Source organism: Cannabis sativa, chromosome 5 (assembly GCF_029168945.1).
Source record: "Cannabis sativa cultivar Pink pepper isolate KNU-18-1 chromosome 5, ASM2916894v1, whole genome shotgun sequence".
Taxonomy (NCBI): Eukaryota; Viridiplantae; Streptophyta; class Magnoliopsida; order Rosales; family Cannabaceae; genus Cannabis; species Cannabis sativa.
In genome coordinates, this window is record NC_083605.1 from 4,460,327 (window position 1) to 4,531,036 (window position 70,710).

Sequence of the window (70,710 nt, forward strand, 5' to 3'; positions counted from 1 at the left end):
CTTAGCCTCCATTTCATCGCTTCTAAAACAACCTTGAGCTGGTTTAGAAAACGCAACAATTACTTCTCCTTTGTAGTTGCACACAACTGCACCAATTCCTAATTTTTTGTCCTGAACATTAGTTGCAGCATCGATATTCATTTTAAGGACATTACCTTCGGGTGGCATCCAAACTATCTCATCCGTTAGTCTCCAATTGTTACCAGCAACAGTTGTAGAAGAATTGCCATATTGGTTATTTATTGATGTGGAGGGATGCGGATGCTGGTTTGCAGCTTGCCATGAAGAGTGATTCTCATTCTGGTTTACATGATGTGCAGCCCTTGTTTGAGTATCCAGACTTTGCGCATGTCGGTGGCCATCCATCCGACAGGGGTTATGAGAATTAACATTACCAAAATGTTGTCTCTGCTGGTGTGATATTCCTGGATGGGGTGCACTGTGATTCTGGGACAATTCAGGTGCGATTGAACTCTGCTGCTGGTGTGTATTATTATTGCAGCTGTTGACCTTGGCAGAACGGTATTTTTCCAAGTAGCTAATAGCATATGCCACGAGGGAAGATGGGTCACGTTGTGAACCACCATGTAGGACTTTATTCCTATCACTCCAGATGCACCATAACACACATATTAAGAGTTCTACTTCAGTTTTTTGCAGTGTTTTTGCCAAGTGTATTAGATAGTCCCCATTTAACATGCCATGAGCACGTTGATAATCAATTGTAAAATGGGTCTTTTTCCAAACTGATTTGGCAAAATTACATGAGAACAATGCATGTCCAATCGATTCCCAAGCATTCTTACACCTCGAACATGATGCTGAGTCAATGATTTTCCTTTTATGCAAAGCTGAGGCTACAGGCAAAGCATGTTAAATGACTTTCCAATCAAAAAATTTCACTTTCGGAGGTAACTGTAAAGCCCAAAAAAATTTCTACCAGCTTTTGAAATCATCAGAAGATGATTCCCGATTCTTCTCGGAGATAGAGTTTGCAAGATGGAAACCCGTCTTTACTGTATATACCCCAGTCGTGTTGTGGTGCCAAATTAGCCGATCTTGTGATTGGTAAAAGCTTAAGGGAATTGTGACTATACGATCGATGTCAATTTGAGCAAAATTATCTTGAAGAAGAGGCAAATTCCATTCCATGGTGTCAAGAATATAAATATGATAAATTTTATTAAAATGAAAACAAATATATGTGAGGATATAAATTTAAAATATATATATTTTATAAAAATAAATATAAAAAATATGTGAGAATAAAAATAAAAATTATTAATTTATAAGAACAAAAATACAAAAAATTAATTTTATAGGGGTAAAATTAAAATTATTAAAAAAAAATGAGAAATGTAAGTAAATGGTCATATTTCTAACTCTATAGATAGTTAATGTCCATTTTTTAAAATAATAAAGCAAATGTCCTTTTTTACTTTTTAATACCTGAAATACCCTTCATTATATCAAAGGTATTGTATGTTTTATTCCTATGGAAAACAATAAATCAAAACCTCTCTACTGAATTTTTGTCAACTATTTTTTCATTATATAAAAGGTATTATATATTTTATTCTTTTAGATTTTGCTGCTGTTTTGTCTAATATGTTATTTAACTATATAATTAATTTTTTATTAATATATCGTATGATATACAAACAATATACCTTAAACCAATATGCATATATCACAAACTTAAACTAATATACTATTAAATGAATTGTTTTCCACAATCTACAGTAGCATAGAAAAATTATATATCACAATCATAAGCAGATATACCATAGTCAAAAATTAATATACTACCAGCATAGTGAAAAAAAAAATACAAAAAACTTAATTTAATATTCCACAAGTTTTTTTTTTTCTTGTTCTTTCCTTCATGAAATACCAATGAACATAAAATCAATATACCTCAGTCAAATATAACTATACCTCATACTTAAATTAATATTTAATAGTTTTTTTTTCTTTATATCCTTCACGATATACATATTATATACAAACGATATACTTTAGACCAATATAAATATACCATAAACTTAAACTAATATACTATTAAATGATTTTTTTCCACGATATATAATAGCATATAAAAACTATACTCTGCAATCATAAGCAGAAATACTATAGTGAAAAATTAATATATCACCAATATAGTGGAAAATATATATATACACTAAAAACTTAATTTAATATTCCACATGTTTTTTTTTTCTTTTTCTTTCCTTCACGATAAACTAATGAACATAAAGACAATATTTCCTAGTGAAATATAACTATACCTCAAACTTAAACTAATATTCCATATTTTTTAATTTCTGTCTTTCGTTCATTATATACCATAGCACATTAAAATAATATACTACAATCTTAAACTAATATACTACCTTTCAGTTATTTCAAAATATATATATACTACCTTTCAGTTTTTTTTAATATAATATTGCACATAAAAACGATATACTATTGTGCAAAATAACTATACCAAACACTTAATTATTCAAGGTTATAATTGTAATTTTATCATCAAATTTTTAACTAAAAGGACATTTTGTTAATTTTTTTAAAAAAGGGACATTTATTAACTTAATTATTAGATTTAGAGCCATTTTGCATCTTGGCCCAAAAAAAAATTGTATAAAATTGTAATTTATAAAAATTTGAGTGGGGTCATGTGCCCCACATGACCCCATGTGGCTTCGCCACTGCATATAAACAGGGAAGATATTACAAAATTAAATCAAATTATGAAATATTACACATTCATAATTTTTTCTGACCGAATTGAGTTATATTTTTCTTTCTTGTAAAACTAAGAAACTTAATTTATTTATTTATTTATTACCATATTGAGTTAATAGACCAGAAAAGAAGACAGAACTGGTGTTCACTAAATATCTGATCCAATCTAATCTGTACGATCCAATCCAATTTACAAAATGCGAATATCCGCACTTGCGCGGATTGGATTGGATTGAAAGATCTAAAATCCGCACTTGTGCAGATTGGATGTTGTTTGACCTCAAAAAGTAACTGCTCCAATCCAATTCGCACTTAATTATATATATTTTTAAAAAATTATAATGTATAATATATATATATATTAATTTTTTAGTAATATTAAAAAAAGATACAAACTTCTAATTTTTTAATCTTTTTTAGTAATATATTGAGTTGGTGTATTTTATTTGTTTTATAATAAAAACACTAGAAAAATTATTCTTATTCACATTAACACATGCACATAATTTTAAATATATGCACTAACTTATTTATTTTACTAATGAATACATATATTTTAGTGTAAATCTAAAGATGAGTACATACATATATATTGACATATATGTATAATATTGGTTTGATTTATATATAAATGGAGATAGAAATAAATTATTATTGGAGATTAAAAAACAATAGTCTTTTTTTAATTTTTTTTCTATGAAATATTAAATAATTTATTATTAAAAAAACAACCGATCTAATCCGCACTATTGCGGATTGGATTGAATTTAAACTATTATGCGGATTGGATTTGATCCAAAATGTTTGACCAAAAAAGTGCGGATTGGATCAGATGAACACCCCTAGAACTATTGTAATATTCTTTACAAACTTAAAATATTTAAAATTTCGAAACGATAATTGATTTTTTTCCAATTATCAAAAGTTATTTGAGCTTAGTAATTTTCTAAATTATAACAAGAGCTTTTTAGTCTAATTTTTTTTTATGAGCATACGTTGTACATCTTATGGTAGATTTTTGAAAAAAATTTTAAAAATTTATAATTAATTTTAAATAACTATATCATATACAATCAAAAAGTAAGATTATTAATGTGATGAATAAATTTAATTTAATTTTATTCTTATTTTTATTTTCATTCTTATCCCTATTCTAACTTTGTTTGTTATGTGAGTTTAAATTTAAGGGAGTAAACTTATATGAAATATGAAATATGAAATTCAAGTGTTGGAAAATTAATATTACTGCCATTTTAATTTAAAAAATAGAACTAAATTAAAAATACAAACCCCAATCATTAAAATTTAATTTTATTTGACATTCTCATTCATCCAATTTAAACCCCATATCAAAAGCCTTATTATTATTTTTTATGGAAAGAATCTCTTTACTTCAATTTTAGTGTTTTTTCTCTAACCTATATCACTTAACTAAAAATAATAGTTAGGTAAATGTTACACTTGTTTTGTTGGGAAAAGAAGGGGATCACGTGGTGCAGATTCTTTTCCCACTCTTTTAGTCATTTTTGGCAATTTTGGGGACCATGTGTTAGCAATAAGGTCTTATATCTCAGCCTTCTTTAATTGGGTCATCGGTAGTCACTTTAAGGGTTCCCATAACACAGATAGTACTACTTCCAGCAAGGACCAAGCCTTTCTTAAATCCCTTTCCAAAGGGGGCTGGGGTAGATTTCGAACCCTTGACCCAAGCAAGGGAGGATGCCAATAAAAGTAATCCCTACCACAACACCACACAATACGTGGTAGGTAAATGTTACACTTGGTGTGTTTAAATTTAGACTAATTAAGATTTTTGTCCCCTAAATTTTGATATGTACCAAATCATGTCCCCTGAACTATTGAGATTGTTGGATTTAAAGATTTTTGTCCAATTTTAGTAAAAAAATCGATGAAAGTTCAGGGGACATGATTTAATACATGTCAAAGTTCGAGGAGCATGGTTTGGTAGATATTAAAGTTGAGGAGCATAATTTAGTATATAAACAATCACTGAAATAGTAAAATTGAATGAAATTAGACAAAAGTCCTTAAATTCAATAATTTCAATAGTTCAGAGAGCATTTTTAACGACTATAATTTAGTACTTGTCAAAGTTCATGAGCAAAAATACTAATTAACTTTATATTTATATATAAAAATCCTTGAAAAAAAATTATATATTAAAATAATAATAAAAAAAAAGTAAAAGGAGAAAAAGAAAAAGATGTATCTAAATGATGATTGAGGAAGAAGTAAAAAGGCATGAATGACTAATTTTTGTTTTATTGAGAGGTGACTGACTTATGTTGTTTTCGTTATTTAATTAAATAAATTTGAACTGACAACAAAGTCAGAGCTCACATTCATTCTCTCAATTCGTCGTCGGAGCCTACTCTAACAACCTCTGCTCCTATTGCTAACTCTTCTTCCTTCTAAGCCTTTTCTTTTTTGCTTCTAAAAAATAATCATTTTCAATGTTTAATTTCCGAGCATTGTTATAGGGCACCAATTATACCTAATACTCTTAAATATATCGCTTTATAATTGGCTAACGATACTTTTTAAAAGTTATTATATTAAACTATATAAAACCCGATACTTAATTGGACAAATAGCCATAATAACACATAGGAGGGTGCTAAACACTACTAAAGCCCTTTAGTATTTTTCTTAATTTTCGTTTTTGGGGTTTGAATTTTGAGTTATTTGGTTTTTTTAGGATTATTTCACAAAAACATAAAAACAACAAAAAAAATTACAAAAATACGGTTTCACGGAATTTTAATCATTTTTACGATTTTTTTTAATTTTATTTACAGAAAATACGGTCTTTTTATGTTGTAATCTTATTAATTTATTGTTGATTTTTTGTTATATATATGTAATTTTTTGTTGTTATTTTGATGTTATTTTAATGTTACTTTTATGTAATTTTTTTGTTGATTTTATGTTCTTTTCGTGTTATTTTTTAGAAAACCGTAAAAATGTAAAAAAATATTCTTTGAACGTAAAAATGTAAATATTTTACAAAAAAATAGTGTCTAATGTAATTATTCTTTTTTTTATTATTATTTTAATTAATTTTGGTTGGGAAATGAAAAAAAAAAGTAATTTTAAAATTTGTTTTATTTTAATAATTTTATAAGAATAATTACATAAAGTAAATTATTTCATATACCATTTTTTTATTTTTTGTTTTCAAATTTATAGTTTGGGTTGCTTTAGTAGTTTTTCCAATAGTTTCTATATGAATTGTTATGTGTATTTTAGTTCTGATTTAAGTTCTCTGTTAATTGCTATGAGATTTCTATGTAAAATTCTGTAAAAATACAAAAAAAAAAATATATATATATATATTTTGATGTGTAAAAATGAAAAAGCCCCAAATACTATTTTTTTTATATAAATTTTTATAATTTTACGTTTAATTTTTTTTATATATTTTTATGGTATTCTATAAAGATAACACTAAGAGTCTAGGATAATAAAAAAATACATAAAGTAATAGAAAAACAAAAAAAATAATAATAATAAATTAAAATAGTACAATATAAAAATACATAAAAAAACAGCCCTTTTTCATTTTTATACTTAAAAATAATTTTTTTTTGCATTTTTACGAAATTCTACATAGAAAACCTTATTGCAACTAGCGCTGCAACTTAAATTGCAACAAAAAATCGTACAGAAATCCCTATTGCAACTAGCGCTGCAACCCCTCTAGAAACCCAAACCGTAAATTTGAAAAAAAAAAAAAAAAAGTTAAAAAAAATAGTATATGTGGTAATTTCCCTAAAAAAAAATTATATTTTTGTAAATAAAATAATAAATTATAAAAATATTTTAGTATTTTTTAATTATTTTTGTGTATTTATAAATAATCTATTTTTGTTATATGTATACATTTACCAATTTTATTATTTTTTTTTAAGAATTGGTCATTTTCAAGAATAATAAAATAGTCACAAATCGTTTTAAAAAAACATTTATAGGTATACTTCGTTATTTTACAAGAACATGATGAAGATTCTCTGATTCTCTGATTCTCTCTCTATATATATATATTATATGTATATATATATACGCTTGGTGACAGGTGGGAGTGAAATTTCATCGCAGAGGAGGGGGGAGGCACACTCTGAGTCAACTCAGCCATGTTTCAACCTAACAACCAGGTGATGATTCTCTTTCATAATTCCCCTCTTCATTTCTGTTTGGTTGCGTAGAAAACAACAGAGATCATAGAAAGCTTAGCTTCGGCCTTTAAATGTTTTGTTTGGGTACCAAATTTAGTCCAATGCATGTTCTTTACTATTCTTTAGTTTCGATTTTTCGTGAAAATGCAGTTCAGTGGTGTTAAGTTTGTAATTCTCTGTGTTTATATTATGCATTTTTTTGTGGGTAGCTTTGAATTTGTTAGTTTTACCCAAATTCTCATTTTCTTGACTAAGGAATTTCAAATTTTTGTCGATATGCTAAAGTCTTGAAGTTAGGTTTTTCAGTAATTATTGTTATTAGAGTGTCCCACCTCGAAGAGGTGATGTTAGGATATTAACCCTAAGATTATTGGTTACTCCTCTCATCACTAATTGTTTTTATGGAACTCATCATTCTTACTCTTAATATGGTATTATGGGCTTTTAATAAGCTGCTTGAGATCTGATTATATCGAAAAAAGAATATGCTCATTGGAGCTAAGAAAGAGCCTCTTACGTACCCTTCATAAAAAGAAAATAAGGCATGTATTTATCCACTAATCACTAATTGGTTTTTAGATGGAACCTAATAGTCTCAACGAGCACCGGTTAAGATCCGGTTAACTCAAAAAGACACTACAGATTCGAGCTAAGAAAGAGCCACTAGCCATTTCTAAAAAGGAAAAAAAAAAGCATGTGAAACCACTAATCACCAATTAGTTCTTAGATGGAACCTAATAGTTTCAATGAGGGCCACTAAGGATTTGGTTCAAATTTGGTCCTTGAAAAAGTTCACCATCTTCAGGTGAAAGAGTAAATTAGATTCTTGTCCATTTTTGTTTATAGAAGCTCTTTTGAGGAGGTTTGTTTGTTGTAAACAATGTAGAATCTATTTCATGTTTTTTTTTTTCTTCCAGAATATATATTCTTAATTATGTCAGTAGAGTTTTATGCTATCTAAGAATATTTGGAGAAAACTCATATTAAAAAAATATTTGAGAAAACTTTAACATCCTTTGTTATTGCAGCCTTATGCATTGGCTACTCAACCCCCACCAGCATCTGTGCAAGGAAATCCAAATGGAATGGATATAGTTGTTGTTAAGGATGACGGGAATGGAAGTTTTTCTCATGCTGAATCCATCATCCAATACTCTAAGGTTGCTGCATAAAATCTCTGATTATCCATCTTTACGATTTTTATGATTTGTATTTGTTATTATCTTTTCCCCACAAGGTGTGCATCCTATCAACCAAGTTTTGTTACACAATTATCACTCATCTCTGCAGAAACTTCAAGATGATCTTCATATCATTGGAATGAAAATCAAGCAGCATGAGGACAGCATAAAGTTTCTGAAATCCCAGAAAAGCAAATTTGATGACTCAATTCTTGATCTGCAAGGTATGAAATTGGCTGTAATCTGCTACCCATTTTATATTCTGTTTGTAGGGTCTGTTTCTGCATCATGTGCGTAAACTGTATATAGTTTCTCAACTATGAAGGAAGGGTTAGCCTGGTAGATAACTTTTAATGAAGTTCTTGAATTTTGGAAGCTTAAAGAAATAATTTCATAACTGGTGTATACATCAACTGATGTTTTCTTTTTCTTGAAAAGTTACATATACCCTTTTAAGAATACGCTTAGCAACCTTTTTTTTTTCTTCACTTGGTGGTCCATTGGAAAACACGTCTATTCTTTATTTTGTTTGCTTTTGTCGTCGTCTTAAATCTCCGTTCCTCAGTTACTTTAGGCAAGTACCATTCCTCTGCAACAAAGATTGAAAACGAGGACCATTCCCACCTTCAAAATGAGGAGGAGATATGTGGGCAGATTCTACAGCATGAAAGATCTGCTGCAGGCATTTTATGCCTGCTGAAAGCTCGTCATGGCACTCAGGTCTCTAATCTTACAATGACCAAGGATGTAGTGGGTATTGTTGCTACACTGGGCAAAGTGGATGATGATAACCTTAGTAGGTAAAGTGACTTTGCAAATTTCTATCTGCATCTTCCTTCCCAGTTGAGAGTCATACATTAATGGTTTACTTCAAACTATTGTTATGGTTATGTAAATTTACTAACTAGATTGAAATGAAATTTGGATGGGATATCTAAAAAAAAAACTTTGTAAGTGGAAAAATGATAGAGGAACAGCATTGAAGTGTCACCATGTTTGACAATTTTTTGTTCTACTTTTAAATGTAGGCTTTTCTCAGAGTACCTGGGAATGGAGACTATGTTGGCAATTGTCTGTAAGACAACTGAAGGTGTCAAAGCTCTAGAAGTATATAATAATGAAGGCTGCATCGATAAAAATTCTGGTCTTCATGGGCTCGGTGCTTCTATTGGGAGGGCTTTGGAAGGACGATTTGTTGTTATTTGTCTTGAAAATTTAAGGCACGAGTCTTAAGCATTGCCTTTGATGAGGAAATCTTCTTGACTAGTATTAATTATTTCTTTATCGTTTTTGCTTCTTATTCAAACATTTCTTTGTTTTCTATTTCCACAGACCATATGCTGGTGAGTTTATACTTGATGACCCTCAAAGGAGGCTTGACCTTCTAAAGCCAAGATTGCCTAATGGAGAGTGTCCACCTGGCTTCCTTGGATTTGCTGTAAATATGATAAATGTGGATACCACAAACTTATATTATATTACAGCCAGTGGTCATGGCCTTCGGGAGACTCTATTTTATAGTCTTTTCTCTCGTTTGCAAGTATATAAAACCAGGGTGGACATGCTAAATGCACTCCCCTGTATAAGTGATGGAGCCCTTTCTTTAGATGGAGGAATAATCAAAGCCACTGGTGTCTTCTCTCTTGGAAACCGGTAAGAACTTCTGTCAATGGCACTGAAATGAAATAATCATGCACATGTTTTGTTGAATCTCAGTTTGACTGGATCTCTTCAAACCTGTACTTGATAAAATTTCAAGTTTCACTTCCTGAGTGAATGTTAGTCTTTGTTTTATAAATAAAGACGGCCTTTGCTGCCTCCTCATTTTCCATAACCAATTTGCATGTTGCTATCATTATCATGATTTTATAGCCATGGTTTGCTTCATAACCCATTTTGATGCAGGCAAGATGTAAATGTGAGATTCCCTAAGTCATCGGTGGCCTTGAGCCTACCCGATAGCTATCTTGGAGCCGAGAGGCAAATCAAGGAGTTGAAATGGCAGAAGGAAAAGATGGCAGAAGATATTAAGAGAGAACAGACTTTACTAGACAATTCAAAGCTCAAATTCGATAGAAAGAAGCAAGAGTTTCTTAAGTTCCTCGCTGAAAGTTCATCATACGCGTCTCAGGTAACTCATATTCTTCTTCCTCTCGCTATTAACTCTTATTTTCCAAGACAATTTGATGCCATTCAAAACCAAAAGACATAAAGCCGTGCACTTTATTACTTGATGAAATTCAACCATAGTGTTTAATGGTGAGCTTTTTTCTTTTGATAAATGGCAGCACCAGATAAATTCAACACAAAGTAGAATGACCCCCAGATGAATCAGTGTACCTGGAAGAATAAATATAGAAGAAATGAAAGTTTTTCTAGTAACAAACTGAGTAAGTTTCAGGATAAGATCCTCTCTCTCTCCCTTTTGGAAAGTTTGTGAAAGTAGACCAGTTATGATGATGGTGATAGATTTAGGGGAGAGTGGATTTTGTCCAATGAAGTTAGACTGTGTTTTTTTTTTCTTCCTCAGTTTAGATTCTAATGTAGTGGTAGGCTTTTGCTTCTGCTTCACTCCAATGCAAGGTAGTGATTGGTGTGGATAAATTCTTTTGTATTATAACATTTTCTTTATCCACCAAAACCACAATTTCTATTGAATACAAACACAACCAGCAAGCATCACATCTTCCCTCCTCCCTTGTTATTACTTTATTTTTTGCTTTAGGAACCCATAAAAATTAAATGGGGAAATGAAATTTCATTTAGTTAAGTGACAAGTCACATTTGGCTCGATGTAGAAGTTGTGTTGTTGCAAATGGGAACAATATTTCTCCAACAATATTCCATGAACAATTCAAACATCTCATAGACCTTAATTGGCGTTTGGTTGCAGGTAATGAAATGGAATAGAATGGAAAAAAAATAATTTTCATTCCATTACTTTGTTTGGTTACATTTAAAACCATTGGAATACCATTCCGATGGAATGACTTTTTCATCATTTTGGTGGAATGACTATTCCATTTTAAAATGGAAAGAAAGACCATTCCAATGCAAGATTTGAAAAAATTTAATAATTTTTTTAATCAATTTTGTATGCATTCTAAATTTTATTCCATTCCCATTCCTATTCTTATATTTTTATTCCTCCCTACTCATTTCTCAAATCTATATGCAGCTTTTCCATTCAATCTAAAATAAGTTAAATGAAGAACAACAATAACATTAATGATGACAAAAAATAATAATAATAACATTAATAGATGAAAGGGATTGAAGATTGTGTCCTTGTTATTCATCCCAAATCAGCTAAATATTTATCTCACAAACAAGTAACTTTTTTTTTTTGGCTTTTTACAAAACCAAATAACTTGTTAGTGAATAATATGATATGCAAAATTTGTTTATCAAATGTTCTCTACTTGGGATTTTTCACTATGATCTCTTGAACATATAGAAGTAAAGCAAAATAGATTTTTTAATTATATTTGTCAGTTTTACTTATATATAAATTATAATTAGTAAAAATATTATTTTTTTCTAATAATTGTTTTTTCAAGGGGATTGACGCCCACCCGGCCTCTATGTGGGTCCGCTCCTATTTTTATTGGCCTTAACAACTTTGTGTATAACGTGCCTACCAAACTTTAAAGAAAAACAAGATTTTACTTTTTCATATGAAAGAAAATAAATTTATTTTATTTTTTGTAAGATGTAAGAGAAATTACAAATCATAATAGGTGTTGAAGATAATTATTAAGAAAGCTATTTCACTCGTAAAAATTTTCATAAAGACTATTTTCACAAAACACTCATAATGGGAAATTAACAACAACAACAACCCAGGTGAATGCAATGATAGCTTATTCTTTTCAAATATGTTTGGAAGTATAGCTTCAGATTTATAAGCATACCAGTAGTGAAGTATGTGTTATATATCTTTGTTCTTTGATGTTTTTGGCAACATATAAGTGAAACATGTTTTGCCATTCATAAAGAGGGAACTGTTTTTGTCTCTGACTCTCTTTGGACAATGTTATGCAATGATATGAAATTTTGTACTTGTGTTTATCTATTTTGACTCACTGACAAAAATTCCCTCCTTCCATTAATGATAAGACTGTAATTAAGTATTGTTTAAATTCTACCACATATTTCTTTGTCTCCTCCCTTGAACCTTATTGAACTAAGATTCCCACTATCTGTCTAACTTGTCTTGTTATATAGATTTTATTTCTAAAGCTGTCAACTTTTTCCACTCTGTGACACTAGGAAACAATCTTCTTCATGCTCTTTTTACTCTATTATTTTTTCACAAGATTCTTCAAGATGGTACATTTATATAATGTCAAGACAAATTCATAAAGCATTATCAGTTTTTATTGCTCTGTTAATCTACATATAGCTACAACATACTGAAATTCTTCTGTAATGCTTGCTTTTACAGAAGGGTTTTTCTAAAAATTATGAAGCAAATGGCCAAACCCCATAACTCTCCCACTTTTTTTAAAAAAATTTAACAGTACATAACCACATGTTCGATAGTCCTTTGTACTTGGCTGCAACATCTCTATTTACAACCCAAATCTATTGCTACTCCTAGTCCTAGTATTGCATTGAGGTTTCAGAAGTAGCTGAAATGCCAAGCTAACAAAGTACCTTTTTTGTTGGAGTTTTTTGGGACTTTGTAGCCAGTAATAATAAGAATTTGTATGGGATTATCTTATCAAGCTCTGATATGTGAATATGGATTATCCAGTTGTTTTGATTTGAGTTCTCAAATACTTGGGACTTGGACTTGGTCTTTGGCTCTGAAATCTAGTGAAGCCAGAGGAATTCTTAACAAGTGGAATTAGTGACTGTACAACATCAGTCATTAGAGGTCTATAATCTGCTTCTGGCTGTACACACATGGCTGCAATAGCAGCTATCTATAAAATCAATGAAATGAGAAGAAAATAAAGTTAGTTGTCTGAATAATAATGGGACCATTTTCAAAGGAAAAAGAAAAGTCTGGTGTTAGTGGGAGAAGCAGACTTTACCTGAATTAGATCCTTCTTTGAGTAGTGGCCTTTTAAAGCTGGGTCAACCATCTCCACTAGTTTTTCTCTGTTGGTTAATCCTGGAAGAGCCTGAAAACACAAACCAAACAAAAACCTTACACAAACCAGTAAGTGGGAAAAAGAGAAAAACAAGAACCACATGAGTCCATGACCAAGGCTATTAATGCTTCTACCTGAATTAGTACAAGTCACAACCAATAACTAAATAAACATGGCAATGTATTGCATTGATTATTAGTTTTTTTTATTATTGTTGTTGTTGAACATGTACTTATTATCTTTAGTAAAATCTATGCCATTAAAACTGATACTTTATTCAGAAGAAAAATGACCAGTTGTGTAAACTAACCCAAGAAACAAGGACATGTTCTCCAGGGGGTCTTTTGGTATCAACTGGAACACGACCCGTTAGCAGCTCTAGAAGAACAACTCCATAGCTGTACACATCAGATTTTGTTGTAAGCTTCCCTGTTGAAGCATACCTACATTTACCAAAATCAGCTTAATCAGTTCACAACTTAACCATATAGCTTTCTTTGTTTGTTTCAATAGAAAAAAGGTGGCAGTTTAGTCAAAAGGGTAGCTAGCTGTGATTTCTTAGTAGACATTAAACTATTTTGTTTCTATCTTTTTTTTTCTATAATTATGTTTCATGTCATGTCATGTACATGGTTTTAGTTTTAGAACATTGCATTCATGATGCTATAATGATAATGAGAAAAGACATAGGCTCTCACTCTGGTGCCAAATATCCTGTGGTCCCCAACACACGCGTTGAAATCTGACCGTTGATCTTATCCGACCCCATTTTGGCCAGTCCGAAATCTGATACTTTTGCCCTGAAATTAGTATCCAAGAGAACATTGCTGCACTTGAAATCACGATGGATGATTGGTGGGATAGCATGCTCATGGAGTGTCTCAAGAGCCATGGCACAATCAAGGGCTATCCTCAATCGAGTTCCCCAATCCAACGGCTGATGTTCTTCGTGAAGATAATGGTGGAGAGTTCCACTGGGCATATATTCAAATATAAGGAGCCTATGATGTTGGTCAGCACAATAGCCAAGCAACTCCACTAAGTATGGAGAGTGCAACATGCTTAGCAAGTCTACCTGCAATGACAAGCATCTTTAGGCTTCATTAAAGTACACTTTTCATTCACATCCATGTGCATTTGCATATTTATATTACTATTTGAAAATGTGGCTTAAGAGAAAGAAAAGCATTAAAAGTCAAACATCAAGGCTTGTTTTTCAATTTCAAGTGAATATAATACACTATATTATATACTAGGGAAGGTAGGAGGTTTGTGAGTTTTGTTTTCTTGTATAAAGATCTATTCTGCATGGGGTATCAATCTCTTCTAATCTATCTTAAATTATTTGTTTGACCTTCTGATGAAGGTATTAAACTACATATCTAATAATGACAAAACAACAAAAGATAACAAAAGCTAATAAATGAAGTGACTTACCTCAACCCTGAAAGCACGCTCTCCTTGCTTACCAGCCCTATGAAGCATCTTAATAGCTGCCTCTGTACCATCACTAAGGACCCCCCTATACACCACCCCAAAACCTCCTCTGCCAATAACATTTGCTTCACTAAAACCTGTTGTGGCCACTTCAAGCTCTTTGTATGTGAAAATTTGAACTGCCTTGTATCTTTGTGGTTGAGTCTTGCCTAAATGACCTCCATAGAGGCAACCACCTCTCAGTTCTGCAACATTTTCAAATACCCAGATCAGAAATCCGTAGTTAAAATGAATGGAAAATATCAAAAATGGAAATAAGTTTAGACCTTTTTCTAATTTAGAAATAAGGGTTTCTTTAAGAAGGGTAAAATAAAGGTGTTTCCTTTATCACTCATTTGTGGTCCATATTATGTTTGTGTTCTGTATTGGGAAATAAGGAATGATAATAATAATAATAATCTTACTTGAAAACAATGGAGTAAATTTAATTCATCTACCAAATTGGAATATAAAAGTTGTGAAAGGAAAGGTACACTTACCTGGGCTAGAGTTGAAGTTTATGGAAGTTTGAGTAATAAAACTGCCACTTCCATTGTTGATGCTATTACTTTCATTGTAAAGGGCACTGTTTTTTTTGGGTGCTGATTTGAGTCGTTTAAGCATTAATATGATGAGAAAAATGGCAAGAAGGACCAGAACTGAGAAGACTGATATGATGATTATGACAAGGGATTTTGAAGGAAAAGTTCCATGGTGGTGGTGATGATGATGGTGGCCTTGGTTATTATGAAAATGTGAAGAGTGTTGTTTAAGGGTATTGTTGGCCAGACCAGGTGGCTCTGCAGCTTCACCAGTTGTGTTAACTTCCATGAATGTAAGAGAGAAAAAGAGAGAGAGAGAGAGAGAGAGAGAGAGAGAGAGAGAGAGAGAGAGAGAGAGAGAGAGAGAGAGAGATTTGCTTGGAAAATTGTGAGTATACAACTTCACAAGTTGGTATATTTAGTAGAGGGGTTGGGTTGGTTTCCCTTAAGGGAAGGAAGTCATTCTTTTTCTCTCTCTCTCTCTTGTTACCCTTTAAAAATGGTCATATTTCTTCTTCACATGAATCTCTCTCTTTCATTTCGTCCCTTCTATTGTAGTTTCTTAAGGAATTGTCTTTCTCTAAATCAGAAGACTTTGAAGCTTTTGTCAGTTTGCATATTCCAAGCACATAATTATCTACTCATTAATAAACAAAATCCACAGCTCTTGAATAAAGCATCATCTTTACTTACTTGACTATGTAGATATTAGATAATGACTTATTAAGAAAGAAAGAGTTGGCAACTGTGCCAGCTAGCTTTGTCACCACCAATAATATAATATCATGGGCCACATAAATTAGAGAGAGAGAGAGAGATCTATTGAAAAGATTTGTGAAATGAGCTCCCCTATATTCTGAATTTTCAGTCACATGATTTCAAAACACCATAGCAGGTAATGCAATCACTTTCTAAAATCATTAGAATGAAAAGTGAAAAAGTCTATAAATAGCTAATTGATTGGTGAAAGCATTAATGATGACCTGAAAGTCAAAAATCATCATTTCGGCAGAATTGATTACCAATTTTATTGAGTGTTGTTATGAGAATGGTTAAAAGGTATTATTGGTGCTTAGGGCGCGTTTGGAAAGCAACAGTGTAATTGGATTTGCCTCTAATTACACAATTTGACATGTTTGTCTGACCATGTAATTAGAAGTAATTGAGGGATTTTAATTACACTCTCCAATTTTCATGGCCCCCATGAGAATTGAATATAATTACACGGTGTAATTACTAAAACTTTCTATACTAAACATTAGCTATTAAAAAATATTATTTTCTCATGTAATTACTAACTATTTTGCCAAACAAGATATTAGGAATTCATATGTAATTACCACCTCATATTCAAACACACCTTGTATTTTAAAATATAGTGTAATTACTAAACTGTGTAATTACTACCCTAGTAATTACCCTACCTAGTAATAACACAGTTTCTTCCAAACACACCCTTAGTATTTTCTTCAGTGTCATACTCTTATTGATGTAATTAAGTATCAGGTCTTATATAATTTACGAAAATAATTTTTAGAGAATATCACTAACTATCGTGGGGCGCCACTTATAAAAGGTAATAGACACCAATAATATTCTATTGTTATAGTGTCAAACACTATCACGATGGCTTGTGAATGGTGAATTTCTTAACACAATACTTTCAAAATTAAAATACAAAAAAGAGTTATACTTAATTGCATTAATTTCTCTAATTTATTAGCTGAAAATAGAAAAAGTTAGAATGTTGTAATTGACAAAATAAATACTTGTACTTAGGCATTTCATTTAAATATTTAATTTTTAATTTTAATGATGTAAATACAAAGTACCAGATGAATATTATTTAAAATACAGGCTACAGAAGTTATTTTTAGACAAAACACAAGCTCTACTAATCATGGACACTAGTTAATGTGTTAACAAACTAATTATCTGTCTTCGATAAAGAATTTAAAGTAATCTATCTTAGAGCAGGAAAATTATAAAGAGACTTTAACTATTGCTCCATGAGCTTCTCCCTCGACCTGCCCAAACTTGGCTTAGTCAAGTAGAAATAGGTTGTGTTGCTTGATGCTCCAAACGAAAACAAATTTGGATAACCTCTAGTTTGATCAAGAAATTCGATGAGGTAACAACTATTCAACCAAAACCCGAAGGTGTGAACTAATTGAGTATATTCCCTTTTAATTTTTGTTAAAATATTTAATTTTTAACTTAATTTATGCTTCAAAAATTGAAATTAAATATTTAAGTATAACAATTACATAAACTTAGATATTTAATTAAGTCACCAATATTCCTAGAGAAAAAAAGTTAAATATTAAATGTTTGTGACGTCAAAATAAAAAATAAAAAATGAAATATTTGAATGGAACAAATAAATTATCTCAAGTTTTTTTATACAGCCAAATAAAGAGTTTTCCAGCTCTTTTCTTTTCTTTGGTTTATTTAATAGAGTCACCTTGTCCACTTGGCAATTCATAAGAGTCATGTAACAAATTAGGTATTCTAGAAAAAAAAAAATGTAACAAATTATATTAGTCATCATAAATTTAAGGGTAAATACTATTTTGAACCCTCTGTTTTACAAAAGTTACCAATTGGACTCTGTGTTTTGTTAAATGACAAAATGGACCCTGTATTTTCTAAAATAGTACAAATAGGATCCTGAATTGATTTTTTGTCAAAATAAAGTTTAATTATAATCCGATCTAAAAGTGTTATATGACAAAACTGTTTACATTTTTTGTATCTGTTCGTATTAAGTATTGTCTTCAAGTTGGTTGTATTAAAAAAAAAATTATCAAAAATTAAGCTCAGGGTACTATTTTTACTATTTTAGAAAATACAGGGTCCATTTTGTCATTTAACAAAACACAGGGTCCAATCTGTAACTTTTGCAAAACACAGGGTCCAAAATGGTATTTACCCTAAATTTAATCTAGTGAAATCTGTGAAATACAAAATTACCTTTTGTTACTGAAATGAAGATCCTGATCAGGTAGATTTATGAAAGTGATAAATCAGTCTTCTCTACTAATTTCTATATTTTTCATTTATTTATTTTTGGTAATAAAAGAATGATATATATGAATTAGTAAAACAATATGTGGTTATAATAAGATACCTCATATTATTAATTTATTTTTATTTTGTTAAAAATATATTTTCATTTTATACAATCTTTTTTTAATTTTTTTTTCCTTTTATATTAAAAAACATATACATAAAATAAAAATTAAATATATTTTAAATATTACACAAAAAAAATAAAATAAAATCTTATTAGAAAAAAAGTTATAAAACAATTATTGAAAATTAACAAAAAATAATGTTAAAAAAACAAAAATTACAAAATATACATATAAAAAGTAAAATTTTAAAATTAATTTTGTTTTTATTAATATTAAAATATATTTATAATTTCGTGTAATGCAAATAAAATTATTTTACTAAATCGAAATTTGTAAAAAAAAAAAAAACTAATATTATGACCTGCAAAATCTTCTGTGTTTGAGTACAATGCATGTTCATATATAAATATTCTGCTTCAAACATAACTTCTTTATCTTCTTTTATGCTTTTTCTTCCCTTATTTCTTGGAGGAGAAAAATAAAAATGAAAGAGTGCATTTAATAACACTTTTCCACCTTTTAATTTTTCAGTTGAAAATTAAAATTTTAAAAATAAAAAAAAATTACTTTCACAATTTTTTTAAGGGGAATTATCCCATATACTATTTTTTTAACTTTTTTTTTTTAAAAAAAAAAAATTACGTTTTGAGTTTCCAAAGTGGTTGCAGCACTAGTTGCAATAGGAGTTTCTATACGATTTTTTGTTACAATTTAAGTTGCAACGATAGTTGCAATAGGTGATTTTATGTAGAATTTCGTAAAAATACAAAAAAAAAATAATTTTAAAGTGTAAAAATTAAAAAAAAAAAAACCCCTTTTTTTAAACAATTTTTTATTTTTCTTAATCAATATTTTAGACTCCGACTCCAACCTATACTTTGAAACCTGAACTCTAGCCCCAACCCTAGTCTCGGACTCGAATCACAGTCCCGACCCTAGACCCGACTTAAATAAAATTAAAAAATAAAAATAAAAATTATAAAACACACTTTTATTTTCTGTTTTTAAAAGTAAAAAATAACATATTTTTGTTTTTTAAAAACACAAATTTTATTTTTATTTTTGTAATTAAAACATTAAAAATATAAAAATATTACTAAACACCTCCAAAATGAATTGTTTTTTTAAGAAGAAGATGAATTATTATTTGAATGTGACCAAAAGCATAAACAGTGAGAGTCACCATCTGCATGTCCTGTAAATTGTCTTCCTCAGAGAACCAGTCTCTCTCAGGCTCAGGGGAATAGAAAATGCTAATCTGTCTGTCACAGAAATCATGTGCTTGGTTTCATTATCCATCCTACAAATTTAGCTGTGACTTGGGTAAAAATTAAAATCAAGTGGGGTCAAACCCACCCAATGTAACAATCATCTCATTATCTGTTGTTCACCCATGAATGTCCACTGCTCTCTTTTTTTTTTCTGTTTTGATAGGTCCATTGTTCTCTTTCAAATACATAGAGATATATTGGCCTAGTACGAGGAGAAGCATTATATTCTAAACCAAATACAAAAAATAATACCAAACAAGTAAGTTACTTGATTTAGAAAGAAAATGAAATATGTACACCCCAAAAGAGCATAACAAATGCTTGTTAGTTAGTTCTCAAGGATGATGTAGTTATGAGTGGATTGAAGTAATGAAACTTTATTAGTTCTTGTCAACAATCATCAGGAAATCCTAGAAACCTGTTGACTAGCTTTGCTACAGGAGTGGCATCACCCGAATGGTAAGGGACAAGTGAATCCAAGTTCATGTCTTTGATTATCTGATTAAGTGTTTGAGGGTGAGCATAGTATAAATGCTTCCTATTTGCTAGTTCTTCGGCTAATTCGGTTTGATGATTGTCCATTAAATCCTCATTCACCACAACAATTAAGGGTTTGCCGAGACGCAATGTCTCGAATATGCTTCCTGACCCTAGAACATTGCAAGTAGAATCACACGTATTATTAATAATAATACTTTTAAGCAAATGACAACAAATCGTTGAATAAACAAAACAGAGCATGTGGAACACTTTTAGAATTTAAACTTAAAATAACATTGTTAAATTATCTACTGTAACGGAAGGAAAAGGATACAAACCGAAAATGAAAGATCACGCAGCAGAACTGATCCGTCAAATCATAAGAACAGTAGTACACATAATAAACAACTACACACCATAAGTACTAATTACTAGTAATGTTGTAAGAATAGAATTATGTCTTAACCTCAAAACAAAATGCTTTTATCTTTGTTTTGCTTGGATTATTCTTGTTACTAACAGCCAAAAACTGACCCATAAAATGACAAGACTGATTAGTTAAATGGTATATTATGCTAGTATGGAAGAAAGGGAATAAACCCCCTGAAACCATATCCATTAAGTGTTACATTGTTAAGGAAAAGGGAGATGTAATTAGGAACATACCTGCATGACTTATCACAAGTGATGCAGACCTCAAATGGTCTGCAATGCTCGATGAAAAAGTAAAGTAGTCTACCGCTAATGACCCATTTCCTCCACTCTGCATTATAAAATCAGAAACCTTTACACAAAAATATATAGATTGAAGGTTTTTCTTAATGTATGACAATCAGTTGAGTGTTTTAGCAACAGTTTAAGAATATAAAAGATGCAGTTTGCAGGTAAGTTGTGAGTATACTAGCAGTGAAACGATAACTGATTTTCCTTACATACTTTATCTCCATAAACATAATCTTGTCATTATGAGTGGAACTCTCATTCAATAAGTTATGATTTATAAGGATTATGGTATTATTTTTTTTTTGAACAAGGATTATGGTATTATTATGTTTACACACTTCCTAGTTAATTTTCCTTTGTGATTTTACGAAGGATTTCCTCCATTAGCTTTAATTAAGTTAGAATAATGAAGCTAGCAGAACGCTGCCAGTTCCTATAAATTTCTTCAAACTTAGAAGTTTTCATTGAAGAAATTAGAGAAAATCAGTTTTTCCTTCCTCTTCCTCTAACTCTTGTGTATGAATAACTGGTAAACCTTGGCAAAAGATAAGAACTAACAAAAAAAGTTTTTGACACTTTAATGAATATCTCCCTTTTTGTTCAACAATTCACTTTTAGAAATTGTTAAATCAACCAAATAACAAAAGTGGGATAATAGTTTCATTCAGGTATTAAAGCATAAACAATTGCAACGGGAAAAAGCAGTGATACCTTAGTGGGGACGTAAGAGCCACGGCCCATTTGAATAAGAAGGTGAGTATACCCTCTTCTAAATAGTTCTTCTTTAACTACTTCAGTGTCCATTGTTTTAACGAGAGCATCAAAACAAGTTGTTCCCACAGTCACAAATACCATCTTCTTCTTAGAATCTATGCAATCCATGGCATCTCCCATTTTAGAGCTGATAAATTTTCAAAATGAAAATTATTAATGAATACACTACTCTATAGCAATTAAAGATAATAACATTAATTGACAGAGATAAGTTAATAAAAAATTGAATATGTGATACAAAAAATTGAATTAGCCAACTTTAATCTAAGGCAACATTAGCAAACCAATGGAGCAAAAGCAATAGATAAACCCAAAACTCATTTGATAAGGAACCAAAGACTATAAATGATTGAAAAGAAACTGTCTTTATTGAAACTAGCAATTCAAAAGCATACCCAATTCAGAAAATGGAATCAAACAAAATCCCAGAAATATAAAGTGTTAAAGTAAATTAAAGGATTCTTAAATTGAGAAATAGAGAAAACCTTAGATTCAGCCAAAAACCATCAATGTATTATGTTTGCTTACACAGTAGATTATAGAGTGTTGAACTTGGAGAAAAGAAAGGAAGGTGAGAAAGTTTTGAGGTTTGGACGAGATTTTGACTTGAAAAGAAAGAAGGAAAGTAAAGGAAGCAAAGGTAGTTGTGAACATTTTTGGTGACAGGAAAAATGTTTATGAAGTATAAGAACAATTTAATACTCAAATGTTAAAACAGTAAAATGTCTAGCTAAAAACTCATAAACATCATTTAATGGCTGGAAATTCATAGAAAACAATAATAAACTAGAGGAAATACATATTAACAACCACAGTACAAAATTTAAGCAATCGAGAGTCATACTGAAATTGAATGACTGGAAATTTTAAAGACTAAAAATTTTACTAAGTTGATTAAAACCCAAATTGAATATCATCTTAACATCAAAATGAAGAGAAAAACTTGGCGAAATACGTAATGGATTGAGATTGATATGTTTCCCTGAGTTTTAAGGTCAGCCAAACAATAAAATAATTGTAATTAAATTAGTGTTTGGGAGTAGAGAAAAACAAGAAAATACCTTCTCCTGCTTTATCTTTCTGGTGCTTAATTGATCCCTTGGAAGTGAGAAAGGTGAAGAAGAAAAGGGGTAAGGAATTTCTGAAATTGAAAATTTCACATTCTCTCACCAACGAAACGAAAAATATAAATATTTGTATCTTCAAGCTTAATACGAAACACAAACCCATATAAATAAAAGACTGACAGAAATTAAAGCTCTTTTTTTTCAAATCCAATCTGAAAACGAGAACAGATGGGAGCTTCGTTGTGGAGGTTCGCCCAGATCAAAGTTCCTTGGATCTGTTAACCCAGATTTGCAAAGAAGAAGAAAAGAAATGAGGTTGAAGAAGAACAAGAAGACGACGACGACGGCGAGAAGATTCGCAGAGAAGAAGAAACTTTAGTGGGCTGTTTGTTTTTTAGCTAGGGATTCATTTTACTATGGGCTCAACATTGAGGTAATTGATAACACAAGAGTTTCATTTCATTTCTCAGGAAAGCTTACCCACCCAAGATAGACAGGAAGAACAATCGTGAAGCCTAGCCGCCTCTGCTCTTCATCTCCTTCCTTCTTCCATCAACCAATTCTTGCTAAATCAGGTATCTCTCTCTCTCTCTCTCATTTTCTGGTTGTGTGAGTTAATTGGGAAGTGAAAGATTCTAGATGAGATGCTTTTGTTGATTGTTTCATTAAATTGTGATGGTATGTTTGTTTATTGAATTGAATCTGAGATTTGTTTTTGTTGAATATATTTGTGTTTGTATGAATTTCATGAAAAGTTTGTTGCTCATGGTCAATTGGGCTAGGAAGTGTGGTGCTTCCTGTGCTGGTTTGCTTGGGGACGTAGGTAGACCCTCTTAAATTGTAGTTTTTTAAAAAAAAATTGTCGAAGCTCTGTTAGTTTTTAAAAACTGTTTTCAAATTTTTAAGTTACGAAGCCAAACAACTCCTAAAAAAAATGTTTTTTTAATAATTTTATTTTATTTTTAAATGTTTATTTACATTTGCGAATAATATTGTAGCACATGTGTGTATTATTATTTTGACAGTTTTATCTTTTGGGGATTTTTTTTTGCAAAGTAGATCTTTTTTTCACACAAGAAACACCGATTTAAGGATTTTTGAGGATTTTTCTTTTTCCGAAGGAATTTTCAAGGAGTCCTATTCTTTGAAAATTTATACTTGAAGCTTTTTCTCTTCTCGGCATTTTGTTTTGAGCATGAGCATGTGTCTTTGGTTGAACATTTGATTGTAAGACCTTTTTGGTTGCATATTCTTGTAAAAAAAAAAATTATTTTGAAAACACATATTTTCTAAGGCTCTCATCACCATTTGGAATATTCTCCAAAACTTGTGTTCTGCGGCGTCCTGTTGTTTGCTGAAAGGAATCTGAATGTTTCTTCTCCTAACAATTCTGGGATGGACACCAAGAATGCTTGTTTGAAGTTTGGATCGTCGACACTACCGATTAGATAAAACTGCTTAGTCATTCTTTGAAAGTGTAATTTCAAATCTTCTTTTTTCATTGAACAACACTTCATCTTGAAAAATTTGGCCTTGAAACATTCGACTACTTAAGAGTCTTGACCACAAAATTTGACGTACAAGTGATTTAGTGTTGCTTCAATGGATTCTGCTTGAAGCTACCTGTATTCTCCAAGGCTTTGCCACCAATCTTATAGGATTCTAGTGAATCTTGATACTAGTTAAAGTAAGATGTCTCGTATTTCTGTCCTCATTTTTGTGCTTCTAAAAGGGTCCATGCTCTGAATTCTTGGAGGCAAGATCTCCATTGATTTGGGGGAAGATCATCAAGCATGAATGTATTGGGTTCGCCACTAAATTGATGTTTAGTAGATGTAAACCGCTCTTCTGAAGACACTTCTTCTTCTATGATCGGCCAATAACCATCTTCTTTTCAGAGAGCATGATAACATATTTTTCAGTGATATCTCTGCAAATTGGACCAGGAGGATTGTATGTGCCTTGTTAACGGGTGAGAACAATAGTATATCGTCGATGTAGATTAGGGCTCGGTTTAGGATTGGACTATAGATTCTACTCATTGCCTTCTGGAATAGGGATGGGGCAGTTTTGAGTCCAAAGGGCAATACTGTCCATTGAAAATGATGATTTGAGATACAAAATGTTGTCTTGGGTCTGTCTTCTTTCTTGATGCCCAATTGCCAAAAATCCACTTTTAGATCAAACTTTGAAAATATCTTTGCTTGAAAGATGTTAGAGAAAAGAGAGTTTTTGTTTAGTAGAGGAAATTTATCATCATCCAAAAATGGTTTAGTGGTTGATAATTGATTACCAACCTTTGTCTTCCTCTAGTTTGCTCCACCCTATTGTTGACATAAAAGGCGTGACACGCCCATGGCGATTCAGTGTCTTCAATTAGCCAGTTTGATTGAAGTTGTTGACATTCTTCACTCGCCATTAGTTGATGTTCCGAATTCATTTCGGAGTGGCTTGCTTTGGTTGGATTGACATCCTCATTTTGTTTGAATGGTAGAGAGATGTAGACTTCTTCATTTTTCCATAATGGGTGATTGCACTTCGTTGAGAATTTTGAGTGAGAAGTTGCACATGACCTCCGAATTAGCTTTTCTTTGATTGGTGGACGTCTTGCACTAAGTGAAAGTAATTCGGGATTTGCTCCCATTTGGTGAAGAAATTCTTGTAGGCCGACCCTCATGGAAGTATTCTAAGCCCTTTTTGTTTTGTGTAAAGGTCAAATCCCACTATGAGGTCCTTTCCTGAAAGTTTTGATCCAATGACTCTATGGGCAACGAAACATTCAGGGAAAAATTGTAGCTTTATTGGCTTGTTAATTAATTCAGTGCGGAGTACTTGGTTATTTGCAACTTAGAAATATTGTTTCTTTTTCTTCCACGGTTCTGAGAGTAAGATGTCGGGGTTCATAATTGTGTATGATGCTCCCGTATCAAAAAATGCAGCTACTTTTATTAGCTTTGAGTATTTTATTGGGATGACATGTATTTTTACTATCAGGATCAGTTGACCAGTGGTGATTGTATCTATGTTGAAAAGTCCAGCATAGCTTTCATCGTCAAAATCCAAACCTGATTGTAATGCGCACATAATATGTGGGGATATTTTGTCTTCGATTGAAAAGACTGACTGAACATTGTTATTAAAGAGCGATATTGTTCGGTGTAGAACGAATCGTTTAGAGAGGTTGTTTTATCCTGAAAACGTTATGGTTGATAGATTGTCATACACACTTCGGGCAGAATCATAAAATGTCTTAAAGAGAGCAACATAGTCGGCGACTCAGCTAGAATCATCATTTAGTAATTTGTTCCAATTATTTTTAGTTCGGTATAACAAAAGATGTTAAAGTTATCAAATTTCAATATTCTTCTCATCATCAACATCATAAGTAATTGATGTTTTTATCTAAACAACTTAATTAATTATTTTACTAAATTAATTAATTAATTTTTAAGATGTAAACTTGTATTAGATTCCCAACGAAAAAAATTGTTATATTAATTTTTAAGGTGGAATAATAAAACTTGTATTAGATTTTCATAGAAAAAGGTATGTGAACAAAGCGAACTCACTCATGATGTGCTGGAAGTTATATTTTCAAATTTGACAGTTATGGACTATGGTGGATGTAGAATTAAATTAAGATATGCTATTATAGTATTATGGGTTCATTTAAAGGCTACAATATAAATGAACAGCTTTTACGGTGAGTTATGTTCAAAACAAATGTGGGATTTTTATTTGATACCATTTTAACAAATAGATTTTATTTTAAATTAATTTTTAGGTGAATATAAATAAAAAAAAATAGAGTAATCTATTAGTGTTCATTAAATTAACATAACAGAGTATTATTACCGTAATTTTACGGTTAAACTCTCTTAACTATTATTTATTTTGCACTTAACTCTCTAAGCTCAAATTTTAACGATAAAATTCTTCAAACTACTGAACTGCTTGCATATTTAAGGTTTTATCTATTTTTTACAATTAACTGTCGATATAGACTGTTTATGTGTTTGTTCATGTGTCAAATTTATATTGGTACACCTAATATTATTATTTTAAAAATATTAAAATTATTTCAAACTTGATAATATTTTTTATTTTTATTTAATTTTTAAATAAATTTTGAAAATAATTTTTAAATAATAATATTAATTGAACTAATATAAACGTGCTATGTATACAAGAGTGTACACATAAACAATCCATAGTGACAGTTAATCGAATGACACTTTAAATTTACTACTAGTTCAGTAGTTTGGAAAGTTTTACCGTTAAAATTTATGCTTGGAGAGTTTAATGCAAGTGAAACGTTGAAAGAATTTAGTCGCAAAAAAACTCAAAAATTAATACTTATTAACAATAAAATAAATAAATAAGTATTTATACAACAAATATACATTATTATTATTATTATTTTATTATATATTTTAGAATAATTATTACTTTTTTTCCTAAATTTTTTACACTATAATAATATCACTCAAATAATAAGCGCTCCCAAAAAATTAAAGAATCTACATATCATTTTATGATTACTCATTTTACAAAAAAATTTAACATAGTAGGATAGAAAAATCATCTTATTGTAAAAATTATATTTTTAAGAATATTATTAACAAACACTACATTATAAGGGCACAACTCTAGTGTAAAAACTAAAAAGCTAAGAAATGAAATTGCTAATTATTGGGTATTTTATTTAAAATTTTCATATTATCAAATAAAAAAAAATTAAAAAAAAATGTGAAGTTTGAAAATCTTAAACCTATTCCACCACTCTCCTCAATACTCCTACTAACACACTCCTCCATCTTCAGCCGCCAAAAATCTCCGGTCCACCACGCCAGATCGTCGCCGGCCGGGCTTCCCGCGTTGTTATCGGTGACTGGGATCAACTGCAGTCGTCCGTGGCGTTCCCCAGGTACCACAAGTTATTTCTACTCTTTTGGTTTTAGGTCTGATCTGATTTTGGTGTTTGTGATTATTAGAAACTTCCATAAATTGATTAAGCGGTGATCAATCCACTGCCAACTTATTTTTGTTTTATGATTTGCGAAATGAAGATTGGGCAATGGTAGTGGTGGTAGAAGATAGAACTGAAGTAAAAGAAAGGGGAAATGAAGATAAACGATATATAATAGTATTATTGTAGTAGTGGGATAAGGATTAGTGGTGTGGTGATGATAATTCTTGAACGCAACCAAGTTTCTGTTGGGTTAACAGATTGCTCTGTGAAAGTGATACAGAGATGAGACTTCTTTCTTTGTTTATAATGATAATACAGTCTATTTCATTAGTATTACTGTAGAGATTTTAGGTTATCAATTTATTATATAGATGAATATATGTAACACTAGTGTTCTGCAACTTCAAACTTTCGTATGTATAATGTATTTATTTGGCTTTAAGATATCTTGTCTTTGTCCATTTGGAATATTAAGTTTATATTGTCTAAAAAATATGAGCCCCTCTTTAAACATTCTCTTAATCTTAATTTCAAGCTTCAAAATGTAAGTTTGATTATCCTGTTGACTTTATCCATAGTTAAATTTTAATACGAGTTTATATTACTAGTCTTACTTTTAGCTTACAGCTTTCTATTCCATGGTAGTTATTTTCAACTTTGTTGTTCATAATCGTAGTCATTCGATCTTTTTTCGTTAGAAAGAAACAAAACAATAGGAACTTTCATGATATGGGTAGGGTGTTTACAAATTTAAAAAAAAATTGAGTTTTGGGTAGCTGTGTGGACCTTCATTGCAAAGGATTATTTCTTTGTATACCTTCATTTTGCTCTAAGATATTGGATCCTTTGGGTAAAATTTTAGATCTTCTATCATTTTCTGCCTTCAAAGATTTTTCTTCTTATCATCTTCTGCAAACCCTTCTCTCTAATAAATTTTCTCGTTCTTATCCACCAAAAAGATAATGAAGTCGTGCTCTTCAAAAGGAACAATTAATATTGTTAGACTTGATATCCGGTTTTTGAATAGTTGTTGTAAGAGTTGTATACCAGACAATTGTATAGATTTGTCTGAAAACTTTACTAACTAGGTGTAGAAGAATTTAGAATGAATGAGCACAAATTGGCTGAATTACACGAAAACCAATCTGTTTGATATTACCAGAGGCCAAAACGTGTGCATATATTTGTAGTTTTGTGTTGCTAAACTTGCTTTGCTTTTGGCATGTGTGGAATTAACCTTTGTTCTTCCTAAACTCACTCATATTGGCCATCCCTAACATGGAGACTTTATTCTTCTAGAACCCTTATTGAGACTCATTATGCTCCACTGAAAGCTTTCATAGTTTTATATCTACGCGACGCTGCGAAAACTTTCCAGTTTGATAGGTAAGTGTGATAAGAGACTGCATTTTCAGTCACTAATTATTGACTGATATTTTTAAGGTCTTTAATGGGGTAGAAGTAATATTAATTTTATTTAAAGTTACTTATTAGATCTTATTGTTTGATTTCCTTTTTTTTTAAAAAAAAAATTCATCTATATTGGTTTTGTTAACTTTATATATTCTCTTTGTTGTGTGCTTGGTCTGCCGAAAAGACATTTTGAAGGTGAAGAACCGAAATGGCAGGGAATGCTGCAAAATCTGTGGTGAAGACAGTTGCAGAATACCAGTATCCATGGCGTGAGAAGTTGGTAAAGTATAAGAATGAGCTATCTAAAGGAGTTTGGGGTTACTGGGAGTTGGGAGCGTGGAAGCCACTTGGACTTAGCGCACGTCGGCGAGCTCGACTCCGGAAGGAAGTTCTCCTAGCTGAGCAAGATTGGCATTATGATCCAGAGAGGAAAGAAATGAGAACCAAGAGGAAAGGACACAAACACGATAGAATAGCTGCAGAGAAGCGAGAAAACACAGCTAGATTGATGGAGAAAATGCCACAAATGTTGCTTGACTACAAGAAGCGCAGGTGGGAGAAGAAGATGAAGGAAGAAGACAAGACCAAACCTTGATTTTGTGAGTGGCTGTGAAACTTTCTAGTTGAGAGTTGAGACAATTTTGTTGGTAGTTTTCATGAACTTGGTACTTTTTGCCATCACTTCTATGCTCGTAATAACAAGTTGGCTCATTTTAGACTGTATAATGTCAAAACTCCAATTTTATAAAATCAAATATTCTAACTTTATGTTTGTCAAATGTGTATGGATCATTTTTACCTTTACCTAGCCACCATCCACTATTTTTTGTAATTCTAAGAAAGTAAAATAAACTTGACATCTTTTTGTAGATGGTGAAATGTTCATATTGAATTTTCTTGCTAAGAAGTCATGTTCGAGTTCAAGTTAGAATTAAGAGATTTTATTAATTGTAATTAAAAAGAAGAAGAAGGGAGTTTATAATACATTGTTTTTAAAAAAGAATTTATTGTGAAAAAAATAGAATTAAGAAAATTTAATAAGATTCACAATTAAGTTTTGAATACGTCTTTAGGTTTAATTTTTAGTGATATTATTTGTAATTTTGCTCTTTTATTGTTGCTAACTTTATTTATTTTTCTAGGATGGTTTAGTTATTGAGATTGTATTTTAAACATTATTATGTATGAGATCATTTGATTAATATAATTTTGTTCTTAAAAGATGTTTAGGGTTTTCTTTTTAATAAAAAAACTGATTTAATTAGGATAATATGAAACTAAAAGAGATACTGATTTACTTCTAATTCTTTAACGTACATACCTTACTGATTTACTTCTAATTCTTTAACGTACATACCTTTTCCTGGTTGCTACAGTGAAAACTTCAAATTCTATAGTCCTGCCAGTAAGGAATCACCCAACAATACATAAACGCTCACATCAAATGTTAACTAGTGTCCTCTTAAATATTAGCATAATCATCTTCCAAATCTCTTATTGTATGACAACTTGATAACATGATTAAGAATAATGAGAAACAAAACATAAAAGGCCAAACATAATTGGGAGAAACAAAAATGATATTCTTGGTTTTCTGAAGAATAAGGTTCTGAATAGAATTAATAGCTGGACTGGAAAGCTGCTATCTAGTGCGGGGAAGGAGATTCTCTTAAAAACAGTGGCTCAATCTCTTCCCACTTATGCTATGAGCGTCTTCCTTATTCCCCTTGGTACTTGTGATGAGATTGAGAAACTAATGGCTCGTTTTTGGTGGAAAACTACAAGCAGTAAAGGCAATGGTATTATCTGGATGAATTGGGATCGTCTTTCTCGTCCAAAAGAAGTTGGCGGGTTAGGCTTTCGTCTTCTCCATGATTTTAATCTGGCTATGTTAGCTAAGCAGGGCTGGCGGTTCCTGTGTCACCCTGACTCCCTTGCCTCCAAGATCTTCAAAGCTCGCTATTTTCCCTATGATGATTTTCTTTCAGCTGACTTGGGCCGAAATCCTAGTTATGTTTGGCGCAGCATTTGGAGTTCCAAAGACTTGGTTCGACAGGGTGTTAGACGCACTATAGGTACTGGTTCCTCAACGAGTATTCTGCACCATCCTTGGCTCCCTGATGCTAGTAATCCTTACATCACCTCTTCCCATGTTGGTCTTATTGGACATGAGGTCAGTTCTCTCTTTTCGATGGATGACAGAAGTTGGGACGTAGAGCTAGTCCGTGACATGTTCAATGAAAGGGATGCTAATTTAATTTTAAGTATTCCTTTAAGCTTCTCGGCTTCTTCTGACTTCTGGTCTTGGTCTGATGAAAGCACTGGTCAATTCTTTGTTAAAAATGCTTATGGTATTCTTCAGGCTTCAAAAGATCCAAGAACGGGTAATAACAATTCAGGATTTTGGCAAAAATTATGGCAATTAAAGATCCCACCGAAGGTCAGGAATTTCTTATGGTGTGCTGCGTCTGGGACTTTGCCGACTTGTGTCAATCTCAGAACTAAACATGTTGATGTTCCCTCACTTTGCCCCGTCTGTCGTGCTGCACCTGAAACTATCTCTCATATTCTCCTCTCTTGCTCCTTTGCTACTTCCTGTTGGAATCATATGGGTCTTCCTGTTGGGCTCTCTCTTGACCTCTCCTTTGCTAGTTGGTTGGATGGTCTTTTCCACTCTCTTGATGCTGATCGAGTCTGCTCACTTGTTATGGTTGGGTGGTCCTTATGGAAAGCAAGAAATTCAATAGTTTGGAAGGACAAGGTTCTCACTGTTGCGAATGTTCTTACTTCGGCTCGCATTGCTCTTGATCATTGGCCTAAAGCTCTGGATAACACCTCTATCTTGATCTACTCTGCTTGACTTTGATGATGGAGGTGAGCTCTGATGTCTAGAACACGTAACAAATACAATCAAGGTTAATGTTGATGCTGCGATCTTTGCAAGTGATAACCAATATGGTTATGGTATGGTTGCCAGGAATGATTCGGGTTCTCTCATTGAAGCTAAAGCTCACTGCTTTCATGGTGCTTTCGGACCTGAAGTTGTAGAGATAATGGGGATCAAAGAGGCGTTGAGCTGGATCAAGCGTCAAGGTTGGCAACATGTTGAGCTCGAATCTGACAGTTTAGTCTCTATCCAGGCAATTCGCAATCATTCATCCCTCTGTTCCATCTTTGGGAATTTGGCTCAAGACTGTCATTCTCTTTTACTTTCTATGCCTTTAATAAAAATTCGTTTTGTGAAACGATCAGCAAACCGCCTAGCACATGTTGTTGCTAGGATGTCTCGGTCCTTATCTGGTCGTATTATTTCTGTGTCTAATGCTCCAGCTGCTGTTATGGATGTATTGTACTCAGAATGTTAATTTATTGAAGTTGAAATTTCATCAAAAAAAAAAAAATCTCTAACCATGTCAGAGGACAAGACAATATGTAGTGAAGATTAAGTAATAAGAATTAATATATTATTTTTTTAATAGAAACAAAATATTAAAATTTCTAAATAAAATTAAACAAACATATTATATTTTTCTATTACCTATATAAACAGAAAACGACATTCTACTTCAGATTTACAAGACAAACGACACATAGTCGTACGAAAACGACAGCACTATTTTTGTCATAACAAAAAGGGTGTCGTTTCTTTTGATAATAGTAAGAAAAAGGTGTCGTTTTTGTACTCAAACTGTCGTTTTCATTGTCATAATGCCTTTTTGGTCTTGTTATTTGTGTACTGAACTGAGTCTTAAAAATCAAAGAATAATATCTACAAAAATTGAGTCGTCGTCTTCTTCCCCAAATCCAATTTCTTTTCTTAAAAATTCTCTTACCATACATGTAATATGATATTGTAGAAAAATCTAGGGCAAAAATCAACCTTCAAATTCAACATCAAAACCCCTTCTTTACACATTTCCAAAATTTGACTCTATGAACTTCGAAATTATCCACTTCCGTTCCGTAAAGTAACTTGCTTTTCTTCACTACACTTCTCCGCAAAGTATCAACCACCAAGCCAATTTCAATGGCTGCCGTGCTCAGATCGAAAGCATCTAAGGAAACGGCGTCGTTTACAGTTTCTCAGTTCCGGTACTTTCTTCTCAATCACATGCATGCTGGGAGAATGGCGAGCTCTCACTGTACGCACCGTACAAAATTGGATGACCTTTATATGAATACTCCTTATAGCTTCACTTCGTTCAAACCCGTTTCGCTTCGAGGCGACTTTGTCGATAAGGGTACTCAATTATCTAATAATCTGAGAGTTTCCCATGAAGCTAATAGCGGGACTTGTGATGGGAATTGGGATGAGAAAGTTGGTAGAAATATTAGGCGACGTTATATTTCAAGCTCGTATGGGGACCCTCCTGAGGTGTGGTCCGGTGATGGCCTTGTGGTTAGGTCCGGTTCGACCCCGAATTTGGTCCGTGGTGGCGGGGGAGGCGGCGGTGGTGGTGGTTCGAACTCTGGTTCGGCTGGTGGGTTTGGTTCCAATTCGAGTGATGATTGTTGGGGAGGATCCAATTTGGGGAGTGATTTCCCAACGCCTAAGGAAATTTGCAAAGGGCTGGATAAGTTTGTAATTGGGCAAGAGAAGGCCAAAAAGGTGAACTTGCAACATCTCTCAAGTACTTTATTTGATAATATTGGTTAATTCAATTCAAGCATGTTTTAGTATTGAAAATTTTGTTACTTTTTACTTTTTATGGGATGGTAATGTTTAGCTTAGCCAAGCAACTTGTGTAAATTAGTTTCAAGATTTTATTAAAAAATTAAGCTGCATTTTGAAGTTGTTGCAACTAGTAATACGAATCATATAGTAATTTAGACTTCAGTTAAATTATCAAAGAAAGCAAGTGTTGTTATTCTGGTGTATGCCATAATGTTTTGCAGTCATAATTGTGTTTTGATTTCAGGTGCTTTCTGTGGCTGTTTACAACCATTATAAGAGAATTCATCATGAGTCCCAACAGAAATGGTCAGTATTCATACGTAATAATGAATCTATTTGCTTTCTTTTCCCTTACACACACACACATAGTGTTGTAAGAAGAAATCTTTGGTTTATAATTGTTTATCATTGCTGGGGAATTTAGGCCCGCAGGAGATTCAGCTACCCAAAAACCTGAAGGGACTGATGATGAAAGAGTGGAACTAGAGAAAAGTAATATTCTTTTGATGGGTCCGACAGGCTCAGGTAATATATCACTTGGTCTAAACTAATGCATACTACTCTTAATATCTCATCTTATATTATTACACTTTGCACTGTGCTAAGAATGTTAAATTTTCTGGTATTAGACACCCTTATACAAGTCGTTATGCTATTAAGGAGATCCTGATCATTTTCTTGTTTTATATGTTTCCCTGTTAATTTTCTTGTTGCTTTTAGTTACACGTCTCACTTCTTCTCCTTAATGCCGTTCAAGTACAGGGAAGACATTACTTGCCAAAACCTTGGCACGATTCGTGAATGTCCCCTTTGTCATTGCAGATGCGACAACACTGACTCAGGCAAGTCTATGACTTGCCACTCTTTTCTTGAAATAGAAGTCCAAGTTTTTCATGAGATTGCTTACCCTGTTTTTTAATTGCAGGCAGGATATGTGGGAGAAGATGTGGAGTCTATATTGTACAAACTCCTTACGGTAATTTTTACAAGCATAAATGAATTTATAAATTGTTTGCATAATATTCGTATACCTAACTGTAATGGATGTTGTATTTCTACTTAAATTTATGATAGTTAGCACCAAAGCTTCTTCACTTCTTTACACTTATCTGGGATATATACTTGTCCCTGTTTATCATAAGTTGGTATAAATGTGAGTTGATGATTCCTATTGTTATGATTATCGCAATGATGGCTCAATCAGTATTAGCGATGTAATAAATTGGTATAAATGATACATAGTTGCTTAGTCATTTATTAACAAATTTATTTATCTTTTGACATCTGAATGTATATCACAGGTTGCTGACTATAATGTGGCAGCTGCACAACAGGGCATTGTTTATATTGACGAAGTTGACAAGATTACAAAAAAGGTTCCACTTATTTTCTAATGCTACAATTCGCTTTAGTCCTTGCTTGCACCCTGTTTGCATGCTGCTAGAAATTATTTTATCAACTTATACTTCTTCGCATTTCAGGCTGAAAGCCTCAACATTAGTAGAGATGTATCAGGAGAGGGTGTTCAACAAGCATTACTGAAGATGTTGGAAGGAACAGTAAGTGTTCCGTAGTCTTTTTCTTGAATTTATATGAAATAAGTAGGTGATTTAATTGCAAACCTTTATGGCAAAAAGTATTATGGATGCTGTAGACGAGTTTTCCTCACCTCTTCAGGGCTATTCTAACCTCTGGTTATAAATATGTTTGGGTGAATTACTTATATATCTTTGCTAATTTTCGGTTGGATGAATAGATTACTAACTTCTTTATGATTTTTGGACCTGTTTCTGATCTAGGTAGTAAATGTTCCTGAGAAGGGAGCACGAAAGCACCCTAGAGGCGAAAATATACAGGTAGACATCCATTGGTTTATAATCTATTCATCTGACTACTACTTTTATCTGGATTTGTTAATGGTATCATGTGGATGCTCTCATAATTAGGTTGTAGCTTAAATTGTTTGATATTTGGTCAAGGCTTGTAAGTGTTTCATGGCTTCATTCGTGCTCTTGTTTGCTGTGGATCCTGCAAACCTTGATTCATTTTTCGTGTTTTCTTTTCAGATTGACACGAAGGATATTCTGTTCATTTGTGGGGGTGCCTTCATTGATTTAGAGAAAACAATTTCAGAAAGGTTATCGCAATACATATTCTGCTATTTTGCTATTTTTCTTATGTCTTTTTTCTCATTTAAACCTGACAAGTTTTTGTGCTCATTTCCAGACGTCAAGATTCTTCTATTGGATTTGGTGCTCCAGTACGTGCAAATATGAGGGGTGGTGGTGTTACTGATTCTGCGGTTACTTCAACGTTATTAGAAACTGTAAGCGCACTCCATACCTGATAAGGAAATAACATTTTTTTTTATTGTTGTCTTATTATTATTAATTTTTTGTAATCATTCCTTTTTCATATGAATACTACGAGACATTTCGCTATTTCACATAACATGGTTGTTACTTGTTGCAGGTTGAAAGTGGCGATCTCATTTCATATGGCTTAATACCTGAATTTGTTGGGCGATTTCCCGTTCTTGTCAGTCTGTCGGCACTTACAGAAAATCAACTCGTCCAGGTGAGAACTTTCTGCTATTTGGAGAAATAATTGTGCACCCAGGGTAATTTTTATGTCCTCCAGAACAATGAGACTAAATATTTTTATTAATCAATATCAATATGTAATTATGTATTTAATAAGTTTGGGCTTTTTTTTGTTTACATCTGTATGCCCACACTACCAAATATTCCTGATTTGTGGGAATCTGATTCACACCATCCATGCCCTTCTTAATTCTTGGATGCATTATTCTAAGCCTAACCTTGCTGTACGGAATTCTATGTTTTCCTGTGTTTCTTAGTAGCAAATCTGTTTTACAGGTTCTAACAGAGCCTAAGAATGCTTTGGGAAAGCAATACAGGAAAATGTTTCGGATGAATGGTGTAAGTAAAAACATCAGATCAAAGATTGTCTCATGCATTTTTAATCGTGGCTTCTTGCATTTCTTATTCTTACTAAAGCACTCTCGGTCTGTATGCGTGATCTTTTCAGGTCAAATTGCATTTCACAGAAAGAGCCTTGAGATTAATTTCTAAGAAAGCAATATCCAAAAACACCGGTGCTCGAGGCCTAAGGTCAATACTAGAGAATATATTGATGGACGCCATGTATGAGGTTTGCTAATTTCTTTCTCTTCTTTCTAACTTCCATTCATAACCCGAGCTTATTTATCCCAGAGAATAAAAATCAAGGAAAAGGGGTTTATTTGATATTCTACTGTTTATGAAGACATTATAAATTGGCTTTGTCACGGATGATCACGATCACAATCATTAATGTTTTTGCCATGGTTATTTTCAGATACCGGATGTTAGAACCGGCAATGACATAATCGATGCAGTTGTGGTTGATGAAGAGGCTGTGGGGTTGGAAGGCGGCCAAGGTTGTGGGGCCAAAATCCTGTATGGAAATGGTGCATTGGACAGTTATCTTTCACAACAAAAATTAAAGGTTGTTGAGGTTAGTGTTAGTAATTACTTGGTTTAGCATCAGTTAATATGGAATTTGTAGATAATAAGGCTTTTTTGTTTATTCATGTGTGTTTTGCAGTCTGTATCTACAACAGAGGGGTCAGATGTAGAACCTGAAGAGCTTCCATCTGTTGTTGCCAGCATGTAATTCTCTGCCTAAATTGTTTGTTTTTATCTTCTCTAATAATAGATTTGTACATAATAAATTTTTATATTATTATTTCATAGTAATATGTATGTATCATATATAATAAGGCAATTCTCATAATAGATTTGGACTTGATTTACTTACACTTTTAAGCTATATAGCAGCAACCTTCATTTATGGTTTTAACAAAAAGACCAAATACAAAAATAAAACAAGTTTTTTTTTTTATATATTTTATATAGTTGAATTCCAAATCTTGGATTTTGTTCTTTAAGGGTCTTTTTATTGTTTCTTTTATAATTTTCTGTGGATTTAGAGATTTGTAAAGCTAATCCGGAAGAGAAAGTGTTAAAAAGGTAATGTAATTTTAAGTGGGACCTATAATTTGATCATAATAGTTTTTTTGTGAAGGATGGCAACTCGAATCTCCACTTTGTTTTTGTGATTAATATATTGAAAGAAATGACAAAAATATTTATTCAAATCTAGTTTATTTATACCTACAATTAGCATATGTCAAAATCAAATACAAACGATCAAATGTCAAATATCACATAATTCTTACTAAACTTGTGGATCTTTTAATTCTTAAGGGGCTGTTTGGAATAGGTTAATCTTAGTAAGGGAATGGTAATGTGAAACATTACCTTGTTTGTTTAGAGGGTTTAGCCTTGGAATGTTATTACCCTAGTAATATAACTACTTTTGAGGAGGGTAATGTTCATACCTTAAAAAAGGGTAGGATTGAATTATTAGCTTCCATCATATTAATTTGAATATATATTTAGTCTGTGAGATCAGTTTTTTTTTTTTAACTAAGTTATTTTATATTATTAGCAATAACATATATAGATTTATTATACAAAAATTTTATGCGGATGGTGTACATAAATAACATATTGAACAAAAATAAATAGAATAATTAACTTTTTTAGTCCCTGTACTTATGACACTATACTATGATGCCCCTTAATTTATAAGTGTAGTTAAAAATACCCCCTAAAATATATCAGTTGGAATAGTATAATCCTTCTATCTAATTCTGTTAAAATTGACTAAAGTTGACTGTTAAATTAATATTGTGGCATTATACATAGATAGTAGTTGAAAAATTATATACCATTAGGAAAATAAATTACAAGTCATAAAAATTACAATCACAGGAAAAAAAAAAATAAAAAATAACATCCCAAAAAATAGAATATCATTACCTTAATTTTCCAAAAATCCCATGTTCTTTCTAGTGATATCCATCTCTTCAAATACTGTAGAATCCTAATTTTACACCTTTTTCTAATTTGAACTGCTAAAAAACGATTGGAATTATTTTAATAAAATTATTTTTATTAAATTTTTTTTTAAAAGGTTATGAAATCATTTTTTAATCATCTTTCATTGTCAGTTATTATGCCACCTCATAGTCAATTTTTCCTCTAAAAAGAGATGAAATTACTACTCTATCCTTTGTTATAATACCACATCATCAATACAAACAGTATTTTTAAACAAAATAAACAGAAGGACTAAATGTATGCATATAAAATTATACAAGGACTATTTGTAACAAGCTGAATAGATTAAGGGGCATAATAGTATAGTGTCATAAGTACAGGGGGTAAAAAAGATAATTATTCAAATAAATAACATAGTGATAAAATATATAGAAATGTTCATTTTAATTAATAAAAAATGCAATAAAATCTAATGTTTACTAATTAATAAATATATTTCTTTAATAAATAAATATTTTATTTTTATATGTAATTTACATTAAATAGATATAATAAAAAAATATTTTTATTTTAATTTTTTAAAATAATATATATAAGATTTATGTACTCAACCAAACAGTGTAATTTAATTAACAGTAATATGATTACATATAACCCTACACAGCCAAACACAGTTTACACATTTCCTTATAATCATATTTTCCTTCATAATATTCCCTATAATCAAATTAATAGACTAATAGTAATTTCAATAATTTAAAAAATATATATATACAGTAGGGAATATATTTACGGTTTTTTAGATTTTAATTACATAAAATATGATCTTTTGGTATATTTTTATGGTGTATATTTTATTTTATTATTGATTTTTTTTATTATTTAAATATTATTTTTTATGTTTTGGTGTTTTGTTGTTATTTTTATGTAGTTTTTTTTTTATTTTTGTAGAATATTGTCAAAATGTAAAAAAAAAATATATGTAACACTTCTTAACGAGTATTACCCATGAATAGTTACTAAATAAATTTAACTGTAAATATTAATTTTAAAAATATCAAACCATGGAATGATAATCTAATAACGAATAATGAAACCACAAATTTAAATTTCTATGCTTTATTAACTACTTAATTAAAAAAAAATATTAAAAAATATCTCTTTTTACATTATATCAAAAATATGTTCATACAAAAATATTTAAACTCAAACTCAACTTTTTCTTTTTTTATTTTGCTTGCTAAAAAACTATTTGTTTTAAAATATTCTTTTACCGATAGAACAATCCCAACCCTGATATAAAAATGAGAGATTTTTTTAATTAGATATATGTAAAAATAATTTCAAACAATAACTAATAATTAACGATCAATTCTACAGCTGCCTATTGATTGGGTTGGGCCTCAGTTAACATGTGGGCCGAAGCCCAAACTATTGGGTCGTATTGATTGGGTTTCCCTCTCTTTCATCATCTTCTTGTAAGGATTCTAATCTGATTTGTGAATATTGGGTGTTCGAACCATTCACATCTCTTCTCTCTTCTCTCTTCTTCAATCCTCAATTCCTCATCTTCTTCGTCCTCGATTTCGTTTCGCTGGTAGATTTCGGTTTCAACTCTTCTTCTTCTCCTCTCTCTCCATTTCGCTGGTAGATTTCGGCCCGGTATCTCTTATCTCTTTCCTATGGTATAATTGTGGTTGGAGATTTGTTCTTTTGTAAAATGGGTTTTATGCACTCAAGGTTTATTTTTACTTTTCTAAGCAAATGTTGGTGTTCCAACTATGGGAACTATGGGAGCTGTTCCTTCTGGGCAAATGTTGCCTTGGATTAAAGTTGGCTAATTTAATTTTTCACTTTTTTTTTTCTTTTGTTTTGTTATCAATTGTTCAAATTCTTGATATCTTATCTCTGTCAATTAACGTTATTATATTTAATTGCTAAAGAGTGGAGTAGTAGTCATTGATAATTTTCATTTGGAAAATTTTATTTTTGGAGATACATAATCAGCTGGGAGATGCTATGGATTTCATGGAGCCTAAGAAGAAGATAGTATTTGTGACTGTGGGAACAACTTGTTTTGATGCTCTTGTCAAAACAATGGACACTCAAGTAGTTAAAGAAGAGCTATTTAGAAGAGGGTATACCCACCTTCTCATCCAAATGGGCCGTGGCTCTTATGTCCCCACTAAGGTATCACTGCTAGCTACATTATTCTGACTTAATTAAGGTAATGGAGGAAATCCTTTATAAAATCACAAAGGAAAATTAACTAGGAAGTGTGTAAACATATTAATACCATAATCCTTAGAAATCATAACTTATTGAATGAGAATTCCACTCATAATGACAAGATTATGTTTATGGAGATAAAGTATGTATGGAAAATCAGTTATCGTTTCACTGCTAGTATACTCACAACTTATCTGCAAACTGCATCTTTTATATTCTTAAACTGTTGCTAGAACACTCAACTTCAATCTATATATTTTTGTGTAAAGGTTTCTGATTTTATAATGCAGAGTGGAGGAAATGGTTCACTAGCTGTAGACTACTTTACTTTTTCATCAAGCATTGCAGATCATTTGAGGTCTGCATCACTTGTGATAAGTCATGCAGGTATGTTCCTAATTGCTTCTCCCTTTTCCTTAACAATGTAACACTTTAAGGATATGGTTTCAGGGGGTTTATTCCCTTTCTTCCATACAAGCATAATATACTATTTAACTAATCAGTTTGTCATTTTATGGGTCAGTTTTTGGCTGTTAGTAACAAGAATAATCCAAGCAAAACAAAGATAAAAGCATTTTGTTTTGAGGTTAAGACATAATTGTATTCTTACAACATTACTAGTAATTAGTACTTATGGTGTGTAGTTGTTTATTATGTGTACTACTGTTCTTATGATTTGACTTATCAATTCTGCTGCGTGATCTTTCATTTTCGGTTTGTATCCTTTTCCTTCCGTTACAGTAGATAATTTAACAATGTTATTTTAAGTTTAAATTCTAAAAGTGTTCCACATGCTCTGTTTTGTTGAATCAACGATTTGTTGTCACTTGCTTAAAAGTATTATTATTGATAATACGTGTGATTCTACTTGCAATGTTCTAGGGTCAGGAAGCATATTCGAGACATTGCGTCTCGGCAAACCCTTAATTGTTGTGGTGAATGAGGACTTAATGGACAATCATCAAACCGAATTAGCCGAAGAACTAGCAAATAGGAAGCATTTATACTATGCTCGCCCTCAAACACTAAATCAGATAATCAAAGACATGAACTTGGATTTACTTGTCCCTTACCATTCAGGTGATGCCACTCCTGTAGCAAAGCTAGTCAACAGGTTTCTAGGATTTCCTGATGATTGTTGACAAGAACTAATAAAGTTTCATTACTTCAATCCACTCATAACTACATCATCCTTGAGAACTAACTAACAAGCATTTGTTATGCTCTTTTCGGGTGTTCATATTTCATTTTCTTTCTAAATCAAATAACTTACTTGTTTGGTATTATTTTTTGTATTTGGCTTAAGTTATAATGCTTCTCCTCGTACTAGGTCAATATATCTCTATCAAAACAGAAAAAAAGAAAGAGAGCAGAGCAGTGGACATTCATGGGTGAACAACAGATAATGAGATGGTTGTTACATTGGCTTGATTTGTTTCCTCATCACCCTTTTGATCTCGGACTTGCATTGGGGTTTGGTGATGTCTTGCTGAATAAAAATGGTGCCTGGGATTGGCACAACCCAATGCAAATCCATACCCACAACGAGGCTTCCACGTGGCACCCTCTAAGTGGCTATTTGCCGCTGGAGAAGCACAGAGATCGAGAACAGCTCCAGTGTTGCGAAACAATCCATACTTGTCAATTGTCATCAAGTTCTATTATCACTCACTTTACTGTAAAAATCATCTTTACGCCTTTGATTCTCTATACCCATTGATTGAATGAATTCATCAACAACTGCTATGTAAATTATGAGTTTACTATAACACCAAAATGATAATAATCCAAGCACAATAGTTTAAATTTGATTCAATCTAATTTGTAAAAGTACGGATTGTATTGGTTATTTTGGATTAGTTACTTTTTAATATTAAATTATTTAATATTTATAAGAAAATTATTTTTTTTTTCATATAATTAATAACAAAATAAAATAAGTTATTGTTATTTTATGTCTTCAATAACAAATTAAAATAAAGAAAATAATAAATAATAAATTCAAAGGAAGAAAAAAAATTGTATTTATAAAAAAAATGTTTAATTTTGCTTTAAATTATATGTAAAAAAAATTATATATTAAAAAAAGAATATACATTTCATCTATTTAGTTTTAAAATATAATTATATTATATGTATTAAACTTTTTAATTATTATTTTTTCTTACATTAAAATGTTAATTGTATATATAATATTTTTAATTTTTTTTATAAATATGTGCAGATTGGATTGGGTTGGATTGAATCGTGCGAATTAAATTGAATCGGTTATTTTATGAACACCCCTAGATACATCTATTTAACTAATTGAGCTTGTTCGGCTTATTAAACCATTTATCAATCATCCCGAATATTATTAATAACTATTATTTAGGGGTGTGCATAAATCATCAAATCTAATAATAACCGACCGATCCAATTACAATCGACTGTCAAACATTGGATATCCAATAGTGATCGGATCGGATTAGATGCTATTTTTGAATATTTAATTGGATTAGATCGGATGTTGGATGAGGTGTCCAAAAATCTAATATATCCAATCGAACTAATTAGTGTTTTTATTTAGTTTGGATGAGTAATTATATTTTATATTGTTATACCTAAAATATGTATATATAAAAATTAACATTAAAATTTTACTTTTTTTTTTTTCTCAGGGACTGGATGGATCCAATCCAATGCAATACATATTGGATCTAAAATATTGAATTGATCCGATCCGATCCAAAAAATACTAGGTCTTAAATATTGAATTAACTTAAACTAAATCAATAAATATACATATAAAATACATCCAACGGATAGAACAGATCCAATACAACATCCAATGAATGTTGAATCGAATGGATGATTGAGATGGTAAAATCTAACATCCAATATATAATTGGATCAAATCTAGATTCGCCTACAAATATTAGATGTGGTCAAATAAACATCCCTACTAATAACAATATTATTTTCAAAAACCAAGATTGATTAAGCTTTTAGTCAAAATAAATAGGTTTCTAAAAGTATTTGAATTCATTCATTCTAAAGCCACTGTAATAACCAGCCACGTGGCATCACTAGTGGTCCTTTTGGTTTTTTAATTACCTGTTTTATTATTATTATTCTTTAATAATATAATAAACATGTTTAACTGGTCTAACACCTGATAATTAATATTAATACCCTCCTCCTGCATTACTGCTTATTTATCATCATATCATTACTTCTCTCATACTTTTTTTTTGTTTGTTTGGTATGTCTTAAACAGAAAGTGACAACACTAAAAAAGTAAACTATTCTTCAAAATAGTGAGTGACTTAATCAAAATCATTAATAATAATATGATTCTTGTTTAGTAAAATTAAAATGGAAAGAATAAAGTACTTGTGACTTGTTGTGAGGATTTTATTTTTATCTACTATACCTCTCATTACTATTGGTTTAATACTATGATATTCCTTACTTTCAACCACATTATTTAATATTATTATCTTTTAATAAATTTTTAACAGAAAATGGTTAAGTAAAGAGATCTCACACTTCCTTTTTAGAAAAAAAAAATAAATAATAAATAATTAAAAAATTAGCTACCACAATTAAAAAGAAAATTCCAATACTTTGAGTGTTGTAATCATTAATATCAGAATAATGGAATTTGTGTTGTTTTTCCTTTTTTGAAGGCACTAAACAAGTAGGTAAGTAATTTTAATGAAAAAAAAAATTACAAAAAAATAATGATATACAATAATAACAAAATGAGAGTTTTTTTTGGTAGCAATAACAAGATGAGATTTTTTTTTTTATTATTTTTTTACAATAATAAAAAATGATATTTTTTATTTTTGAAAATAAAAAGATGAGATTTGAGCTACCAAAAGAATGATAAAATCTGTGATTAACCACGTGGCTATTTAGAAAATGTATTATATTGATACGTATGTCTTTTAATTTATTAAAAAATTAGAATAAAATATTCTTTATTATCTAAAATATTATTGTTACCATTAAAATAAATTATTTTATCTATTATGTTAATGGGATTGTAAAAAATCCCACTTGTATCTAAATAATTTCAATCTAGACTTCATATCATAACACTAATTTTTTTTTTTTTGAGTAAAGCAAAGTAATAAATAATGATCTAACTAAAATGTACATTAAACAAAAAAAACTAATAAATAATGATCTAACTAAAATCAAACATAAAACAAACAGTTGAAATTTCAACCGTCAGATCTTAATCTAACTCCTTGAACCAACGGTTATCCTTCTCTCTCTCTCTCTTTCTTTCTTTCTTTCACAATTGGCACAACCCAAGAGAGAGAAAAAGAAGAGAGAGAAAGAAGAAGAAGAAGAGGAGGAGGAGAGAGAAAGGACCAAGAAAAGAACCTCCTTTTTTCATTGTGGGAGAAGAGGGAGTTGGTTCGGTTCCTGGGAATCTGATCAAACCATCTTCTCCTTCCTTCATTTTCTTGTTCTTCAGTTAGTAAAGGAAAGATATAGAAGGCAATTTTCCCACAAAAACCCAGAAAGAAAAATCTGATTTTTCTGATTTGGGTTTTGGTTTTTGATTAGGAGTTTTAATTTTTTTAGATAAAGTTTTGATTTTGGGTGGTGGGTGGTTTTTGGTTTTGGTTTTGGTTTTGGGTTTTGGTTTGGTTTGAGTTCTTTTGGAAATGATGGACATGGATAGCATTGAATGTGTATCATCTTCAGATGGTCTTGATGAGGATGAGATCCATCCACACCATACTACCCTGCACCCTCATCCTCATCCCCATACCCATCCTCATCAACATCATCCTGAGTTTTCTTCCTCAAAATCCCGTAACAATGGCACTAACAATTCCTCTATTACTGGTCCAAACGCCATTGCACCAGCCACCAGCGTCCACGAGTTGCTAGAGTGCCCGGTCTGTACCAATTCAATGTACCCACCAATTCATCAGGTTTTATATTCTTTCCCACTCTTTCTCTGGGCAAAACGTCTATTACTTTTCACTCTATGATTTGGCTCTCATAGGTTTTTGATTATGGGTAATTTTTCATTTCCAACATGGATGAGTTTAGGTTGGTTTTGAGTGGATTTGCAAAATTGGGTTTTTTCAGTGATTTTATGACTTGTACACATTTGAGGCTTGTTGTGTTCTTTGACAATTTATCTTCTTCAGTTGCCTTTTGTGGAACTGGGTTTATTTTAAGTTAAAAGGTTTTAAGGAATTTTTTGTTGCATGGTTGGTTTATGGTCAATTACTGATTGTGTTCATGTGATTTATGGGTGAGCATTGTTTGATTAGTCACAGATCTATAATGGGTCTAAAGTGAATCAAAGATATGATATTAACAATGCTGATGTAAGGGTAATGCTTCTCTTGTCAAAAACTTACATTCTTCTGTGTGATCATAGCCACGTGATCACTTTTGTATTGACTTGATTTAAATCTTATTTTGAATTCTAGTTCTATCCTAGGTTACCAAATTTTATGTGGACTTATCTGTTGTGTTTTTATATGAACTTAATTTTTTGTGTTTTTGCTCAAAGTTGGCATTATGGATCGACTAAAGCTTGACCATTATATTGCCCCCAAGAAACTTAAACTGTATCAGGAGCCTCTATTGGTTGTTGGCCTCTACTTCTGTTGGTACAGATTTTGTTTTTTGTATTCAAATATCCGATCCCTTTGTTCGCAACCTTTTCGATTAGAGTGAGGTTGTTGTAAATTGCATATAGATTTGATTTCAAGTCTGAACACTGGACTATTGTATGTGCTGGTTTTATAAAAATTGTGCAATATACTGTCACCATTCTAAGATAGTGACTTGTTTTTGCAGTGCCACAACGGACATACATTGTGTTCTACCTGTAAAACAAGGGTGCATAACCGATGTCCTACATGTAGACAAGAACTTGGAGATATTAGGTGTTTAGCCCTCGAGAAAGTGGCCGAGTCACTTGAATTGCCCTGCAAATATTATAACCTTGGATGCCCCGAAATATTTCCCTACTACAGCAAACTTAAACATGAGTCTGTGTGCAATTTCAGACCGTATAATTGCCCTTATGCTGGCTCAGAGTGTGCCAATGTTGGGGATATTCCTTTCCTAGTTGCCCATCTGAGAGATGATCACAAAGTTGACATGCATACAGGTTGCACATTCAACCATCGGTATGTCAAGTCAAATCCCCGAGAAGTAGAGAATGCCACTTGGATGCTCACAGTAAGTCTGATATTGCATTTAGATCCTTGATTGGATACTTTGCAGGGTGGCTATATTAATGTGTGATGTGTCTAGTCTTGATGTTGAATTGTTGATCCATGGTATTCATCAGTTTTGATATGTGTTTGGATAATAATGATTTCGGGCTCACTGAAGCTGTCTGTATTACAGAAACAGATTTCTCTACATATTAATAAAAACTGAAATCTGTGTTCAACTATTCTTTCTGAACCACCTTCAGTTTTCCATTTGAATTTTTTATCCAGTTTTCAATGCAAGGTTGTGCTTTCTGCCAAATATCTTATACCAAATCCAAATCCCATGTTAGTTACATCCTTGATGGTGATTAGTTGTTTTCTCCTTCCATTGCTTTGTAATCAAATTCAGCTTTATGCATGCTCATACACTTGCACATACTACTTGACTGTCAACATAGGTAACATCTTTAGTTTAAGTTTTTGCTTTTCAATAGTCATATGTTAGTTTTCTCAAACGGTTGCTGTAGAAAGCTCTGCATTCAGTTGATACTCGCTCTGTGATTGTTTGTGGCTTATTGAAGTTAAGGCTGGATCCATGAGCGATAAGCTGAGTCGTAGGTGTTCGTTATAATCCTTAATTGGTTGTCTTTCCTATTATTCCTTTGTCAGGTTTTCAACTGTTTCGGACAATACTTTTGCCTTCATTTTGAAGCCTTCCAGCTTGGAATGGCCCCTGTGTACATGGCATTTCTACGGTTCATGGGTGACGAGAATGAAGCTCGAAACTACAGCTATAGCCTAGAGGTTGGAGCAAATGGCAGGAAACTTATATGGGAGGGTACCCCACGAAGTATTCGTGATAGCCACCGGAAGGTGAGAGATAGCCATGACGGTCTAATTATCCAGCGAAATATGGCTCTTTTCTTTTCAGGCGGCGATAGGAAGGAGCTTAAGTTAAGAGTTACTGGCAGAATATGGAAGGAACAACAGAATCCAGATGGAGTGTGCATACCAAACTTGTGTAGCTGAGATGATATGATTTTTGAAGGCATTTTTACAGTTTGTGTGATAAGGACACTGCTGTGTGTGTTCTATACCTCTGTTCCTAGTTTTTTTCTGGATTGTAGCAAAAGAACCAAACTGTTGAGGCTTGGAAGTCTAATGATTATTAATAAATTGTATAATAAGCAGGCTTTCTTTCTTCAATTAACCTAACAACTAACATACTTCTCATTGAAGGGTACATCTCACAACTTCTCGAGTTGAGACTTTTCTTTCTTAAAAATGGTGTCTTTTTTATGAAGTGCCAATCTTTAGGTGTCATGCTTTGTCATATAGCAGCCTTGACAAGGTATAGGTAATTAAGATGGCAATTTCTTCAGCAGAATAATAATAATATTAAGTGCTTGAAAAAACATCAAGATTCAAGAACACTTGTTTTTTACTTTACAAAGTCAATTCATGCTAGAATTAAGTCAAAATCGAACCTTGTGAATCCTTCAAGGTATAAGGTACAAATAACATCAAGAATCAAACTTTATTTTTTAGGAGGAAACATATATTGATTGTAACACAAAACATTCTCGGGTGCTTCACAGCTCGAGTTCAATACCAGAGAGAGAAACCTGTCCAGTCTCATTGACTCTTAAAGTTAACCCAAAAAGACTCACTAATATTCATCATTCCAAAAAAATTATACTTACTCGTTCTTGAATAAAGAAGAGATGACATCAAGTTCATGCTTCATATTTCAACACAAGGATGAACATTTAGACCCAACAAATTAACAGCCAGTAATATGATCGACAAGCTGTAGACTTGGCTTCTGTGTCCACTGTATCACCTTTCTTCTCCTGAGTCTGAAGTAGAATCTGAAGAAGAGTCTGAAGTAGAATCTGAAGAAGAAGCTTCTTTGGCTACTTCGGTGCTCTCTTTATGATCAGCCTGAGTTTCTCCATTTGCTATGGAAGCCTCAGTTGTATCTCCATTGGCCTCTGAAGATTCCAACTCAGATTCTTTATTTCCAAACAACTTAGATGGAAGTAAAGAGGACACGGCAGCTCTCGCACTTTTCTTTGCTGCTTCAGCTGCTTCTGCTTCCTTAGCCTTTGCTTCAGCTTTTTGCCTTTCCTTCTCTTCCATAAGCTTAGCTAAGTCATCCTCTCTCCCTTCCTTTCTGAGCTCCCCTTTCACGAATTCCTGCAACTCCTCGCTAAATTCAACTCCATCATCATCCAGCATTGTATCAACCACATTAAGCACCTCATCCAATTTCCCTGACTCACTCAATGCCTTCATTATAAACTCATAGCTTGGAATATCCATCTTGAGTTTCTTCACCATCAGATCAAAAAACGATTTTGCTTCATCAACCTTCCCCACCTTAACCAACCCATCAACCAACTTACCATAAACGGCTAAATTGGGCCTCAACTTGGAATCAACCATCTTCCTGAAATACTCAGCTGCATCATCAGGCCTGTTCTCCTTAAAACAAGTATCCATCAACAGAGCAAATGTAAACTCATCTGGGTTCACCCCCTTTTCTCCCATTTCTCCATAAAGCTCCTCAGCTTCAGTCAACATACCATTATTACACAATTGCTCGAGCAAAACATTGAAGGATAAGGTATCCGGAAAACATCTATAATCACCCATCTTCCTAAAGACCTCAATGGCATCCTTATACCTCCCCTCCAAGCAATAACCTTCTGCCATAACATTAAAGCTTCCCAAATTCACTGCCAGACGCCTTGGAGGATTATGCTCCTCGATCATTCTATCAAATAACTTCAAGGCCTCATCGAATTTACCATTCTTGCTCAAAGAATCCAATACAGAATTATAAGCTGCAGCATTCATCTTCACTTTTGAATTGACCCCAACAGCCTCTTCATAACACTCCATGGCCTCCTTCTCCATTCCCCTCATGAAATATCCTTTCATCAAGCTCCCATACACAATCCCATCTTCCAAAACTCCTCCCAACTTCTCCTTCAACTCTTCATATAACTTAAAAACCCCATCCACATCCGAGTTCCTAACACAACCCACCATCAAATGGTTGTAAACAATGGGATCAGGCTCGAAACCTTTGACATCCATTTCCTCTTTCAACTCCAAAGCCCGCTCCAACCTGTTATTATCCACCAACCCTTTGATCAGAATCCGATAAGTAGTAGGGGAAGGGTTGAAAGGCGCATCATTTATCAACTGCTTGTAATGCTCCATGGCAGTATCAGGCTTCCGGCAATCCAAATAAGTCTGGAAAATCAAATTATGGGTTATGATATTCGGGGCAACACCGGCCTGGGTTATGAACCGGTGAAGGGAAAGAAGGTCAGCGTACTTTGACTGACGTAAGAGAGCATTGAGGACAGAGTTGACAGTAAAAATGGTGGGACGACAGTTGGAATAAATTGAGTGGCGAGTGTATAGAGCAGCTTCCTCGAGATCATTTTGGCGAATAAGAGTGAGAATTTTATTATGTAGATTGAGGCGATTACCAGTGAGTACAGAAACGTGTTCTGGGAGTTTAGGGGCATTGGGGTTTTGGGTTTTTTGTGGCTGAGTTTGCTGTTGCTGCTGTTGTTGTTGGGAGCGTCGAAGAGAGGAGAGAGGTGGTTCGATACGGAGGCGGCGCTTCCTGCGACGGCGCTCAGCTGCAGCTTCTTCCGGGGTGGCGAAGGAGAGGAATCGAACGGAGAGAAATGAGGGCTGGGGGTAAAGGCGGTGGTGGGGTTTAGCTAGGGTTTTGAGGTGGGTTAAGAATGTGGGTTTGGACAGAGCCATTTTGGGATTGAATTTGAAAATGGGAATTTAGAAGAAGAAGAAAAAGGAATTGTGTTTTAGGGTTTGGATTTGAATGTGTATAGATTGAGAGTGAGATTGAAGGATTGGGTTGTAGTAGAGTTAGGGTAGAAAGAGATAGGGTTCTAAGAGGGTTTACCAAAAATGGCCATTGACGCAGAAGAAGAGAGACTACAGAGATAGAAAGAAGAGAGAGGAAGTTGGTTTGGTTTGGGTATTCTTTTGCCCAATTAACAAAATGGGCCGCAAGATTGGGCTTCCACCTGGGCCTTTAATTATCTTATAATGACCAGGCATTTTTTCACATTTTATATTTGGCTAATTAGGATTTTTGTCCTGAATTTTGACATGTACTGAATCATGCCCCTGAACTTTTAAGGTTGTTGAAAATACCCCCTGGACTATTGAGATTGTTGGATTTAAGGACTTTTGTCTAATTTCATTCAATTTTACTATTTCAGTGATTGCTTATGTACTAAACCATGCTCCAGAATTTGATACCTACCAAATCATGCCCCTTGAACTTTGATATGTACTAAATTATGCCCCTCTGAATTTTCATCCATGTTAGACTTTTTTACTAAAATTAGAAAAAAATCCTTAAATCTAACAATCTCAATAGTTCCGGGGCATTTTTGGAGCAGCTGCCTACCACTAGTTTAGTTGGAGGTGGCATTTTATGATTGTGATTGGTTAGTAATATTCTATAGAAATTATTATATAAGACTCGATACTTAATTACACAAATAGCGATACCTTTTAGCGTATTTTTAATTTCTAAACTGTTAGCAATACTCATTCTGTTTTTAATCGAGGTTAATGTTGTTGTCCTTTGAAGTGGTTACAATTGTTGGTAGCAATAAAGAAAGCCACCACTTTATGGGTTCTTACATCTCATAGTCACTGGAGAAATACAGTCGTGACCGTGTTACTTGAGAATTTCGTTATTGGTGGCTAAATGTGGCTATACAAACAATAGATCATTATATATTCTTATATATTGGCTCGATTTTATGCTATTTGAGAGCTTATTTTATTTAGTTGGCTATTTTGGTAAATTTTTGGGTTATTTTTTCTAAAAAAAAATATGGAAATATGGTGCGATAGGCACTTGATTCATAGATAAAGGAAGGCCAAGGCCTTCAAAGGCTGAGCACTAACACTAAGAAAAACATGACACCAAAAAACTAAGAAATAAAAAAAAAAATACAAAGAAACTTAAACATTTGCAAAAACTAGAACAAGTCCACATTAACCATCATTTGGGGTCCAATTATAGTCCTCCAACAAATACGTTGTTAAACATAGTCTTCCAACTATGTTTAAATCTCCCATTAATCCCTTCTTACTAGCCCACTTTAGGACGTTGTGCGCCATCTAATTGCACCTCCTTGAAATATGAATGAGATCCTAGCAGGTAAGAGAGCTACATAAGCACAGAAAATTGCTTCTTGCAACAATGAGGTTGCTAGGAATTGTCCTCCAATCGGAAGCTTTGAATCCTGTAGCGACTCTAATATTATCAGTTTGGAAAAGCACTTGATACCATCCTAAATCAGATGCAAACTTTGCTGCTAGGACCAATGCAAGAGCTTTTCTCAATTGTGGATTAGTCACCTTGGAAGTCATAACTTAACAACCACCACATCCCTTTTATGATCTCTAATAACGACGACAAGGATGGAGCCATTATGAGAAATAGATATATCTGTGTTGCAATAACACCATCCTAACGGTGGAGGTCTCCAAGCCATTTTTCTTCAAAGTAGCATCAACATCTTAATCATTGAAAGGTCTGATCACCATGGGTTCTCTTATTTCTCTCCCTCCAAACCATCTCCACAATACAAAGGGTAATGACCATGAATTCCTCAAAAAAAGTCTCCCAAGGTCTGTTAAAATACACTTAAAACTAGGTTTTCCTCTACTTCCAGTTATCAAAACTAATCGAATTTGATCTCACAAACCAGAAAGCTTTAGCAAAATGGCATTGCCAAAACAAATGCATTGTGGTCTCCATTGCCATATTGCATAAGGGGCACAAACAAGATTAGATACAGATAAAAGAGGCTAGTTTACCTCAAGTTAAGAAACCACCATAAGAATTTTAAACGAGGTTGTACCTGCAAGTGCCAAAGGATCTTCCAAACAAGGTTATCGATCAAGTTATTTTCACCCTATATAATCAGTTTACATGTTGATTTAATAGAGAATGCACTGTTAGCCTCCTCAGTCCACATCTAGTTGTCCTTAGTATCACGCTCAGGCAAGTCAATATTAAAAATGGTAGCTCATCTTCTCTTGTGAACCACTCTAAAACCATAGGGACCTTCCACTGCTTGCTCCCGTTGATGAATTGTCCAGCCCATGCAACAGCATTAGTTGCACTTTTTAAGGGAGTTGGAAAATTATTCTCAGAAGGAACCCAAAGATCAAACTACATGAAAGTATTTAGCCCATTGCCAATCTTCCTACACAAACCTTAAGAGAGAAGGGAGCTTGAGCGAAGGATTGCTTTGCACATATTAGAATCTCCACTCTTCAAAATTAATGTCAAGGAAGTTTCTTCTATTGATGTATTTTACATTTACTAAATTACTCCCCAGACTTTTATTATCCGTAAGGGCCTTCCAAGCCCATTTCAATATAAAGCCTTTGTTGAATATCTCCACACTTCGAAAGCCAAACCCTCAATGGAGCTTAGATCGGTAAAGGGAGCTCCAAGACACTGTATTAATAGTCTTCTTTTCCTCCGTGTCATCCCACCAAAAGTCCCATATACAGTTATCCACTTTTGTTGATACTGATTTTGGTGTAATATCTGAGGTAGCCATGTAAGAAGCAAGATAGGATTCAATAGATTGCATTAGGCAAGCCCTTCCAGCTTTGGACAGTAGCTTAAATTTCCAACTTTGAACCCATTTAAGGACTCGAGTTACTAGTAATTGCATATCTTTAGTTCTCTAGAGAGATCTAAAAAGAGGGAGGCCTAAATATACTGCATCTTTTTTCATTCTTTTTATATTGAGAATCTCTGAAACGACTAAGGCTTTATTATTGGCAGACCCTTAGAGAAGCAGAATGTGGATTTCTTGAAATTAACTGCTTGGCCCGACAACAAACCATACTACTCTGGACATCTCAGGAACCCTTTAACCTTGAGGCATTTCTAAATAGGATAACATCATCTACAAACATGAGGTGGGTGATTTGAGGGCCATTTCTTTTGATTTTGAATCCGCTAATATAACCCTCCTCCATTCAACAGGTAATCGACCTAGAGAGTATGTTAGCTGCTAGGATGAAAAGAGTTGGAGAGAGAGGGTCTCCTTGTCTTAGTCTGCAAGATGGTTGAATATCTCATTGAATTGAGCTATTGATGAGCAAACCCATTTTCTTAACCTCGACACATTGTCGAACCCATGTAAGGAAAGGGTCAGTGAATCCTAATCCCGTCGAAAACCTCAATGATAAAGTCCCAATCCATCTTATCATATGCTCTCTCCATGTCTAGCTTTATCATTACAAAGCCTTTTTTTCCTTTTTTCTTGCTCATAGAATGGACAATTTCCCTTATAACAACAATGTTCTTAACAATGAGATAATCCTTGACGAAGGCGTTTGGCATGGCAAGATAATGGAGGGAAGGAGGGGCTTCAATCAAAGAGTAGTGATCTTTGAAATACATTTGTAGGCAACGTTGCATATAGAGATGGGTCTATAATAGGAGTGTATATCGATCTGTTTGGTCGGGTTATAGTGTATTTTTATCAACTCAATATAAATGTCGGGGTTGCAAATATCTAATTGTAACCTGTCCAATGAAAAAATTTAAAAAAAAAAAGTGTAACTCGCCCAATGATTTTTGTCGGTTTGGTCGGGTTAACCCATTTAAACCGATCTTTATTTTTTATTTTTTTCATTGTTGTTAGTTTTTGGTGTCCAAATAATTGATTTGAAAAAATAAATGTATAGTATATGCCTTTCAAAATTAAAATAGTTATAGTTTAAATTAATGTTAAAAAATAAATATGAATTCAATAAACATTAAAGTATTAAGCAATATTTTTCAAAAAATAGAATAAAAAAATATACACATATATAAATTTTAAATTTTAACTTCAATATTCAAATACAATCAAAATTATCAACTATAAATTCTAAATTTCAAAATAAACACTATAAAATACAAACTTTAAATGTAAAGTTGTTTAAATATTAAACGCAATTTATATATTATATTATAAATAATTTTAGTAAAAAATATGTAAATCGGTTTACTCGGGTTATTTGGGCGGGTTAGAATAATATTCAACCCGCCCAATATATTCATTAGGCAGTTTGAATTTTTCGTAAATTTATTCGGGTTATATTTTTTACCAGTTTATTCGGTTCTGTTTGGACAGTTTATTCGGGTTGGGCGGTTTGTTAATTTTTTTTAACAGCCCTAGTCTATAATCATTTACAGTGCTTGGACATGTTGCCTAGATTACTAGTTTTTGGTTTTAGTTTCTTTCGATCATGTTTTGCTTTCTGACTTTGACATATATCTCGATTATTATTTTTGTGCACCAAATTCATATAATTGTCGTCTTTAAAACTCAAAACTGCACAACTACAAAAAACACATCAAATTTGTACAAAACTTAAGAAATCAATACCAATTCATCTAATAATTAACCAAGAATGAGTGAAAAAAATGTGCACTCATCAATGAGAACAATGTTGGTGGCATTGATGAAGTGCGGTAACTCCGAAGACATAAAAAATGCTTTACCATAGCAAACAGATCCTCCTTAACTGTCTCCCAGTGTTAAGTATAGAAGCCTACTAGCATTCTATTTGGGCCAGGGGATTTATCGCTCCCCATAAAACAGAGGCTCGCCTCAATCTCATCATTAAGAGGGACCAGGTTTAGGAAATCCATCTCCTTGGTGGAAAGGCAAAGATCTCCCAAAATCTCCTTCACGGGGGTTTGAGCAAATTTTTTTACTGAAGATGTTATTAAATTTGTCGATGAAAAGCTTGGATATTCCAGAGGGGTTGTCAACCCACTCCACATTCTCATTTTTTACTATCTGGATGAAGTTTATCTGTCTCAAAAACACCATGGAGGCCATAAAAAAATTTGGTGGAATGATCTCCCTCGTTAAGCCATGCCACTCTAGACTTTTGGCGCCAAAAGATTTCCTCCTTGAGCATGGCTTCATTAAGTTTAGCTTTCGCCTATAAGAGACTTTCCTCACCAGAAGGGTTGAATTTTTCCAAATTAAGTAGAGTAGTTTTAGCCTCCTCAACTTGACATTTGACTTTCCTTAAATGCACCCTATTCCAATTAGAAGTTGCAGCTTAGTTTTCTTCAACTTGCGATGCATGTTAACCATAGGATTGGAGTGGAGATTTGTCAACCAAGCCTGACGTACAACCCAAAAACATTTTGGGTCCTGACCCCACTTTAACTCATACTTGAATTGAGCCATTTTACAATTAGTGCCCCCTTTTGTGTCAAGCAATATTGGTGTTTGATCCAAGACAACTGATGTCTAGTGATGGATGATCGCACTGGGAAACAAAAGTCTCCACTCAATGGTTTCCAATGCCCTGTCAAGCCTTGCTCTTTTGAGTGAATTCATACCAAATAGCTTGATTTTTGGAACTATGTAAACTTTCTTCCCTGGCATCCAAGGTCAATAACTCCTGTATGGTTTACCACTCTTCTGAGGTCAAAGGAGTATCTCGTCGAGTTACCCTGACAAGAGTAGTTGATGCTCTCATGGTCTTCTAGTGTGCCATTCAAATCTTCCATAAGCATTGTTGACCTTATTTTTGGTTAATGAAGCGGAGTCAAAAAATGGCGATTGTACGTGTTTAAATACAAAATATAACAAGAACTATAAACAACACATGAGGATTATAGAGGTTCAGCCCCTAAATCGGTAAGGACCTACTCCACTTTTAGTTGTATTTCTTTTGGAAACATCAAGATCACATGAACCTGGTCAAGTGAGTTTCTTACTATCTATGAATATTACAAGTAATTTGGCAGCATAATAGCTTTCTTGAGAATACAAATTTCGATCCCTAAATAATGAATATGATCCACTATCTATAGGAAAAATAATGTAGTATCTTTACATTTAATTACATAATAAAGCATTTAATATTTGAATGAGTCAATCCCACAAAATCCTCTAATTCCCCTTATTCTCACAATCCCTCAATTGTTGGTATGCTGATTGACCTATTCTTAAGGAAATAAATTATTGAGATGAAGATGGAAATTACCTTCCACGAACTCGTTGGTCGGATGTCCTTTATATGGTGAGCCTTTTTGATTGCTCGGAGTACTGGTTGATATACTCTGTCCAGTACATGCCTAATGTTGGACGACTTTATCTAGTCTATACTGTCGACCAACATCTTTTGGGGAATCTTTTCAAAGGTCTCACGTCCGTCCAACCTCTTCTATACTTGCCATGTGTCACATCATTATTGGAATAACTTTTACCCCCAAGTCCGTGAAGGGACTTTTCGGCTTCTCTTTTTGCACGATTAGGTAACGCATGGCTTTACTCAGATGGTTCGCCTAGACTGGGCATCTTACCTACCCAAAGTAAATTTTCTCCTTATCTTTTCAAATATTTTTCTATGATTACTTCCCTTAAAAACTGCACTTTTAGAGATCGTGTCTGATAGTTACACATTTTCCCAAGTGGTTTTTAATGCAAAATGAGACTTTTGGATTTTTTGGGAGAAAAAACTAACCATTTAAAATTTAGTCCCCAAAATTTTTTCCCACACCCCCATCTTTCCTATAAATACTTCATCAAAAGAAAAATTATTTGGAACTTTTTCATCTTTGAAATTTCAGAGCTCAAAAAGAGAGAGAATTTCCAAGTTCTTGATTTTTCTTCTTCGATCAAGCGTTGTATGGATTGTTCCTTTGGGGATTCCTTCTTCAACCTTCAAGTCGAACAGTGAGTAAGTTCTCTCATCTTATGGAAGTCTAAGAAACGACTTATTTTTTTCTCAATCTTCAACTGAAGTAGAATATATGGCCATGACAAACGCAACATGTGAACTATCATGGCCCCACTCAATCTTCAATGATTTCAACATTCACATCAACATGTCTTCACTTTTATTCTGTGACAACATAGCAACAATACACATAACTGAAAATCCTATCTAATATGAACGAACCAAACATGTAAAATTAGACTGTCACATTGTTCAAGAGAATGTCAACAATAGCAACATCAAAATGAACCATGTTCTTTTAAAAACCAACCTTGCAGACATCCTAACAAAACGTCTTTTCTCCAATCACTTTAATGATATTGTATTTAAGATGGGTGTTAAAAATTTCTACATTCCATCAAAACTACTACACTTTAATGATATTGTATTTAAGAGTCTATTAGATTACTAAATTAGTTGTTAGTTTTGTTAGGTATTTCAGTTAGCTTAGAACTAGTTCTCTTTTCTTAATTCTTTATTTCAATTGCCTATAAAGCACTACTCTTCCCTCAATTGTAATTCATTCAATTTACATTTAATAATAGAATCATCTTCCTTTTTCTCTACTTTCTCTCTTCTAATACAAATCTTATTAAAATAAATTTCCACAATAGGCCAAGCAAGGCAACCAACTTTTTAAATTTACTAGTGAGATAGCACGTGCTTCGCACGTGAGTGGCTCCTAAAACTATTTAAGTATAACTATTTTAAGAAATAATTAATATTTTGTCTCTTGAACTTACAACACTATATAATTGTATCATTTAAAATGTATATCATGTTGAAAAAATTTCGTAAACTCTTCTATTTAGAGATATAATATTTTTGTTAACTATCATTCTTTTTTATCATTTAAAAGTTGATGTGGCATTATTAATTAATATTTTTTTCTCCAGATCTTATCTACTTCTAAAGCATGGCTCCTCTTAAAAAAAATTAAAAATTAAATAATTTTTCATATTTTTTATTTTAAAAAAAAAATCTTACTTAAAATGTATTTTTGATCAATAAATATATTATTCTTGATTTAGATGAAAAATTTGTATCTGTTATAAATATTAATAATTATGTGGATGTCCAAATCTTTTATTTATTACCATGAATTGTAATCAACATTCCTCTTTTCCTTAGTTTCCCTTTTTCTTAGTTTCTTAATATCTCACTCTTGTATTTGTATAAATAGGGGTTCACCCCATTGGAATAAAGAACTCAGAAATTCTCATTCACTTTCTCTTTCTCTCTTCATCTTCTTCTTCTTTCTTCTCATCTATTTTATATTATTTTATATTATTTCATAACACGTTATCAGCACGAGTCTCTGCCCAAGCTTCAAGCATGAGTCTCTGCCCAAGCTTCAAGCATGAGTCTCTACCCAAGTCCCAATGTAAGTATCTTGTTAAAGTTCTTGAATTGTTTCAAAGTCAAAATACACTAAATATATATTTATATATATACTCATCTGACTGAAACAATTTCAAGAATCATTTAGTTTCTTTTTTCTTTTTATCTATATATCTATATATTATATATGTATGTGTATATTTTTATATATTTATTATTGATTTCATATATATATAATGGTCTTATCATTCATAATATTTACAATATATGTGTGCCTATGATATGATAGAGAAAATCTATATAAATTATACATATATCCAAAAGATTATGTATTATCGATAAAATATTGCATATATCCTAAAGATTATGCATCATCGATAAAATATTGCATATATCCTGAAGATTATGCATCATCGATAAAATATTGCATATATCCTGAAGATTATGCATCATCGATAAAATATTGCATATATCCTGAAGATTATGCATCATCGATAAAATATTGCATATATCCTGAAGATTATGCATCCTCGATAAAATATTGCATACATCCTGATGATTATGCGTCCTCAATAAAATCTTGCATATATCCTGAAGATTATGCAAACGTAATATTCATTATATAGTTGATGAATATATAATGAAAGAGATGAATACATATTTATATATATGTTCTTGTATTCTTTGAGGACAATGAAAAATAATCTAATATCGATATAGATTTTGACAAACATTTTCTGAAGTAAATGTTTTATATTTATCGAAGAAAAAAAAATGATTGTATTTATGTGAATACAACTAAAGAATCATTAAAAATGATTATTATTGATGCAATTTTATAGTGGGTTTTGAATACCCAAAAAAAATGTTAAAAAAATTGCATTGAAACATTAAAGTATAAGAATAACAACATGACTAATGTTATTTAAATACATGAGGCAGTATTTATTGTTCATCATTCCCTGCAGAGAATGATACGAATTGAAGTCAATCACTTTTAAAGATTCCTCGTATTAGTCATGTTATTATACATTGTTATTACTTGCAATGTTAGAAATTATTGAATCTGACATATATTAAAGATTAAATTTTGCATACATCTTGGAGACTATGCAAAAATTGCATTCATATATTCTTTGAAATATTGTTAAAGAAATTGCTGAGTAATTTATTTTTATATATGAACAAGTAATAAATTTTTAAGAAATTTATAATAATGTTCTACTTGTTCAATGTAACGCCCCGATTTCCCGAGACGTCACACTAGCTAGTCCGTTTAAAACCATTTAAGATAAAGACAATAAAAGACTTCTTTAATGAAAAATAACTAAGCATGAGATCTCATTATTTTTAAAACAAAACATTTATTTATTCATAACCTTAAAATATAAAGCTTTACAAAAACTATTTGAATCATAATCTTAAATGAAATATTTTTAAACCAAAACATCGTGACAATCCCCTAACATGTAATCCATGCCTCGAGCTCGCCACCCTCACTGTATAGTTTTGCCTTTACCTGCACACAGAGTACCCGTGAGCTAACGCCCAGTAAGAAGAGCTATGTAGGACATAACCCCCCCCCCCCCCAACTTGATAACATAGTCATAAGTATAACAATATCACAACATCAAATCAATTCATACCATATTTGCATACATATAACAACATGTCGTATCACACATTATTCTCACATACAATACAACATCATATCACAGTGTAATTATAAAGCATGCTATACTCACACATATAACACATAGTATCTTATCGCACATTGTACTCACATACGATAATCTACTCCCACTCATGTTAATCAGACATGAAGTGTAACTTGCCCTGCCTTGTGCTGTTCTCACACTCGGCATCCAATAGGGCAATCCCTTATCACAAGTTGTACTCACCCATGATAGGATGACCTGCAAGTAAACCCATACAAGCAGCCAAAAATATATCCTGCAGTGCTATGCTCACACCAGCAGCAGAAAACCTATCGTATAAGTGCTATCCTCACACAAACAGTCAAAAGTCTTATCACTATCACACACTAATAACATTAGCATAAAACAACAATCTACCATAAAACATGTAAATACAAACCCATAATACAGTTGTATGTTTCAACATACACCCTGTGCACAGATGTCCACTATTCTTACCTCAGTTATTAAGAACACCTTCTTGCTACTCCAAGCACCTCAATGAATTTTCTTGTTGAGGACAAGATCCTCAAATCCCACTGCTTAAGACTTGTTATCTCGTCACTACTACCTATAACAACACATGGTTCAAGGCCCTAACATTAAAATTCGTACTCTTACAGTATAGCAGAAAGATCACTATTTTTGACCAACAAATATACTAATTCAGTGAAAGTTGTCTTCATAAAAATTATAGAAAATTTCATTATCTTTCCAATGATATAAAGATCATTAAAAATGGATTAAAACTGAGGGAGTTATGATTGTTTTACTGAAACTATTTCTGAGAAAGAATATGGAGTAACGAATTACACAACTTAGCAAAAATACAAACTTTTGACATTGAATGGTTCAGAACTAGAAGATAACATCTTCATCAAAGTTTTAGGAAATTAAATTCGATATAAAAATCTCTAAAAACGGATCAATATCAAGAGAGATATCATCACTTTACTGAAACTTATTTTTCTGAAAACGAAAAAATATAATAGATCCGAACCCTAGATAACATTTAGCATTATTGAGCAAGAAAATATTTCATACCTCTTCACATATTTCTATTCGATGTCTCAAGCCCGCAAGCCTTGATTATAAATCCAAAACTTTAAGAATGAAGGTAGAAAATAAGAAGAATTGTGGAAGGTTTGAGAGGAGCAAACATGAAGAAGAATGAGGCTTTGACTAATTGGTTTGGAGAGGAAAAATAAAACTATGATAGTTTAGGGTTTGATAAAAAGATTATGAGATATCGTATTCTGATAGGTTTAGGTTAACTAAAAATAATAATATATAATAAAATGCTAAAATATTATTAAATCAACAAATATCTAAATTTTAAATTTTAAAAGTAAGCCCTTTATTTCGTAACTTTAGGCTCAGTTTTCACCTAGAAAAATTCCGAATTATGATATAACTATTTCTACAAAATTTATAGATCTTTGAATTATCTTTCCAACGCCACTGGAATCACCTCAATCGGAGCTCTAAAACTCTAGATATGATCATTTTAGTAAAACAGTTTTTAATCTTGCGAATTTATCAAAACCTACGAATTTTTGTGACATTAATTCCATTATAATGTTATTTAATGCACTTCATACAATAGATTAAACCCACTAAATAATCTATAAAACTCTAATAGACTTTCATATTGGGCTTTAATTGAGTAATTATCCTAATTCGTAAAAACACCATAATTTTACCTTGACACTTACTAAAATTTCAACTATGTTTAGAAATCTATCAATACTATTCTAAGCAATAGTCTCTATTCACTATTAGTAGAAATAAATGAATATTTATTCTCACACAAATTGTATAACAAATAAAATTTAAAATATATGTATATTTTTACCGGGTATTACATTCAACGTCATTCCCCGAAGTGAATGTAATGATTTTAAATAATCAATGGCATTGTTTGCTACTCAAATATTTCCAGAAGAAATTGGAAACAACCAAAAGATGAACTACCACACACAATCAAAGTGCATAAAATCTATATATCATGTGTGGAATTGAATAATAGTAGTCGCGTACCTGTAGTACGAACACACTTATAATCAAGATAAAAGTATACTTGATTATTTAATAGAATGTGAATTGTACAAACCTATTGTACATTTAGAATATTTAAATATCCTTACCTAAAGAGAATGAATATGCAAGAAATTCTATTTCAAAGAATATAGATTTCACATATATTGGTAATGCCAGAAGCAAATTAATATATACATATTTTATTATTTCTTAAAATCAATAGTTTCAAACTATTGTTGGTACAGAATATGTATATATAGTTACTATTTAATTCAGTTTGCATATTTCCAAAAGTGGATATATAATTTACTAATATTCGTTAGTGATTTAATATAATCAAAGTGATAAAGAATCACAAAATGATTATTTGAAAAGCTTCCTGAAGAAGTCTTACATACAATTGCTACTTGGAGTAGTAAAATATATTTGTATGTACCTAGATGTATAACTTTTATCTAGTTATGAAAGTATAATAAGAAATAACTTATTATATGTACTGGTTGTACATTTAAATATATAATATATCAAGTCATGATAATTAGACTGATGAATAGTCTATTAATAAATTAGACGACTTGTTAAAAAGATACCAGGAAACATGAATGATATATTATGGTTATATCTATTTGACCATTATAACAACATGATGAAGTTGTCATGTACATTTTATATTATACACATCATTGAATTGATGATAGTGATTCCTGAAGAAATATAAAGTTTGATAAACATAATAGTGACTCCTGAAGAGTGTATATGTTTTGGAGAATAATATAATTATATTATTCGTGTATATAAAATGAAACTTGTAATGATTATGTTGTAATGAATTTACATTACCTTTTGAAAGTTTCATTGAAATACAAATTATAGTGAACCTGAAGTTCATGAATTGAATTTTTTGACATGATCAATCATATGCAATAAATTGTCAAAGAATTTGACTAAATTTTGTTGAAGAACCAGAAGATTCTTCTCATTGTTAATTTATAAGGCTCAAAAGAAGAATGTGCATATATTTGCACATAGAAAATATTTAAATTATATTTCTTTAACAGTCTTGAGCCATTATTAGATTTTTATTGCATAGTTTCTTATCGATGTGATAAGATTATATGATCATGCATTTACAAAATGTGTAAATTTATGTATTTCTAATTATATACGTATGACTCATTCTTAGAAATTAATTAAGTTCATAAGTATTGAACTTGAAACTGAAGTTATTGAACCTGAAGTTCAATGTCATATAATATATATGAGTTTAAATAGATATTGATTCATTGTGATATATTGAAATCCCTACAGGTGTATTAATATTATTAGATATCACAATTTTTAAAAATTCTCTCGATCAGGGGGAGAGGAGCAGTTGGGATCGATGATAATTTTTGAAAAATGATCCTTGCACAAAGTATATAATAACAATATAGTTCAAAATGATATATACCAACTGCAAATCAATATTATTCAAAGTTGAGATAGAATGAGTTGAAAACGCCTGAAGCGTAAATGAACAATGTAGAAATTATTAATAAATGTTCATTTGATTTGCCCTGAAGTTGTTAAATCTAGAGGTACTCATGGAGATACCTTAATGTTATAAAGCATTAAAATGATAACCGTGATGAAAACGGTACTCGAAAAGACTCCCAAGAGAAGTTAGACATAACACATTTGATCATAATTGAATCCACAGTGATTCTATATAGGTACCTATAAATGATAAACATATTTGAAAAATATGTAATTTAAAGAGATCTCTATAAGTTATGTCAATATGGGAGGAAATTATCATTTATTAAAATTTTTGTCGACAATAAATATTGAATGTTTGCATATGCAATAAACTAACATGAGATAGCAAGGATCATGGTATTAGATTTGTCGAGAATCATCGACATACATTTTGATTTTTGGCCAAAATATTATGACGCAATCCAGGCAAATTTACTCACATAAAGTGAAGTAAGACCTGTAGGGTGCGCAAATAAATATTTCTAATGAGGAATTTGCATATATGTATTTGTACATAATGAATTGTTGTATAAAGTTTGCATAGACATGAGATTGATTGAAGTAAGGCTTAAATATTGAGAAAATATAATCATGATTTGATTATAGCCTGGAATATATTTTATGAGGATTTATAAGCGTCACATAAATGTTGCAACAAAAAGTTATTTATTTGGAGCTCTTAATATAGTGAGAATTTGAAATAAGCCTTATCTAAAAATTCTAAAAGAATTTAATACATGTCTTAAGTGATATAAATTCAAAGTCGCGCGCACTACATGACAAAGATCTTTGTATGAAATATAGACATGTAAGTAAATTATTTTTTGAAAAATACCTATGGTTGTCTATGCAATATAAATACGTAAATTATACGTTGTGATAGACTCTTGAAGAGTTTTTGATTAATTGAAGAACAAACTTTTATTTCTTTTGTATTTCGAGAAATATTAATGTATAAAGTTTGTTCATTAGTATTGAAGTCCTGAAGTACTTCATATGTATCAAGAATTATAGATATATGATCATTTGATATGGAAATTAAGATCATAAAACAAGATGGAATAAATATATGGTCTTGGAGTACCATCATTGTCACAAATGAAAATTTATAGTATCATTAATGTGTTATGTTCATATCTACTTGAAATTTTAAATTTTCGTATGAACAAAGTTGTGTACACACATGAATGATACAATTAGTTGGATAAAGACTAATGTTCCACGAACCCCTCATCTATAATTTAGAAGTCCATACATACTCTGGAAGAGTTATAGAAAATATATGATCAAAGATTATATATGGTGATAATTTAAAAGTGATAACAATAATCTTATGAGATATATTATCACCAAAAGAATTATGGATCATATGTGCATGAGGGGGAGACATATTCATGTTGCACTCTTTTTCCCTTAGTTCAGGTTTTGTCCCAATGGGTTTTCCTGGCAAGGTTTTTAACGAGGCAACTTGCAAATAATTGTGAATATGAAATATATATTGTACTCTTTTCCCTAGCTCAGATTTTGTCCCACTGGGTTTTTTCTGGCTAGGTTTTTAACGAGGCAACTATAAATCATGTTAACATACTTGCATTTTATGAAGCAAGTAGAGAATGTGTGTGAGTGAGATTATTGGCATAGCATATTCGGGAAACATATGGATTGCACTCAATAAAGAAGTATCAACCCAAGCAATTCTCTATGGATAATACTGCTTGCATCGTTCAACTAAAAGGAGGTACATTGAAGGAGATAGAGTTAGAACACATTTAACGAAATTCTTCTTTATACGCTTCAAGAAAATGCATATTGGTGTTCAACATATTCAATCAAGTGTCAATCTTACAAACTTATTCACAAAGTTATTACCAACATCAACATTTGAGAAGACGGCAGACAAGATCGAAATTCGTCGATTAGAAGATCTCCACAAATGCCTAAATGAGGGGGAGGGAGTTAGTTTACACTATACTCTTTTTCCTTTGACCAAGTTTTCAGCAAGATTTTTAATAAGGCAGCTATTATGGACATCCAAGGGGGAGTGTTATAAATATTAATAATTATGTGGATGTCCAAATCTTTTATTTATTACCATGAATTGTAATCAACATTCCTCTTTTCCTTAGTTTCCCTTTTTCTTAGTTTCTTAATATCTCACTCTTGTATTTGTATAAATAGGGGTTCACCCCATTGGAATAAAGAACTCAAAAATTCTCATTCACTTTCTCTTTCTCTCTTCATCTTCTTCTTCTTTCTTCTCATCTATTTTATATTATTTTATATTATTTCATAACAGTATCTTCATTTTTTTATACTTAATTGAAAAAATTCGATAAGTAATATATAGATATGAGTTAGTAAAAATAGAGAAGTTTGAATCTAATTGTTAAGTAAAAATAAAATTTTAGGAAAAAATTAAATGTTCTTAGAAATATTTTTGGATTTTCAATACTACTAATAATAAATAAAAATTAACACAGAATTAATTTTAAAAAAATTATAAAAATAGGCATAAGTAAACAGATTATTTGAACATTGTTTCTCGCATGTTAAATTATTTTGAATTTATTGAAAATTTGCAAGATGTTTTAAAAAAAAAAAAACTACAATATACATTGTCATATAAAATAATTAAGATTAATATTATTTGGATATCGAAAATACGAAAGTAGTGTTTGGTACACTTAATTTTAGAGAGTAAAACATAGAATTTCCCAAATTAATTATAGTGTTGTTTTGTTATTATCTTTCATTATCTATATTTAATTTCTTATAACTTTTTGAGTTGTATGTTTATTTATTTTTTCCATAAGTTTATTTTTCAGCTTTAATTATAAATTTAATAGAATGAGAATATAATGTTATATTTTTTTATTTAAGTAATAATTATTTATCAATAATAGTATTATTATAGTAGAAAAATAATCACATGATAAACTTTATTTTATGCTGTTAAAAAAAAAATTAAATATGTTTTATGTATATTTTATAAATTGATTATTTAGTAAAAATTCTTTCGTATATAATATATATGATGAGAGAGAATAACACTAACTCCTCAAAATAGTTAAGGAGTTTTTTTTGTAAATACACTATGAAAAGCCCAAAAATCTATTCTCTCTTTTATAAGGTTTATAGATACACAATCATAATAATATTAATTAAGTCCCATTTGGGATTTTACAATTTTAATTTAAAAAACATGTATATGTATATGCATGGTTTGTTTGTTTGTTGTGAGGAGTAATATAGAAAGCAATATTTTAGAGGAAATGGATATTATTAATTTCTTTAATTGTTTGGAAAAATCTTGTTCTTTCTAGAGATAAACTCCAGTCCAAACCGTCATAGAACAAGACAAAATAAATAGTATTACTTATTAATATAATTAAAATATAATCAACTTGTACTACTCGATGTTGAATTTATATATTTTTTATTTTGATTTCCCTTGTGACAAAATTGTCTTCGAAATATATATTAGATCCCAAATTACATCTTTTCAAAAGAATACTGTCCACTCTATTATTATACATACACATGTTACTTCAGATTTTTCCTAAAATACGTGGCAGCGGCTGCATGCGACACGTAGATCTCAAAGAACATCCACTCACAAAAATTAGTAAAGTAATAGGCACAGAAGTGCATCTCACGGAGTGAGCTTCTTGGAGGAAAGCATAAGGCACACCTTTACTCTCCGGGAGGCTGGAGTTGTAACGAGGCATCTCCAGAAGGGAAAGAGATTGTTCGAACATTCACTTCACATTTAATGCTGCATGGGGAGAAACGTATCAGAACCTCCATAAGAAGGTTTGACAGATGGCGTAAGCCTCTCATACGGCGATTACACGACAATCGACGAGTCTAGTGACGGCTCCATTATGAAGACTCACATCAATCAAGGAAGGATAAAAGATTATATTCACCTAATCTCTAAGATACCTACGACATTGGTCATGTATTTGCTATTTTGTATCTGTTAGGAATTTGTGCCCTTAGGAGGCTAACACAAAAAGACAAGTGATCCATTTCTAGGGATTCTCCCGAAAAACACTATAAATACCCCAAAGACAGAATGGAAAAGGGGTCGATCGATTAATTAAAGAATCGAAGGGAGTAAAGAAGAGAGAGAGATTCACCAAGAATATTCTCTGTATAAATACTCTCATAAATAACAAAGACTCGTGGACTAAGGCTCATTAATGTCTGAACCATGTAAAAATCACCTGCATTAAAGCTTACACAGCTCTTCTCATTCTATTATTTAATTGGTTGCCGAAAATCTCGGTCAACATTTTGGTGCTTTGATTGAGAGTTGAAGGAAGAGTCGTCACAAAGATAACAGTCAAAACAAAAGAGTCAGAGTAACAATGGTAGAAACTCGTAACAAAACACGTCAGCCCCGTCCTCCTCAAGATGCTCAAAACCCAGAAGGCAAAGAAGTGGCCTCACGAGTAAATGTGGACTCTGAGGAGCAAGATGGGGCGAACGATGAAGAATACGAGGAAAACTTCAAAGGGTACGACACCTATGACAAAGGCAGCTATACAAAACTAATGGTCTTGAGGCAAAAGGCGGCTGATCATGAAGCTGAACTTGCAGCTCAAAAGGAAGAGAATAAAAGGATGCAAGAGGTGATGGTTGCCATGCAAAAAGCCATGGAAACAGCAAGGATACATATACATCCCAAGGCCATCCTAGCGGGACCCGAGGAAACACCGAAAGAATCCTCACCAAGTACTCAAAAACCCAAGACCAGGGAACCAAGCCCTATACGGTATCCTTCCGAGGAAAACCCTGAGAAAAATCCAACTTCGATCCCAGGGAGAAAGAAAAAGGCACAAAATTCGCGAAAAGTCCGCTCAGATTTCTCGAAAGGGAAAGGTCCGCAAAGGGGCAAGCTCCCTCGAGTGACTCTTGGCCCTCAGGATCGAGAGGACCGAAAGAGCGTATCCGTGCACCAAGAACCCCGGGAGAGAAGGAGGAAAAGCCAGAGGTACCCTCCAGTTGACTTAAGACAAAAAATCAATGAAAAGCATGGTGACTTACGAGACCATCTTGACAAGAAGAAACACGCGCTGCCAGTGTCTGCGGGCTCGATGAATGAAGGAATCCTGGCTGAGTTAGCCATACTACACAAAGACATTGCTAGGGTCTCCCGGAGACAAAAAAGGGATGACTCAGATTCCGATTGTGAGGATCGGGAGCCATGTGCCCGGCACATACTGGATGCAGAGCTCCCCAAGAACTTTAAGATGCCCGAGATGGCAGCTTACACCGGAGATTTAGACCCCAGTGACCATTTGTCCTGGTTCAACCGGGTGATGACTGTCATGAGGGTCAGCAATGACGCAAAGTGTTTATGCTTTCCACTAACGCTGAGCGGTTCCGCTGAAGAATGGTTCAAGAAGCTGGAACCCGGATCAGTAGACTGCTGGAACAAGCTACAAGTTAGCTTCTGGAGACAGTTTGTTGCAACGAGAAAAATTAACCTTGAAGTCAGCGCCCTGACTAATATAAAACAATTGCATACGGAAACTCTAAAGAACTTTAACAAAAGATTCAAAGAAGAAGCTTTAAAGACCAAGAAGGTGGACGACGGACAACAGCTAGCCCTTCTCCAGGCTGTGATCCGCACGGGGACTCCTTTTTGGAACGAACTAAAAAAGAGGGAGCAGCTAATCTCCAAGATTTCCAAAAAAGGGTCCAAAAGTATATCAACTTGGAAGAAGCCAAAATAGTGGCTTACAGAGGATATTACCCGGCCGAAGTGTCAGGATATGCACAACTCCCGGGAGCCATGCCTCCGGCCACTCCTCAAATGAGCGACATACAATTCTCCGCTACCCCAGGATATAATCAGAGCCTCGCCTTGGCTCCTGCATCATCACACTTTGGGACCCCCATGGGCAATCCCTCGGGGATGAACGTCCAAGCCCTGTCTCAGTCCACGCTTGCCACCAACCTGACAGGACCTCCTCAGAGTTCCCGGAGTAAGAGGTCCTCAAAGGGCAGCACCCAGACTGAGGACAAATGACAATGGAGGGGATACACCCCTCAGTACACTCAATACACGGAGCTTACAGACACGCAGGAGCGGGTATACTTTGCCACTAGGCAAAATACACATTACCGAAAACCTTCTCCCTTGTATAGGGATAGTTCCCAGAGGGATCCCAGCTAAAGATGTGAATATC

General features: G+C 32.3%; 8 protein-coding genes across 20 annotated transcripts; 5 read left to right on the top strand and 3 right to left on the bottom strand.

Annotated features, from left to right (window-relative positions):
• Positions 1–6,737: 6,737 nt before the first annotated feature.
• Positions 6,738–10,789, top strand: LOC115717005 (protein DEFECTIVE IN MERISTEM SILENCING 3). The gene is made up of 8 exons (XM_030645929.2): positions 6,738–6,923; positions 7,973–8,104; positions 8,235–8,349; positions 8,691–8,925; positions 9,154–9,345; positions 9,458–9,778; positions 10,031–10,256; positions 10,414–10,789. The coding sequence occupies exons 1-8, from the start codon at positions 6,903–6,905 to the stop codon at positions 10,453–10,455; spliced, it is 1,284 nt and encodes a 427-aa protein (XP_030501789.1). The 5' UTR covers positions 6,738–6,902; the 3' UTR covers positions 10,456–10,789.
• A 1,694-nt stretch (positions 10,790–12,483) lies between these two features.
• LOC115717409 (probable serine/threonine-protein kinase PBL7) lies at positions 12,484–16,159 on the bottom strand. The gene is made up of 6 exons (XM_030646375.2): positions 15,204–16,159; positions 14,665–14,909; positions 13,926–14,302; positions 13,538–13,670; positions 13,168–13,257; positions 12,484–13,056 (listed from the first exon to the last, which is right to left on the bottom strand). The coding sequence occupies exons 1-6, from the start codon at positions 15,532–15,534 to the stop codon at positions 12,877–12,879; spliced, it is 1,356 nt and encodes a 451-aa protein (XP_030502235.1). The 5' UTR covers positions 15,535–16,159; the 3' UTR covers positions 12,484–12,876.
• Positions 16,160–19,899: 3,740 nt separating this feature from the next.
• Positions 19,900–23,519, bottom strand: LOC115716076 (uncharacterized). 6 transcript variants are annotated; one of them, XM_061115291.1, is made up of 5 exons: positions 23,178–23,519; positions 22,692–22,728; positions 21,568–21,757; positions 20,800–20,896; positions 19,900–20,303 (listed from the first exon to the last, which is right to left on the bottom strand). In XM_061115291.1, the coding sequence occupies exons 3-5, from the start codon at positions 21,748–21,750 to the stop codon at positions 20,044–20,046; spliced, it is 540 nt and encodes a 179-aa protein (XP_060971274.1). In that variant the 5' UTR covers positions 21,751–21,757; positions 22,692–22,728; positions 23,178–23,519; the 3' UTR covers positions 19,900–20,043. The 6 variants fall into 6 exon arrangements, with proteins under 6 accessions (XP_060971274.1, XP_060971276.1, XP_030500644.1 ...); XM_061115293.1 differs by having other exon boundaries at positions 23,182–23,321; XM_030644784.2 differs by having other exon boundaries at positions 22,692–22,771; positions 23,182–23,242.
• On the top strand, positions 23,136–29,861 carry LOC115716077 (uncharacterized). 2 transcript variants are annotated; one of them, XM_030644789.2, is made up of 3 exons: positions 23,137–23,272; positions 27,521–27,624; positions 29,267–29,861. In XM_030644789.2, exon 3 carries the CDS (start codon positions 29,291–29,293, stop codon positions 29,675–29,677), a length of 387 nt encoding a protein of 128 aa, XP_030500649.2. In that variant the 5' UTR covers positions 23,137–23,272; positions 27,521–27,624; positions 29,267–29,290; the 3' UTR covers positions 29,678–29,861. The 2 variants fall into 2 exon arrangements, with proteins under 2 accessions (XP_030500650.2, XP_030500649.2); XM_030644790.2 differs by lacking the exon at positions 27,521–27,624 and having other exon boundaries at positions 23,136–23,272.
• Positions 29,862–32,822: 2,961 nt separating this feature from the next.
• LOC115716588 (CLP protease regulatory subunit CLPX1, mitochondrial) lies at positions 32,823–37,580 on the top strand. Of its 2 annotated transcripts, none has more exons than XM_061115294.1 (15): positions 32,823–33,691; positions 34,002–34,063; positions 34,182–34,282; positions 34,520–34,603; positions 34,687–34,733; positions 35,059–35,133; positions 35,239–35,316; positions 35,557–35,613; positions 35,824–35,894; positions 35,984–36,083; positions 36,230–36,334; positions 36,637–36,699; positions 36,809–36,931; positions 37,118–37,276; positions 37,367–37,580. In XM_061115294.1, exons 1-15 carry the CDS (start codon positions 33,110–33,112, stop codon positions 37,433–37,435), a joined length of 1,776 nt encoding a protein of 591 aa, XP_060971277.1. In that variant the 5' UTR covers positions 32,823–33,109; the 3' UTR covers positions 37,436–37,580. The 2 variants fall into 2 exon arrangements, with proteins under 2 accessions (XP_060971277.1, XP_060971278.1); XM_061115295.1 differs by having other exon boundaries at positions 32,826–33,691; positions 37,118–37,267.
• A 2,561-nt stretch (positions 37,581–40,141) lies between these two features.
• On the top strand, positions 40,142–42,705 carry LOC115717181 (uncharacterized). Of its 6 annotated transcripts, none has more exons than XM_030646133.2 (4): positions 40,142–40,352; positions 40,663–40,857; positions 41,187–41,283; positions 41,779–42,705. In XM_030646133.2, exons 1-4 carry the CDS (start codon positions 40,350–40,352, stop codon positions 42,036–42,038), a joined length of 555 nt encoding a protein of 184 aa, XP_030501993.2. In that variant the 5' UTR covers positions 40,142–40,349; the 3' UTR covers positions 42,039–42,705. The 6 variants fall into 6 exon arrangements, with proteins under 6 accessions (XP_030501993.2, XP_030501994.2, XP_030501996.2 ...); XM_030646134.2 differs by having other exon boundaries at positions 40,675–40,857; XM_030646136.2 differs by having other exon boundaries at positions 40,142–40,329; positions 40,675–40,857.
• A 2,346-nt stretch (positions 42,706–45,051) lies between these two features.
• Positions 45,052–48,290, top strand: LOC115716940 (E3 ubiquitin-protein ligase SINAT5). Its single transcript, XM_030645867.2, has 3 exons — positions 45,052–45,836; positions 46,720–47,106; positions 47,754–48,290. Exons 1-3 carry the CDS (start codon positions 45,564–45,566, stop codon positions 48,111–48,113), a joined length of 1,020 nt encoding a protein of 339 aa, XP_030501727.1. The 5' UTR covers positions 45,052–45,563; the 3' UTR covers positions 48,114–48,290.
• Positions 48,291–48,602: 312 nt separating this feature from the next.
• On the bottom strand, positions 48,603–51,084 carry LOC115716939 (pentatricopeptide repeat-containing protein At3g49240, mitochondrial). The gene has a single exon (XM_030645866.2). The coding sequence runs from the start codon at positions 50,874–50,876 to the stop codon at positions 48,924–48,926; it is 1,953 nt and encodes a 650-aa protein (XP_030501726.2). The 5' UTR covers positions 50,877–51,084; the 3' UTR covers positions 48,603–48,923.
• Between the last annotated feature and the right edge of the window lie 19,626 nt (positions 51,085–70,710).

Excerpts from the sequence above, each read along its gene's own strand:
- LOC115716077 (XM_030644790.2), top strand. The coding sequence starts at position 29,291 with ATGGCAGGGAATGCTGCAAAATCTGTGGTGAAGACAGTTGCAGAATAC.
- LOC115716940 (XM_030645867.2), top strand. The coding sequence starts at position 45,564 with ATGATGGACATGGATAGCATTGAATGTGTATCATCTTCAGATGGTCTT. Across the intron at positions 45,837-46,719 it reads TGTACCCACCAATTCATCAG|TGCCACAACGGACATACATT; the intron begins GTTTTATATTCT and ends TTGTTTTTGCAG. Across the intron at positions 47,107-47,753 it reads ATGCCACTTGGATGCTCACA|GTTTTCAACTGTTTCGGACA; the intron begins GTAAGTCTGATA and ends TTCCTTTGTCAG.
- LOC115716076 (XM_061115291.1), bottom strand. The coding sequence starts at position 21,750 with ATGGGAGATGCCATGGATTGCATAGATTCTAAGAAGAAGATGGTATTT. Across the intron at positions 20,897-21,567 it reads GCTCTTACGTCCCCACTAAG|AGTGGAGGAAATGGGTCATT; the intron begins GTATCACTGCTT and ends TTTATAATGCAG. Across the intron at positions 20,304-20,799 it reads ACTTGTGATAAGTCATGCAG|GGTCAGGAAGCATATTCGAG; the intron begins GTATGTTCCTAA and ends GCAATGTTCTAG.
- LOC115716588 (XM_061115294.1), top strand. The coding sequence starts at position 33,110 with ATGGCTGCCGTGCTCAGATCGAAAGCATCTAAGGAAACGGCGTCGTTT. Across the intron at positions 34,064-34,181 it reads CATGAGTCCCAACAGAAATG|GCCCGCAGGAGATTCAGCTA; the intron begins GTCAGTATTCAT and ends TGGGGAATTTAG. Across the intron at positions 36,335-36,636 it reads CAGAAAATCAACTCGTCCAG|GTTCTAACAGAGCCTAAGAA; the intron begins GTGAGAACTTTC and ends TCTGTTTTACAG.
- LOC115716939 (XM_030645866.2), bottom strand. The coding sequence starts at position 50,876 with ATGGCTCTGTCCAAACCCACATTCTTAACCCACCTCAAAACCCTAGCT.
- LOC115717409 (XM_030646375.2), bottom strand. The coding sequence starts at position 15,534 with ATGGAAGTTAACACAACTGGTGAAGCTGCAGAGCCACCTGGTCTGGCC. Across the intron at positions 14,303-14,664 it reads AGCGTGCTTTCAGGGTTGAG|GTAGACTTGCTAAGCATGTT; the intron begins GTAAGTCACTTC and ends TTGTCATTGCAG. Across the intron at positions 13,671-13,925 it reads ACAGGATATTTGGCACCAGA|GTATGCTTCAACAGGGAAGC; the intron begins GTGAGAGCCTAT and ends TGGTAAATGTAG.
- LOC115717005 (XM_030645929.2), top strand. The coding sequence starts at position 6,903 with ATGTTTCAACCTAACAACCAG. Across the intron at positions 9,346-9,457 it reads ATTTGTCTTGAAAATTTAAG|ACCATATGCTGGTGAGTTTA; the intron begins GCACGAGTCTTA and ends CTATTTCCACAG. Across the intron at positions 10,257-10,413 it reads GTTCATCATACGCGTCTCAG|CACCAGATAAATTCAACACA; the intron begins GTAACTCATATT and ends GATAAATGGCAG.
- LOC115717181 (XM_030646133.2), top strand. Across the intron at positions 40,858-41,186 it reads GCTCTTATGTCCCCACTAAG|AGTGGAGGAAATGGTTCACT; the intron begins GTATCACTGCTA and ends TTTATAATGCAG. Across the intron at positions 41,284-41,778 it reads ACTTGTGATAAGTCATGCAG|GGTCAGGAAGCATATTCGAG; the intron begins GTATGTTCCTAA and ends GCAATGTTCTAG.